This window comes from Diaphorina citri, unplaced genomic scaffold (genome assembly GCF_000475195.1).
Source record: "Diaphorina citri unplaced genomic scaffold, Diaci psyllid genome assembly version 1.1 scaffold93, whole genome shotgun sequence".
NCBI classification, from domain to species: domain Eukaryota; kingdom Metazoa; phylum Arthropoda; class Insecta; order Hemiptera; family Psyllidae; genus Diaphorina; species Diaphorina citri.
The window spans coordinates 185,155-256,953 of NW_007377530.1; the positions used below are offsets into that span (position 1 = coordinate 185,155).

The 71,799-nt window shown below is 35.8% G+C and overlaps 1 protein-coding gene across 1 annotated transcript; it reads right to left on the bottom strand.

The window, feature by feature from the left end:
• Positions 1 to 30,925: 30,925 nt before the first annotated feature.
• On the bottom strand, positions 30,926 to 60,568 carry LOC103524331 (brain tumor protein). The gene is made up of 3 exons (XM_026833441.1): positions 60,503 to 60,568; positions 36,283 to 38,306; positions 30,926 to 32,090 (listed from the first exon to the last, which is right to left on the bottom strand). The coding sequence occupies exons 2-3, from the start codon at positions 38,285 to 38,287 to the stop codon at positions 31,654 to 31,656; spliced, it is 2,442 nt and encodes an 813-aa protein (XP_026689242.1). The 5' UTR covers positions 38,288 to 38,306; positions 60,503 to 60,568; the 3' UTR covers positions 30,926 to 31,653.
• Positions 60,569 to 71,799: the final 11,231 nt, after the last annotated feature.

Here is a 71,799-nt window from a genome sequence, read left to right on the forward strand (position 1 = left end):
AGAAGAAAAGAAGACAAAGAAATTGAAGAGATGGATAACAAGATGAGGTGGAAGAAAGAGAGAAGGAGAGACATGAAGAAAAGGAAATGAAAATAAAGAAATTGAAAAAGGAACAAAACCAAAAGGAGAAGAGATGGATATGGATAACAAGAGGAGGTGGAAGAAAAAGAGGAGAGAGAAAGGAAAAAGATACAGATGAGGAAAACGGACATAATGAAAAAAGAAGGAGATAAAAAAGAACACAAAAAAAGAGGAGAAGAGAGAGAAAACAAGAGTAGGCGAAATAAAAATGGAGAGAGGAAGGAAAAGAAATTGAAGCAAAAAAAAAATAGAAGGAGAATTAGAAGAAAGAAAAGAAAGAGAAGTAGGTAAATAAGAAGAATTTAGAAAGAGAAAGAGAGAGATATATGAGGATCTAAATGTAAACGAAGTAGAAGAAGGAAAATCGGAAGAGAGAGAGAGAAGAAGAAAGTGAACAAATGAAGACAATCAAGAGGAAATAAAGAAAAACAATGAAAAATTTTTAAAGGAAAATAATCAAAATAAATAAAATTTGGTGGAGATGCCATTTCACTCTGAAAATGAGATCTAAGTTCCTTCAAGGGGCAATACAACATGAACGTATTCACTCAGTGCCCCTGTCTCAGGAATAGGGTATGCAATTTTTGATACAGAATAATGTGAGGGGATTGCATATCTCTTTTATTCTTGAAGGCGTTTTATAGCTTTTGTTCGTAAAGGATATATGTATGCTTGCAGGAATAACTTTTTACTTCCTTACTTACCTGAGTACATAGGTACCTTGGTACCTACAAAGTAGGAATTTTGTAAGAAATTTGTGGCTAATAATGTGAGGGGATTGCATATCTCTTTTATTCTTGAAGGCGTTTTATAGCTTTTGTTCGTAAAGGATATAAATATGCTAGCAGGAATAACTTTTTACTTCCTTACTTACCTGAGTACATAGGTACCTTGGTACCTACAAAGTAGGAATTTTGTAAGAAATTTGTGGCCTATTTTTCTGGTATCGATTACCTAGAGAATTGCTGTAATGCTGTATATAATAGGTAGTGTATTTTTTATACGTATCAAAATAAATACCAAAATATGCTGCTATTTCTGGACCTACTGCAACCCAGGTCACAATGCCACAATCTGTAAAAAGCTATAAAAAATTTGAAAATGAAAAAATGAGCCAACTTTTTTAATTGAAAACATTTCTTTATTATTTTTTTTTTTGTAATTAACACACTGAATACATGAAAATATAATTATTATTATTATTATTATTATTAGTAATTAAATAAAGTATTAAATTAAACAATAATAAAAATAATTATTAATGAAAAATTAAATGTAAGATAATTAATAATAATGAGTAAAAATGTCTTAAAACTAAAAGGAAAAGAACTACTAATAATAATAATCAATAAATTAATAATTAATTAATAATAAAATAACTAACAAATTTTCAAAATTAAAATCAATCACAACTTATTAAGAATGTCTCTGGAAAACGAAAGATGATGGAAAAATTTTATTAACCCCTTTATATGTCTTTATTTACCGATTTTAACATTAGCTTTAACATCTCCAACTTTTCTAGGACTTTGATTGTTTTACTTGGCTAACAAGGGAACCAATAAAGGGGTTAAACAATTTTAATTGAAGTTAATAAAATGAAATTCGCGTACAAAAATAAATGCTTGATTACTATCTTGAAAAATGGCGGGATAGGATTAATTTATGTAGAAGTTCAAACACTATTGGGTAGAGAAGGTTGCACCAATTGTCCAACTCTCAACAAAATCTTTTGGCCAAAAATGAAGAAATAAAAATACCCATGAAAACAAAAGGAGTATCTATTCGAATGTTGCACACTTTTCTCTTTAAATTTGGGTCCCAATTGAAATAAAATGGGCAAAGTTTAAATAAATTGATAATTACAGAAAAATTGAAATTTCAATTTCCACAAAGAATGACCCAATAGACAATACTTCAGATATAATAATCTCTTGCATTGGTTTACCTGCTAAACCGTCAGACATGAGAATCAGAAAAGAGAAGTTACCTATAGGTACATTTTTTCAACTCCCCTTCCAAAACAAATCGGATTTATTATTTTAAGAATTATTATAAAATGTAATTTTTATTTGTAATATTTATTACATTTTACTTAATTATGTACGCTCAAGTAAATAAATATGTTAAGTAATTATTATTAGCCTACGTCTTTTGTGCGAAAACAGGGAAATGAAAAAAGTTAAATAACAGGGAAGATTTTACCTCATCGTTACAAATATTTTATCAGTAGATATCTACATTAAATTTAATAACATAATCAACCCCTTGTGCGTTGATTTTTAATTATTTTTAGTAAGAAAATATCAATAAATTTTGACTGCACCGTGCCATTGTCAAAGAAAAGAAAATAATAGAAATTAATAAAAACAATTTTGGTAATTCAACAAAAGCATCAGATATGTTAATTTTAAAATCAAATACTCATAAACAACATTTTAATAGAAATAACATAGGTGCCTACACACAACAGCAATTTCAATCCCTGAATGGTACTCCTGTAACCATTACCGTTTCTAATTTATGACAAACCTTTAGAAATTTGATCAATAGGTATGTGAACTAAATTTATATAAAGTTTTGAGATGACTTTAGGTATGAGAAATTATTGAGTGATTGAGAGTTAGATATTTACGGAGGAAAACTGTAACAATCAGAGTCCTTGTCCCTGTTATAAGAAGTTCAATCATAATTGTCTGCCGAAAATAAAGCTTTGAAAGGATATTTTCACACACCTCTAAGATAACAACAATAAGTTTACTATAGATATACTCATTATTACCAATGAATCGGCTATGGAGCTTGTAAAATAAATGAATACAATCGAACATATATATTCTTTGCCAAAAATAATCGACATTTTAAATTGAAAATCGGAGAGTAATTAAAATAAACAAACTTAAAAAATACATTCTTATTATTGAAAACTGTAACAATCAGAGTCCTTGTCCTTGTTATAAGAAGTTCAATCATAATTGTCTGCCGAAAATAAAGCTTTGAAAGGATATTTTCACACACCTCTAAGATAACAACAATAAGTTTACTATAGATATACTCATTATTACCAATGAATCGGCTATGGAGCTTGTAAAATAAATGAATACAATCGAACATATATATTCTTTGCCAAAAATAATCGACATTTTAAATTGAAAATCGGAGAGTAATTAAAATAAACAAACTTAAAAAATACATTCTTATTATTTCTCTAATACTATACTAATCTAATTGAAGCATAATTATTACAAAACAAATGTCGCCAAACTAATGAATTAATTGAATTTGTCAAAGTTGATTTTTTCATTCATAAAATGGAAATACTTAACCCTATAGAAAATAAAGGGTCTGTAACAATTTCCGAATTCTTGTAGGTAAATGGTGCTTTTTCTACCATCAATTAGAATCAAATAATTAGATGAGGGTTCTATTAAATAAGATGAAATTTATTTTAACTATGTACATACATAGGAAACATGTAGATATTGTAATACATAGTAGAGTTATCAGGGAAAAGTTACAAACCCTTTACTTTAGAAGTAAGTATATTACAAGGCAAGTTATTTTAATCGTTTAAACACTATAAACAAAAACTTGGTTATTACCAATATACCAATGAATCGGCTATGGAGCTTGTAAAATCTTATATTATAAGAACGAGATCCATTCACTCATTCACATTTCATAGTTCACACACTGATCGCTCTATCTCTAGAACCACAACACCTAGTAAATGAATATAATCGAACATATTCTTTGCCAAAAATAATCGACATTTTAAATTGAAAATCGGAGAGTAATTAAAATAAACAAACTTAAAAAATACATTCTTATTATTTCTCTAATACTATACTAATCTAATTGAAGCATAATTATTACAAAACAAATGTCGCCAAACTAATGAATTAATTGAATTTGTCAAAGTTGATTTTTTCATTCATAAAATGGAAATACTTAACCCTATAGAAAATAAAGGGTCTGTAACAATTTCCGAATTCTTGTAGGTAAATGGTGCTTTTTCTACCATCAATTAGAATCAAATAATTAGATGAGGGTTCTATTAAATAAGATGAAATTTATTTTAACTATGTACATACATAGGAAACATGTAGATATTGTAATACATAGTAGAGTTATCAGGGAAAAGTTACAAACCCTTTACTTTAGAAGTAAGTATATTACAAGGCAAGTTATTTTAATCGTTTAAACACTATAAACAAAAACTTGAGAAAATAAAAAATCCAAAATAACGCTTAAAACTCCTGAAATTACTCAGCTTGAAATCGGAGAGAAGCATGGTGTTCAATTAGAATCAAATAATTAGATGAGGGTTCTATTAAATAAGATAAAATTTATTGTAACTATGTACATACATAGGAAACATGTAGATATTGTAATACATAGTAGAGTTATCAGGGAAAAGTTACAAATCCTTTACTTTAGAAGTAAGTATATTACAAGGCAAGTTATTTTAATCATTTAAACACTATAAAACAAAAACTTAAGAAAATAAAAAATCCAAAATAACGCTTAAAACTCCTGAAATTACTCAGCTTGAAATTGGAGAGAAGCATGGTGTCAAATGATCTGTCAGAAATATGTATTGAGTAATTCGAGGCAATTCTAAGTATCAATCGGAAAAAAAAACATCAATTAAATTTATTTTCAACATTTTCCAAATCAGTCTTAAAAATTTATATTGTGTTTTTCAATTACTTTTTGTTTTCTATACCTATTGAGTAATTCGAGGCAATTCTAAGTTTATCAATCGGAAAAAAACATCAATTAAATTTATTTTCAACATTTTCCAAATCAGTCTTAAAAATTTATATTGTGTTTTTCAATTACTTTTTGTTTTCTTTAAAGAAAATAATTCAATATTATTATTTTTTTTCTTATTACAATTTCCAACGCACGCGCAACAGAGATTTTCGGGGAAAATTCAACAACAAAATCTATTATTAAAATGGATTTTATAAAGCGAAAGTTTTGTTCAGTAGTGTACATTATTGGGGACGCAATAACAAAACATAAAATTTTGGTGTAGCTCAGTGTGTTAGTCATTACATGCTAGGTTGCTAGGTAGTGAAACAGTGAGATAGGTATTAGGGAGAGGTACAAAACGAAAGATTACCTAAGATACATATAAACTTACAGATTCACTGTTGAAATTTTCCAACACACTTGAAAATCTATAAGTCTTTCTAAGTCGCCCATTTTCAATAATACACCACTGGTTTGTAATTTAAACTTTTAAACAATAGCAAGTATTATAAGGATATAAGGTGTTAAATCATTTAATTTAAATGAATGTAGTCAAACTTAACAAGAACTTTGTATTAACAAGAAAGATACAAGAACAAAATACAACAGAGCGTTAACAAAGTGAAAATAAAGAGTTATTATTAGGTATAGGTATATTTATTGGTTAAGATAGCGTTCTATTGGGAATTTGGGAGGTCACATTTAGCCTTTGTCATTATTAGGTGATGATATTTTCAATTTTCATCACTAACTCAAAGAAATTTCCAAGGTTGTGAATTCGAAAGAAAGACATTTGATTTTTGATGTACCTACGAGTATTTTGACGAATTCAACAAAAATTGGTACTTGAATGTCGACTTCCAATTTTGGTTAATACAACCTAACCTTTGTGACTCATTTAAGTAAATATAATGCTATACACAATATATCTATTTTAACAGCTATTAACTATGACTAATAAGTTATTTAATAAGTTGGTTATTCATTGTATCGTTTAACAAATAGGTAGACATAAAGAAAAAAGGTCAGCATCAACAAAAATACGATGAAAATGTACCTCTAGGATTTTTTTCTTTTTTAACAGCAAATAACTCAATAAAACTCATTATTATTAAGTATACCTACATTTAATTTTCAGTTAATTTTTATGCCTTGGCTGAGGTTGACCTTAGAGAAAAATGGTAAAGTAACATACCAATGATAGTGTTTAACAAAATGGCTTAGATCAGTAAACAGTGGTTTATATTTAAGAAGACTTATTATAACTAATTATTAACTATACAATCGTTGCTCCTATTCTATACAAAGTGGTGAATTGAAGATGAAGTATTAATATTTAATCAATATTCGAAATTGAAGCACTTTTCATTGGAAAAAATAAAATGAAGTTCGTTGGAAAATTTGATTTATTTTTTAACAACTGGATATTTGAAGAGAATAAAAGAGTCTGAAGTTCAAAAAGATTAAAGCTTTTGGCGGACAGAAATAATTTAAGCTGATTTAAATAGGCTTAGAGACAATTTGGTATTCATATACATACTCGTAAAACTCGTACCTCCATAATTTGATTGAAACAGAATTTGGTTTTCAATTTTTCATCCTTTTCAGAAACAATAAATTAGATCTAGTTCTTTAGTCACCAGGTCATGTTGCGACACTGTCACAAACATAATTTCATTTTGTTCAATCTTCTTGATAACCACTAAGCACCACAATAATATGTCAAGATAGCTCCACACAGACAAATTTATAGCAAAAATAATGTCAATCTAATAAAAAATACATGTATACAACAATGTCACAAGAAAATCAAAAGTTTGGAAGATAATAGAAAACTTTTAATCAATAAAAAAACGAAAACCATAATGGAATCAAAGAAGTCAATGGAAAAAAAAGTGTGCAAAATGGACCGCATGAACTGTAAAAAAATATGTTCAATTTATTTCTGGCAAATACAAATGACTAATCAAGTAGAAAATTAAGCGATTTAGGAAAAGGAAAAACAAAAAAAAAATAATAATAATAAAAACAAAGAAATACGTCCCTTGTACGTTTACTAGAAAAACTCACTAACACGTAGGAAAAAAGTGGAAAAAAACTATGTACACCAAAATAATTGTAAGTATTTTGTAAGATCTTGTTTTTTGTCTTTTTGTTTTACAAAAGCGCCGGCGATTTTGTAAGACAGAAAACACGATCTCTGTTCCCTGGCTACCATGCTTAATTGACCGAAAATAAATAAAATCAAAATCGATGGAATAAAAAATAAGAAAACGAAAAAAATACAAACAACTAAAATCTAATCTAAAATAAATAACAGTGATTCGAAGATTATCGTAATTTTGATCTAAGTATAAATATAAGTACCATTTATTAGAATGCAAATAGGTACCCTATAATTAGCTTGATTAAGCATCATAATTATTTATTAGAACGATTAGGGTACAAGGTAGGTAGGTACCCTCTGATATACATATTTCCTGCTATAGGAAATAGGATCTACTACTGTGATTGAAAAAAGGAAGTTTAAAAAAGTACGTTTGGAAAAATAATCAATGAGAACAAATAATTGTGTAGAATAATAACAAGTGGCAAAATTAGTGTAGTAAACTTTCTCCCATATGCCTCGGAATCGAATAGGTACCTACCCTATAATTAGCTTGATTAAGCATCATAATTATTTATTAGAACGATTAGAGTACAAGGTAGGTACCCTCTGATATATTTCCTGCTATAGGATCTATTACTGTGATCGAAAAAAAGGAAGTTTAAAAAAGTACGTTTGGAAAAAAATAATCAATGAGAACAAATAATTGTGTAGAATAATAACAAGTGGCAAAATTAGTGTAGTAAACTTTCTCCCATATGCCTCGGAAAAAAAGTCCTTGATCCGCGAAAATCAAAGGATCTACCCACAGACCTTTTTATGATAAGAACCACAATCTGAATTTAGAAGTTAAACTGGTTTCTGATTTGCTTAAATTTTAATCCAATGAGGCTGCTTAATCTTAAGAGTTTAACTTAAACAAACTTTTAACTCAGATTGAGGGATCATCCCTTAAATTAAATCAGCAAAATCACCCTTTCACCAACACAATAAATTACATAGCTAGGGAATTTTGTATGAACGCCTAGTATCTCTTTCAAGTATGCAATGTGCAAAGCAACAGCATTGAACATTATGATTGGGAATGGGATTCTTTCTAATGATTCTATTCCAAGGGTGATTGGCTGGTTGATATAAATTTCTTGAAGACCAAGCATATTCTTCCATACGTAGGTAGGTAGCTAGGTAGGATGATTTGGTGATTGTTTCTTTCTCCTGGAACTTCCTGTGTATTTTGAGTAGTGGAATCTGTTGTGTTTTCCTTGGCTCCATTCATTTCCTGGGGAGAGATAGAAAGAAAAGAAGGTATAAGTACAAAACTTCGTCTTTACAACTTTGGACTTCCATGATAAGCAACGTTGAACCTCATTGGTAACTAACTCAAACTGAGTGAGTAGTTAATCGGGGCGAATAACTTGCTAATCACCACTTTGGGTCACTCTCAACTCAGCTTCATGAGGAGGTTGCATTCTAGATTTATAGCTTTATTTTTAGATTGTTGATAGAGGGAACTGTAACTACTAAGGTATTCTCGCCCCGAAAGCGAAGACAGAAAATTTAATTTAATTTAATTTAATTTAATTGAAAGATCTACATTTACAATAAAATACAGGAGATCAGTTTACATAATTGATAAAAAAAGGAAAAATACAATACAATAAAATAAAAATACAATAAAATAAAAACAAAAAGCTAAATGTCTACAAGCTACAATAAAAAGTAATACAGTACTTGAAGTTACCACTACCAACACTACTACCACTACTACTACTATTATTACTACTGCTAATGCTACATATATAGCCTGTTAATCTGTGCTGTTCATAATTTCTAATAATTTTCTTTCAAATATGTTGTATTGGTCTGAAAGTATACAAAGATGATTGTTTCTATCTATTTCTGATATCTCATTGTAGTTTCTCATTGCTTTATCTATTGGTGACATATAGGCATTGATATTTATATTGAAAGGTCGAAAATTGTCATTCCTTAAATTTATATTTGGAGTGTTAATTTTGACTTTTTCTAGAAGATATGGGCAATTGATTTTGTTGTTTAGCAATTTGCTAAGGAATTGTATACTATGCACTTTTCTTCTTTTACTTAATAAGGTGATATTCGTGGCTTGTGCTAAATCTTTATATGATATTTGCTCTGGGTATACAGGATAGAAACCATTGAATTTATGGAAAAGATATTTTAGAAATTTGTATTGTATCCAAGTATGCAATGTGCAAAGCAACAGCATTGAACATTATGATTGGAAGCAACAGCATTGAACATTATGATTGGGAATGGGATTCTTTCTAATGATTCTATTCCAAGGGTGGTTGGCTGGTTGATATAAATTTCTTGAAGACCAAGCATATTCTTCCATACGTAGGTAGCTAGGTAGGATGATTTGGTGATTGTTTCTTTCTCCTGGAACTTCCTGTGTATTTTGAGTAGGTAGGTAGTGGAATCTGTTGTGTTTTCCTTGGCTCCATTCATTTCCTGGGGAGAGATAGAAAGAAAAGAAGGTGTAAGTACAAAACTTCGTCTTCACAACTTTGGACTTCCATGTTATGCAACGTTGAGCCTCATTGGTAACTAACTCAAACTGAGTGAGTAGTTAGTTAATCGGGGCGAATAACTTGCTAATCACCACTTTGGGTCACTCTCAACTCAGCTTCATGAGGAGGTTGCATTCTAGATTTATAGCTTTTTTTTTAGATTGTTGATAGAGGGAACTGTAACTACTAAGGTATTATCGCCCCGAAAGCGAAGACAGAAGGAAGACAGGTTAGGAGAAAGCCAGCCGGTCCGAGAACGAACCTTATCCCTTCAGGATAAAATTCGAACTGAGCGGGAATCGAACCCTCGACCTAGAGCTTACAAGGCAGACGCTCTACCCACCAAGCTAACTAGGCTAGCACTAGCACCACACTTTTTGTTACCTATTAAAACTTACTCTCCACTTCTGTGTCACTCCTCAGAGGTAGGTATTCAATTGGGAATTACAGGGTACTTTGCCCATAAATCTGACCCTCTGACCTTGAAGTGAGTTCTGTTCCAAGAGATTCAGCTTACAGTCGATATTGTTTAGAATCACAGGATAGCTGAAATCAAAACAAACGTAATGTTAAAGCGCCTAAAGGGAAAAAAAAAACAAACAAACGTAAAGTTAATCATTGTGTGGAAAAAGATCATAATAATTGTTCTAATTTCCCTCTGTCATAAGGAGCAACGTCTCCAAGTGGATATCACACTCTCCTTGGATACCGGAGGTTCCTGGTTCGATTTCTCAGCATCGTGAGGACAATTGAAAAGGTTCTTTGAGTGAGTAGCGACTAGTAGCGGTTATCAGGGTAAAAAGGTATGTTATACAATGTGTCCTTATAACAAAAATGTCTTGTGTATGGTATGGTAAATCTTGTGTACAATAGGCGATGCGATGTAGGTATAGGAAAGCAACAAAATTCGGTAAAAAAAAGAGGAAAGTAAAAAAAAGACAGGCAAGTGGGTAATAATAAAGAGATTCTAAACGTGATATTAAAGTGCCGAAACCATGCAACAAGTGGTGCGAATTTTTTTCACCCTCCAAAAAAAATTATAGTCATAAAAAAACTTGTTGAAAATATGAAACGAAAAAAAAGAATCCCTGAGAAAATTAAATTTTGAGCTCACTTCATAAAATAGTTCTATCCAGCCTTTCTTATCGAGGTATGTGCTGTTGCTTTTTGCCTCGAGCGAAGCGAAAAAAGTTTTTTTTACTTACTATTTTTTTTTTTTTTTTTTGTTTAAAGGGGGGTTTTTTTTTTTTGGAAAGGGGGGGGGGGGTTGTATTTTTTTTTTTTTTAGTTCAAAGTGAGGTTTTTTTATGTTGGATAGAGAGAGGGAGCTGTAACCGCTAAGGTCTTATTGTCCCGAAAGCGAAGAGAGAAAAAAGACAGGATAGGAGAAAGCCGTTACAAGAAGGAAATTCGTCTGTTTAGGATAAAATCCGCCCCGGGTAGGATTCGAACCCGCGACCTAGCGCTTACAATACAAGGCAGACGCGCTGAGAGAGAATACAGGTTGTTCCAATGTCTTTACTTCATTGTACTCAATTTGTATGAACGCCTGGTATCAGAAGTAGTTATGCAATGTGCAACACATATTTCAGAATCCCTTGTTTCAAAGGTGACAGTAGTTTCTGGTAAGAGGACTATTATGAAACCTCCTGAATTTCTATTCTCTCACTCCTGTCTTCATAATATTCTTTCTTTCATTTATCTTCCTTGTAGGCTTTTTATATTTCGTTCTCTCACCACTATAACAGTATCTCGTTTCCAATCAAAAGTAAATACCTTACACATGATCCCCCTCCCTCTCCTTTCTCGTTATTTTTCAATTTCAATTACAATTTATTTGGCAAACAAATTTTTGTTTACATTTTCTTTATCTTCCTGTTGTTTCTTTCTCCTCTCCTCCCTTCTTCCTCTTTCTCGAGTATTTCGTCTTACCTATACTTTCCTTTGTTTACATTACATTAACGAAAATAATTGGCTTTTAAAAGTTTTTTTTTTCCGTCCCTTCTCTTTTTCTTGTTTCTCTCTTTTCTCTTCCTTTAAATTCATTAATTTTGTAAAGAAAAATACAGAAGTAAAGAGTGCTTAGGTGCATGTTGGTTCCAGGGGCACCGTCACAAGGTGATGGTAAGTGTGGGTGGGAATTGTAATGAAGGGGTCAATAGTTTTTGTTAAGAGGTTTTACAGAAGGAGCTGTAACTACTAAGGTCTTATCGTCCCGAAAGCGAACAGAAGAAATACAGGATAGGAGAAAGTTAGCCAGTCCGAGAACGAACCTTGGCTGTATAAGGTAAAATCAACCCCGGGAGGGAATCAAACCCGCAATATAGCGCTTACAAGGCAGACGCTCTACCTTCCAAGCTTACTAGGCTTGACCAATACGAGGAAACTTTATTTGTACTAAAATGATAACAATAATGCCAGCCTAGTTAGCTTAGTTGGTAGTGCGTCTGCCTTGTAAGCGCTAGGCCGCGGGTTCGATTGCCAAAGCAGACATATCGTTTCACGACGGTGTGAAGAAGCTCTTCAGCTTCACCACAAATAAATAATAATTCATGATACTCATAGATTTTTTTCCTTGGATTTTTATTATTACATTTTCTATTCCATGAATAAAATCTTAGACAAGAAGATGAAGAGATAATTCGAGAAAAAATGTCGAGAGAATAAAGGATGAGGAAAGGGAGGGATAGACAAGATATCTCATGGTAGTATAATTCTTTCTACTGAGGCCATAATGATATTACAATGAAATATTTTAACCACCCCCTAGGTTTGTACTTACCATGGAATAATGCCTTAGACAAGAAGATGAAGAGATAATTCGAGAGGAAAAATGTCGAGAGAATAAAGGATGAGGAAAGGGAGGGATAGACAAGATATCTCATGATAGTATAATTCTTTCTACTGAGGCCATAATGATATTACAATGAAATATTTTAACCACCCCCTAGGTTTGTACTTACCATGGAATAATGAACGATGATTATTTTTTAAATATAGCAACATACCTACCTATTATCTATCTTTAGGTATGAGTTGGGGGAAAAAACCTAGGGAAGAGAGGGAAAAATCTAGAGATTAATAGGTATGACAAGTTGACTCGGGCTTTCCAGAACAAACTTAAAAGCTCAGGATAACCCATACAAAACTAGCTTCTTTTTTGCTGGCAATATTCGGTACAAACCCCCTTTTTTTCTCTCGTTTAATCCCAAATGTCATTTTTTTCTGTCTAAACAAACATAAATAACATTTGGTAGGAAAAGATTTTTTCTGAAGTTTTTCCTCTTTTCTCTCTTCCATTAGGATTAATTAAAAAAAGTACTTTTAAGCTGGCAATTCAAAATAATCCTTCTTGAGGATAAAAGAAGATTTGTCTCTTACTCTTTTTGAATAGGTAGTCTTTTTTTATCTTTAAGGGCTTGTATTTTTCTTTTAAACATACAAAGTTATATACAAACTGACAGACGCACATACGCACTTGTATAATCCGGATTTAAGGGTTTGGAAGATAAAATACTGGTGTAACTTTTGAAAAATGTAATTTCCCTATCTCCGTTTTTCTTCCTCCCTCTCTTCGTCCCTACACTCCTATTATACCTACCTACTCAACTCAAGGAAAACTTTGCTTTTCCTTCTACTTGTTTCCTTCTCTACCTCCTCCTCTTCTTTCTTCTTCCTTTCCCTTTCGTGCCAGGAACGTAAATCACATTATAAAACGTGTTTTTCCAGGAAACGTAAATGTAGTGAACGTTATTCAATTCAAAAGTAGCTCTTCAATTATCCTCACGAGGCTGAGTGCACCCTGAAATCCAAGAATTAGCTACGGACTTTTTATTCTTCATACCTATTTCGTTCGTAGATATCGTAGATTCATACTTGTAGAAGCTTATTCCACCTTTTAGGGCTGTTCGCCCCTACTTCTAAGCCTCGGAGTGGGCTTTTTGTGTAAGGAGTTAAGATGGAAACTCGCTATGACCCAACCGAGGTCTTATAAACGCCCCTGTCTTGACCTTGGAGAAAAGGCCTGAGGTATGCAACCTGCAACGCTCTCCATGGGGGGTTCATAACACGTGCCCATGATAAATGTCAATTAAAAAGTTTAACGAGAAATGAAGATAAAGGAGGCAGAGAAGAATGCACGAAGAGAGAGGACAAAGTAAATAAAAAAATACGAAGATCCCCAGTTATGAAAGTACTTTGGAAAGTAAAGGAGCTTTCTACTTTTCAAAGTAACTTATATCATATCTAGAGCTATAGGTACCTACCTACCGATGCGATGCCTACAATACCTACGTATACATAACATACTCATACCCACCGCTGTTGTATTGTTAGTGAAGTAGGTACCTTACCTGAGGGCTTGGGGAATTTCCCTCTCTCTTTTTCTTCCTCTTTTTTTTTTGCCATTCTTTACAAATTGTACAGGAGCAACTTATTATTATTACTAACCTATTTTTCACTTTTTCATAAGTAAGGACTGTAAGGAGTAAGGAAAGAAACAGAATTACAGACCTATCTAGCCAGCAGTCCCAGCGGCAAGTCGGTACGTTGAATGCACCAGTTCTCAACGGATTACTGAGGTTAAGAAATGTTGCACGTGGTTGATATCCGGACGGGTGACCTTCTGGGCAAATACGTGCTGCTAGTTTTTTCGGGCCCATTCAGACTGGGTGAGGTTAATGTGAGTACATAGGTATGTAGATGGTTAAAATCCCAAAACACCCGTTTTTTTGGGCTCTCAATTACATAATTTTGTGAAAAATAAATAAAAATAAAATTTCACGTCCCTTTTGGGATTCGAATCCGCATCCTCCCGCTTGCAGGGTACCGTCTTAACCACGACTTTACCGAATATCTACCTCCTTTCTATAACTTTCCTAGCATAAGTTCTGTAGTCCTAATGAGTTCTAATGGCAGAGCCTGGAAACTATTCATGTTAATTGCATGAATAATATTTACAATGACATGTCATGAAGAAAGCCTAGACCCTATTCATGTTAATCACATGAATAGTAATTATTTAGAATAGAAAATGACATTAAGAAAGTGCATGGAAAAACTAATAAAATCTTGTTTCGACATCTCAAGGGAAATGCTAACTGTGTCACCCGGGGCGATATGATAAGAAAAAGAGGAGTGATGGGTTTGGCAGAACTTCTGAGAAATTCGAAGAAACGAAGTTACTTTCAACATATGTATATGGCTTTTTCGCTGCATACAAGCTGCGATGTTGTATCAAGTCGTGGTTTTGTGAAAGCCAAGAATAAGGCTCACATCACACAATTTCACATTGAAATGTTTCGGCCATGAACTCGAAGTAGTTGCACGATTTCAAATGACAATCAAAGGTTTCTAAGTTCACCCGTCGCACATTTTTTAAATTCGGTAATTTAGACCTCTGCCTACTATCTCTACATCATCATCTTGACCTCTGTCCTTGTTCTTCTGGATTCAAAAGTTTTGAATCTTAGGGAACATAAACTAGTGTAGATTTGTAGACAACTACTGTAGACCTCTGTGGAATACTATGTCTAAATGGATTACGTGGGACATAGTATTATAAAGTGGTAACTAGGGGAATAAAACGAAATGAATGTTTGCATACTGTGCTAATAAGACTCCAGGGTTGGAGCTAAGGGTTCTGTTTTACTTCTTGACTTCAGGGCAAACTGTTTGTTGTCCTTTTTTTGATTTTTTTCAAAGAGATAATATGGATTATGGTTTTCTAACAGATACTCAATATTCATGTCATTATCATCATAGACCTCAGAACAATATCCTTGAGTAGTAAAGCGGCCCCAGAGGATATACCAAACCGGAAGTACTCGGTACAATTCCCGGCAGGGTCGAAGTTTTCGACCATTCAAATAAGAAAATAAAATAATAAATGCAATGTAAAGGCTTTGTTGCCCCCCTGATTATTAATCCTTGTAGAAAAGCCTCCTGCCCTGGGAGTTGGCAGTACGAACTTTCTAATTTCTCAACATTCAAAACGTACTACATCACGTGACAAATAAGCAAACATAAAGCTATGCTAGTTATACATAACATTGTCCGTAATTACATTATAGTACTGCAAAGATAGTTCATATTTACTGACAACCATTATAGGAGGGAGACCCCCTAATTATAACTGTAGTAACAGTTACTAGTTTTACTGTTTTATAATTTCCTTTATTATTACCACTATGATATTGCTACGTGCAGTGTCATTTGGTGTCATCTTGAAAGTTAATGCTGTCTTGTCAGTAGATATAGTTGGAAACGATAAAAAAGCAGTTTTTTTAATGGAAGTTGTGAGCTTTTTATTTGTTTTTCTTTTACACTGACTTTCATGTCGCTTAGTTGCTTTAACTGCTCTTGCACATACATAGCCCCTTTCTTTACAAGCAGTTGATTTATTGTAGATTTTCTGTGTATGCAACCAGCCAGGTACGTTTTTTTAATGGCACTTGTAAAGCTATTGAGAAGGGTTGAATAGATACTCTCATGGTAAGGAAGTCCTTGGATTTACCTATCATTGGTGAACTACATATATGTATAAGCTTTGAGGGAATATAGAAAGAAAAAATAACAAATAAAAACAAAAATGTCAAATTTTTGAAATAAAATAAAAAGAGAAAATACGGATTTTATAAAGCGAAAGTTTTGTTCAGTAGTGTACATTATTGGGGACGCAATAACAAAACATAAAATTTTGGTGTAGCTCAGTGTGTTAGTCATTACATGCTAGGTTGCTAGGTAGTGAAACAGTGAGATAGGTATTAGGGAGAGGTACAAAACGAAAGATTACCTAAGATACATATAAACTTACAGATTCACTGTTGAAATTTTCCAACACACTTGAAAATCTATAAGTCTTTCTAAGTCGCCCATTTTGATTTTATAAAGCGAAAGTTTTGTTCAGTAGTGTACGTTATTGGGGACGCAATAACAAAACATAAAATTTTGGTGTAGCTCAGTGTGTTAGTCATTACATGCTAGGTTGTTAGGTAGTGAAACAGTGAGATAGGTAATAGAGAGAGGTACAAAACGAAAGATAGAGTTGATAATTCAAATTCAGAGAAGTACCAAAATGGACTAAATAAAAGACACAAAAGTACCTAAGATACATATAAACTTACAGATTCACTGTTGAAATTTTCCAACACACTTGAAAATCTATAAGTCTTTCTAAGTCGCCCATTTTCAATAATACACCACTGGTTTGTAATTTAAACTTTTAAACAATAGCAAGTATTATAAGGATATAAGGTGTTAAATCATTTAATTTAAATGAATGTAGTCAAACTTAACAAGAACTTTGTATTAACAAGAAAGATACAAGAACAAAATACAACAGAGCGTTAACAAAATGAAAATAAAGAGTTATTATTAGGTTTATATTTATTGGTTAAGATAGCGTTCTATTGGGAATTTGAGAGGTCACATTTAGCCTTTGTCATTATCAATTTTCGTCACTAACTCAAAGAAATTCCCAAGGTTGTGAATTCGAAAGAAAGACATTTGATTTTTGATGTATTTTGACGAATTCAACAAAAATTGGTACATGGATGTCGACTTCTAATTTTGGTTAATACAACCTAACCTTTGTGACTCATTTAAGTAAATATAATGCTATACACAATATATCTATTTTAACAGCTATTAACTATGACTAATAAGTTATTTAATAAGTTGGTTATTCATTGTATCGTTTAACAAATAGGTAGACATAAAGAAAAAAGGTCAGCATCAACAAAAATACGATGAAAATGTACCTCTAGGATTTTTTTCTTTTTTAACAGCAAATAACTCAATAAAACTCATTATTATTAAGTATACCTACATTTAATTTTCAGTTAATTTTTATGCCTTGGCTGAGGTTGACCTTAGAGAAAAATGGTAAAGTAACATACCAATGATAGTGTTTAACAAAATGGCTTAGATCAGTAAACAGTGGTTTATATTTAAGAAGACTTATTATAACTAATTATTAACTATACAATCGTTGCTCCTATTCTATACAAAGTGGTGAATTGAAGATGAAGTATTAATATTTAATCAATATTCGAAATTGAAGCACTTTTCATTGGAAAAAATAAAATGAAGTTCGTTGGAAAATTTGATTTATTTTTTAACAACTGGATATTTGAAGAGAATAAAAGAGTCTGAAGTTCAAAAAGATTAAAGCTTTTGGCGGACAGAAATAATTTAAGCTGATTTAAATAGGCTTAGAGACAATTTGGTATTCATATACATACATACCTACTCGTAAAACTCGTACCTCCATAATTTGATTGAAACAGAATTTGGTTTTCAATTTTTCATCCTTTTCAGAAACAATTAGATCTAGTTCTTTAGTCACCAGGATGTGTTGCGACACTGTCACAAACATAGGTAGGTAATTTCATTTTGTTCAATCTTCTTGATAACCACTAAGCACCACAATAATATGTCAAGATAGCTCCACACAGACAAATTTATAGCAAAAATAATGTCAATCTAATAAAAAATACATGTACCTAGGTATACAACAATGTCACAAGAAAATCAAAAGTTTGGAAGATAATAGAAAACTTTTAATCAATAAAAAAAACGAAAACCATAATGGAATCAAAGAAGTCAATGGAAAAAAAAAGTGTGCAAAATGGACCGCATGAACTGTAAAAAAATATGTTCAATTTATTTCTGGCAAATACAAATGACTAATCAAGTAGATCGTAAAACTCGTACCTCCATAATTTGATTGAAACAGAATTTGGTTTTCAATTTTTCATCCTTTTCAGAAACAATAAATTAGATCTAGTTCTTTAGTCACCAGGTCATGTTGCGACACTGTCACAAACATAATTTCATTTTGTTCAATCTTCTTGATAACCACTAAGCACCACAATAATATGTCAAGATAGCTCCACACAGACAAATTTATAGCAAAAATAATGTCAATCTAATAAAAAATACATGTATACAACAATGTCACAAGAAAATCAAAAGTTTGGAAGATAATAGAAAACTTTTAATCAATAAAAAAACGAAAACCATAATGGAATCAAAGAAGTCAATGGAAAAAAAAGTGTGCAAAATGGACCGCATGAACTGTAAAAAAATATGTTCAATTTATTTCTGGCAAATACAAATGACTAATCAAGTAGAAAATTAAGCGATTTAGGAAAAGGAAAAACAAAAAAAAAATAATAATAATAAAAACAAAGAAATACGTCCCTTGTACGTTTACTAGAAAAACTCACTAACACGTAGGAAAAAAGTGGAAAACAAGCGATTTAGGAAAAGGAAAAACAAAAAAATAATAATAATAAAAACAAAGAAATACGTCCCTTGTACGTTTACTAGAAAAACTCACTAACACGTAGGAAAAAAGTGGAAAAAAACTATGTACACCAAAATAATTGTAAGTATTTTGTAAGATCTTGTTTTTTGTCTTTTTGTTTTACAAAAGCGCCGGCGATTTTGTAAGACAGAAAACACGATCTCTGTTCCCTGGCTACCATGCTTAATTGACCGAAAATAAATAAAATCAAAATCGATGGAATAAAAAATAAGAAAACGAAAAAAATACAAACAACTAAAATCTAATCTAAAATAAATAACAGTGATTCGAAGATTATCGTAATTTTGATCTAAGTATAAATATAAGTACCATTTATTAGAATTCGAATAGGTTAGAATTTGATTGTTCAGAAGGAAGACAGGTTAGGAGAAAGCCAGCCGTTCCGAGAACGAACCTTATCCCTTCAGGATAAAATTTGCCCCGGGCGGGAATTGAACCCGCGACCTAGCGCTTACAAGGCAGACGCTCTACCCACCAAGCTAACTAGGCTAGCACCACACTTTTTGTTATCTATTAGAACTTACTCTCCACTTCTGTGTCACTCCTCAGAGGTAGGTATTCAATTGGGAATTACAGGGTACTTTGCCCATAAATCTGACCCTCTGACCTTGAAATGAGTTCTGTTCCAAGAGATTCAGCTTACAGTTGATATTGTTTAGAATCACAGGATAGCTGAAATCAAAACAAACGTAATGTTAAAGCGCCTAAAGGAAAAACAAAAAAAAAAAAAAAAAAAAAAAAAAAAAACAAACGAAAAGTNNNNGGAGAGAAGCATGGTGTCAAATGATCTGTCAGAAATATGTATTGAGTAATTCGAGGCAATTCTAAGTATCAATCGGAAAAAAAAACATCAATTAAATTTATTTTCAACATTTTCCAAATCAGTCTTAAAAATTTATATTGTGTTTTTCAATTACTTTTTGTTTTCTTTAAAGAAAATAATTCAATATTATTATTTATTTTTTTCTTATTACAATTTCCAACGCACGCGCAACAGAGATTTTCGGGGAAAATTCAACAACAAAATCTATTATTAAAATGGATTTTATAAAGCGAAAGTTTTGTTCAGTAGTGTACATTATTGGGGACGCAATAACAAAACATAAAATTTTGGTGTAGCTCAGTGTGTTAGTCATTACATGCTAGGTTGCTAGGTAGTGAAACAGTGAGATAGGTATTAGGGAGAGGTACAAAACGAAAGATTACCTAAGATACATATAAACTTACAGATTCACTGTTGAAATTTTCCAACACACTTGAAAATCTATAAGTCTTTCTAAGTCGCCCATTTTCAATAATACACCACTGGTTTGTAATTTAAACTTTTAAACAATAGCAAGTATTATAAGGATATAAGGTGTTAAATCATTTAATTTAAATGAATGTAGTCAAACTTAACAAGAACTTTGTATTAACAAGAAAGATACAAGAACAAAATACAACAGAGCGTTAACAAAGTGAAAATAAAGAGTTATTATTAGGTATAGGTATATTTATTGGTTAAGATAGCGTTCTATTGGGAATTTGGGAGGTCACATTTAGCCTTTGTCATTATTAGGTGATGATATTTTCAATTTTCATCACTAACTCAAAGAAATTTCCAAGGTTGTGAATTCGAAAGAAAGACATTTGATTTTTGATGTACCTACGAGTATTTTGACGAATTCAACAAAAATTGGTACTTGAATGTCGACTTCCAATTTTGGTTAATACAACCTAACCTTTGTGACTCATTTAAGTAAATATAATGCTATACACAATATATCTATTTTAACAGCTATTAACTATGACTAATAAGTTATTTAATAAGTTGGTTATTCATTGTATCGTTTAACAAATAGGTAGACATAAAGAAAAAAGGTCAGCATCAACAAAAATACGATGAAAATGTACCTCTAGGATTTTTTTCTTTTTTAACAGCAAATAACTCAATAAAACTCATTATTATTAAGTATACCTACATTTAATTTTCAGTTAATTTTTATGCCTTGGCTGAGGTTGACCTTAGAGAAAAATGGTAAAGTAACATACAAATGATAGTGTTTAACAAAATGGCTTAAATCAGTAAACAGTGGTTTATATTTAAGAAGACTTATTATAACTAATTATTAATTATACAATCGTTGCTCCTATCCTATACAAAGTGGTGAATTGAAGATGAAGAATTAATATTTAATCAATATTCGAAATTGAAGCACTTTTCATTGGAAAAAATAAAATGAAGTTCGTTGGAAAGTTTGATTTATTTTTTAACAAATGGATATTTGAAGAGAAGAAAAGAGTCTGAAGTTCAAAAAGATTAAAGCTTTTGGCGGACAGAAATAATTTAAGCTGATTTAAATAGGCTTAGAGACAATTTGGTACTTCTAATTGTGACGAATTTCTTTCGAACAGGAGAAATAATTCTGGATGGAAGGAAAAACTTTGTAATAAAACATTCGATACTTCTAATTGTGACGAATTTCTTTCGAACAGGAGAAATAATTCTGGATGGAAGGAAAAACTTTGTAATAAAACATTCCGGTTTCTTTTTCTACCTCTGTTTCTTTTTTTCTACCCTTCTTCTCTTTCTCCTCCTCCTTTTCTTCTTTACCCCTACTAGTCCTGCTCCTCCACTACCTTTCCCTTCCTACCTACCTTATTGCCTTCTCTCATCACCCTCCTCTTGTCTCTCTTCTCCTCCTCCTCCTTCCCTTCTTTACCCCTACTAGTCCTGCTCCTCCACTACCTTTCCCTTCCTACCTACCTTATTGCCTTCTCTCATCACCCTCCTCTTGTCTCAGGCCAGCCACTCACTATAAGGTATCAGGTAGACCTGACAGCTGTACCTGTAAGGTCCACCTGATAGTGAGTGGCTGGCCTTAAAAGTAAAAAATTGTGTTTCTTGGAACCGCTTCCGCTTTACTTCAAGGCACTACAGTATTTTACATTCATAATTCTTTACACCTGTCAGGAATTTGAAAATTTAGGTAGGAAAATTTCCACCTCAACCAAGATTCGAACCCAGGCTGAGAGTCAGTGCTCGAGGAACTTAGCTGGGAGCAATTTGAGTATGTTCTGGTAAGGAGAAATAGGTTCGAAAATGCGCAATATCCTGCAACTGTGAAGCATCAATTTTATGGACCTACTATTCCATCTTGCTTGGTATATTGTGTCAACGGGAACGGGCAACCTCTCTTGTCTCTACCTCTGTTTCCTCTTCTAATTCCTTACTCCTTATCTTAGTTCTTTTTTCCCTTCTCCACCCCACTTCCCTCCTTTTACTTCCATTTTCTTCTACCTCCCCACTACCTTTTCCTACAATCTCTTATCACTCTCCTTCGCTCCTATTTCCCACCTCCCTATCTCCGTTTTTCTTCCTCCCTCTCTTCGTCCCTACACTCCTATTATACCTACCTACTCAACTCAAGGAAAAGTTTGCTTTTCCTTCTACTTATTTCCTTCTCTACCTCCTCCTCTTCTTTCTTCTTCCTTTCCCTTTCGTGCCAGGAACGTAAATCACATTATAAAATGTGTTTTTCCAGGAAACGTAAATGTAGTGAACGTTATTCAATTCAAAAGTAGCTCTTCAATTATCCTCACGAGGCTGGGTGCACCCTGCAATCCAAGAATTAGCTAAACGAAAAAGAATAAAAAGTCCGTATACGGACTTTTTATTCTTTTTCGTTATTTCGTTCGTAGATATCGTAGATTCATGCTCGTAGAAGCTTATTCCACCTTTTAGGGCTGGTCGCCCCTACTTCTAAGCCTCGGAGTGGGCTTTTTGTGTAAGGAGTTAAGATGGAAACCCGCTATGACCCAACCGAGGTCCCTATTAACGCCCCTGTCTTGACCTTGGAGAAAAGGCCTGAGGTATGCAACCTGCAACGCTCTCCGTGGGGGGTTCATAACACGTGCCCATGATAAATGTCAATTAAAAAGTTTAACGAGAAATGAAGATAAAGGAGGCAGAGAAGAATGCACGAAGAGAGAGGACAAAGTAAATAAAAAAATACGAAGATCCCCAGTTATGAAAGTACTTTGGAAAGTAAAGGAGCTTTCTACTTTTCAAAGTAACTTATATCATATCTAGAGCTATAGGTACCTTCCTACCTACCGATGCCTGCAATGCCTACGTATACATAACATACCCATATCCACCGCTGTTGTATTGTTAGTGAAGTAGGTACCTTACCTGAGGGCTTGGGGAATTTCCCTCTCTCTTTTTCTTCCTCTTTTTTTTTTTCCTACCGATGCCTACAATGCTTACGTATACATAACATACTCATACCCACCGCTGTTGTATTGTTAGTGAAGTAGGTACCTGAGGGCTTGAGGAATTTCCCTCTCTATTTTTCTTCCTCTTTTTTTGCCATCCTTTACAAATTGTACAGGAGGAACTTATTATTATTACTAACCTATTTCTCACTTTTTCATAAGTAAGGACTGTAAGGAGTAAGGAAAGAAACAGAATTACAGACCTATCTAGCCAGCAGTCCCAGCGGCAACCGATGCGATGCCTACAATACCTACGTATACATAACATACTCATACCCACCGCTGTTGTATTGTTAGTGAAGTAGGTACCTTACCTGAGGGCTTGGGGAATTTCCCTCTCTCTTTTTCTTCCTCTTTTTTTTTTGCCATTCTTTACAAATTGTACAGGAGCAACTTATTATTATTACTAACCTATTTTTCACTTTTTCATAAGTAAGGACTGTAAGGAGTAAGGAAAGAAACAGAATTACAGACCTATCTAGCCAGCAGTCCCAGCGGCAAGTCGGTACGTTGAATGCACCAGTTCTCAACGGATTACTGAGGTTAAGAAATGTTGCACGTGGTTGATATCCGGACGGGTGACCTTCTGGGCAAATACGTGCTGCTAGTTTTTTCGGGCCCATTCAGACTGGGTGAGGTTAATGTGAGTACATAGGTATGTAGATGGTTAAAATCCCAAAACACCCGTTTTTTTGGGCTCTCAATTACATAATTTTGTGAAAAATAAATAAAAATAAAATTTCACGTCCCTTTTGGGATTCGAATCCGCATCCTCCCGCTTGCAGGGTACCGTCTTAACCACGACTTTACCGAATATCTACCTCCTTTCTATAACTTTCCTAGCATAAGTTCTGTAGTCCTAATGAGTTCTAATGGCAGAGCCTGGAAACTATTCATGTTAATTGCATGAATAATATTTACAATGACATGTCATGAAGAAAGCCTAGACCCTATTCATGTTAATCACATGAATAGTAATTATTTAGAATAGAAAATGACATTAAGAAAGTGCATGGAAAAACTAATGGAACTTCCACTCATTTCAGTGTGCAGAACTAGGGAACATAAACTAGTGTAGATTTGTAGACAACTACTGTAGACCTCTACTGTAGACCTCTGTGGAATACTATGTCTAAATGGATTACGTGGGACATGGTATTATAAAGTGGTAACTAGGGGAATAAAACAAAATGAATGTTTGCATACTGTGCTAATAAGACTCCAGGGTTGGAGCTAAGGGTTCTGTTTTATACTTCTTTACTTCAGGGGAAACTGTTTGTTGGACTTTTTTTAAGAGATAATTCGGTTTTCTAACAGATACTCAATATTCATGTCATTATCATCATAGACCTTAGAACAATATCCTTGAGTAGTAAAGCGGCCCCAGAGGATATACCAAACCGGAAGTACTCGGTTCAATTCCCGGCAGGGTCGAAGTTTTCGACCATTCAAATAAGAAAATAAAAGCAATGTAAAGGCTTTGTTCCCCCCTGATTATTAATCCTTGTAGAAAAGCCTCCTGCCCTGGGAGTTGGCAGTACGAACTTTCTAATTTCTAAACATTCAAAACGTACTACATCACGTGACAAATAAGCAAACACAAAGCTATGCTAGTTATACATAACATTGTCCGTAATTACATTATAGTACTGCAAAGATAGTTCATATTTACTGACAACCATTATAGGAAGCGTAGGGGGAGGGAGACCCCCTAATTATAACTGTTGTAACAGTTACTAGTTTTACTGTTTTATAATTTCCTTTATTATTACCACTATGATATTGCTACGTGTCATTTGGTGTCATCTTGAAAGTTAATGCTGTCTTGTCAGTAGATATAGTTGGAAACGATAAAAAAGCAGTTTTTTTTTAATGGAAGTTGTGAGCTTTTTATTTGTTTTTCTTTTACACTGACTTTCATGTCGCTTGGTTGTTTTAACTGCTCTTGTACATACATAGCCCCTTTCTTTACAAGCAGAGGATTTATTGTAGATTTTCTGTGTATGCAACCAGCCAGGTACGTTTTTTTAATGGCACTTGTAATGCTATTGAGAAGGGTTGAATAGATACTCTCATGGTAAGGAAGTCCTTGGATTTACCTATCATTGGTGAACTACATATATAAGCTTTGAGGGAATATAGAAAGAAAAAATAACAAATAAAAACAAAAATGTCAAATTTTTGAAATAAAATAAAAAGAGAAAATACGAAAATGTATTTCTAAAATGGAATGATTCGATAGAAAAAATAATAAATATAAATGTCATTAAATAAAATGATAAAAAAATAATAGTTAAATATAAATATGAGGAAAAATAAGTAAAAACGAAATAATAAATATAAATGTCATTAAATAAAATGATAAAAAAATAATAGTTAAATATAAATATGAGGAAAAATAAGTAAAAACGAATAATTAAAATAATCAAACAAACACAAAAAAGAGATTAAATAATTGATTAATGAAATAAAAACTAACTTTAACTATGGCTAGGAGAAGATTAAAAAATATTTCAATAACACAATTCCTGAAAGTTCTAGAAACTTCTATGTAATTGTTCGAGGAATTTTCCTGGCGTACCAATTAGAATGAAATACATAATTATATGAATGAGTAATCTAATGAGCTAATGACTAAAGTTTGATCATAATTATTGATCTCTGTTCAACACCATGGTAGGTAAATATTGTGTGTTATACCTACTCCTTTTTATAATATAAATAACTTGCAAGGACAAAAAACAAGTGCCAATTAACAGGTAATGCATGAGTAAAAACGTTAATAAATTTTAAGAAACAAGTAAGAAAAAACTAACAGTGTAGGTATTATTTCAAGACTCAAACGAAGAAAAATATAAATAACTTGCAAGGGCAAAAAACAAGTGCCAATTAACAGGTAATGCATGAGCCATGAGTAAAAACGTTAATAAATTTTAAGAAACAAGTAAGAAAAAACTAACAGTGTAGGTATTATTTCAAGACTCAAACGAAGAAAAATAACACCGAATTTTGTCAAAAGTTTAAGGCAGTGAAGGCATTTTAGTTCAAAGACTTGATTAAAAATTAGTCGCAAAGAAATAATAAAAAAAAAAAACTCTTGGGATATTAAAAACAAAAATTTTCAAACTTAAATACAACAAATTTTTGGGGCAGGAAAAAACGATGAATTTACTTTTTTCAGAGAAGTAAAAAAAAAAGATCATTTTAATATGAATTCCGATCCTTGTTATATTTCCAGGACCTCAGTTTTTTTGGCAAGCCCAGAATATTTTCCCTCTAAAACGCATAAAACACGAATAGCTTCAGAGATAATTTAATTCGAAACATTATCTACATTTAATAATATTCCAATTATTTATTTTTTATTAACTTTGATTATAATTAATGACTATAGTATTAAAAATCTACATTATTAAATTAATTTCACAAAATAAAATTCAACTTTTTTCAAACAAAAATTTAATAATTTTGAAGTTTTCTTTCGAAAAAAAAGAAGGAAACTTTTTAGATGACAAAATTATTTAAGTTAACCCTTAAGCACCCGAGGGATTGAAAAAGAATAACCTAGATATACTTACCAACTTTGAAAGCATGACAATAATGAAAATGAGCTGTTTAATCCTTGATACTTAATATTTTGGCGTCAAACTGTGTAAATTTGACTCTTTTCTCAAAAACGTACAAAGGTATTATTCTTTTTTTTTTTTAGCTCACTCTTCCAAGTATTTACTTGAACCAATTGTTTGCTTTTCAGAGGAAATTTTACAAAAAACTAAAATCTAATAGATGAATTAACTAGAAAAAAAACTATACCTAAAAATATGATTTATACAGAAAAGATACGTTCCTAAAAAGGTAGGTACCTCTCATAATAATAATAAATATGATATCAACACACTAAAAAAGAAAAAGAAAACTATTATTAGATAAGGTGGCAAAAAAAATCAGTGAAAATTGGGCAACAATTATTTTAGTTAAGTACCTTTGATATTTCAGAAGGAAGTATAGTATAGGGCACTGGCCCGTTTGGATAACTTGGTAAAATCCAACAACAATGAATGACTAATGACTAGTATGTTAAATTACACCTGGATGAAAAGATACGTTCCTAAAAAGGTAGGTACCTCTCATAATAATAATAAATATGATATCAACACACTAAAAAAAGAAAACTAAGTTCATATTATTAGATAAGGTGGCAAAAAAAAAATCAGTGAAAATTCGGCAACAACAATTATTTTAGTTAAGTACCTTTGATATTTCAGAAGGAAGTATAGGGCACTGGCCCGTTTGGATAACTTGGTAAAATCCAACAACAATGAATGACTAATGACTAGTATGTTAAATTACACCTGGATTAGAGTTTGGCTATGCCAATTTTATGTCATTTGATTAACACTATTTTTTTCACAAAATTCAAATTCTGATTCGCGATCAATATCTAGATTGTTTCATCTATCTTTTTACTCAGTATTAATCACACAAAACTTTCATTTTGTGATTGGTGAAATGCAGTTAGAATGAGATTAAGATACAGTATTGTTGTTGTTCAATCAAAGACTAGATTTCACACTATGCCTTCCAAGAGAATTGGATACTTTCAAACACATAAAGGTCATTTTCTGGCTTTCTAAGGGTAGATGATCAATTTTTCAACAAATGCTCTTATTTTGGGTTCCTAGAGCGGTTGCATTGAGGATTGACCGTCCCGATTCAACCAACCCCCAACTAGGAGAAACGTTGAAAGCTTGAAACTCCTTTTAAGTTTCAACAAAGACCTCCAGAAATTTTTGGAACAAATTACAGATTTGCCAGTATTTATAAGCTTAAAAGAAAAAAAAATCTCGTCTCGTCTTGTAAATTTTGAGATAGTCATTATGGTCAGTCATTTTCGTCCCATCTCGCATGCATCATTAGCCCAAACTGAGCACAAGAGCTGTTCATGTTCACGGACTCACAAGGGTAATGAAAGGGAGAAAAGAGGAGGAGGAGGAGGAGGAGGAGGAGGAGGAAAAAGGATTGATGGATGAGATGTAAATTCTGTTTGGTTCTCTTTCTCTTTCAAGCACAAAATTTGTACGTCTCTCTTTCTTTCTCTCCAAACACAAATTTGCGCCTTGAAATGGAGCTGAAGAAATTTCACGATATTTTCTTCTGTTGTGTCGAACGAAATCGGACCTTTTTTCGGTCTGTTATTTAATTCTATGTCTTTTTCCCGCTTCAAGGCATAACTTTCCGTTCCCATTATCGTCATTCGCTTTTGTACCGTCCTCTCCCCGGCAGATAAGAAATACGTCAAAGGATTTGTTGCTTCGTAGGGCAAAAAAAAACTCTCCCTTGACTTTCCCCGATATTAAAATCTTGTTTCGACATCTCAAGGGAAATGCTAACTGTGTCACCCGGGGCGATATGATAAGAAAAAGAGGAGTGATGGGTTTGGCAGAACTTCTGAGAAATTCGAAGAAACGAAGTTACTTTCAACATATGTATATGGCTTTTTCGCTGCATACAAGCTGCGATGTTGTATCAAGTCGTGGTTTTGTGAAAGCCAAGAATAAGGCTCACATCACACAATTTCACATTGAAATGTTTCGGCCATGAACTCGAAGTAGTTGCACGATTTCAAATGACAATCAAAGGTTTCTAAGTTCACCCGTCGCACATTTTTTAAATTCGGTAATTTAGACCTCTGCCTACTATCTCTACATCATCATCTTGACCTCTGTCCTTGTTCTTCTGGATTCAAAAGTTTTGAATCTCTCATCTAATCTCCTTACAAATAAATATGTATCTGTGAAAAATGTCATCAGAGAGTGAAAAGAATCTATACTACGAAGATGGAAAAGCAAAAACTAAAAGAAGAAAAACTAGAAGAAAAGAAAAACACCAAAGATCTATAAAAACAATACAAAAATAATAATTACGAAAATATAATTAAAGAAAATAATAATATTAATAATAAAAAAACATGATTACAACAAAAAATAAAAATAGGTGATAGTAATAATAAATAAAAAATAACAAATAAATAAAATGGAATACTGATGATAATAGAAAATAATAATTAAATTAATAATTATACTAATAAAATAATAGAATTCAAATAACCTACTACTTTATTACATTTCAAAATTAAAAGATAACTTGGGCTTGCTAATTTATTTTATCAGCTAATAGAAATGTGGAAAGGAAGAGAGAAAGAAATGAGATATGCATGATAATTACAATTCTACCAATATTGGGTATGGAGGAAGCATAATTATTCATCCACCTCATGTGAGATAATTTGACGAAAATTGAAAAGTCTGGGAAAATTATTGAACAAGTTTGAAATTTATTACAAAATGATTAATTTGTGGTGTGTCAGTTTTGGAAAATTATGAAACCACCATTCAATGCATCATTGTTTTACGAAAAATCCTAGTGAACAAACTTTCCGTCACTAAACTTTGCCGTACAAATCAATATGATTTTGTCAAACACATTGAATAGGTACGTTCCCAGGAACATAATAATTATTAACATCTGTGCTTGAATAGAAACCAACATGGATGCAATTAGGAATTAGATATGGTAGGATTGTCATCTTTTAATTTGAATGTAAACTAATAAAATAAATCAAAAGGATAATGATAAAAGTTGAAATGCAAATTATACGTACACGAAAAACGTTCAGTAGTACACATTTCATAATTATTAACATTTGTGCTTGAATAGAAACCAACATGGATGCAATTAGGAATTAGATATGGTAGGATTGTCATCTTTTAATTTGAACGTAAACTAATAAAATAAATCAAAAGGATAATGATAAAAGTTGAAATGCAAATTATACGTACACGAAAAACGTTCAGTAGTACACATTTAATACATTTTAAGACAAAAAAAAACAAAATCAAAATTAAACACAGTAAAGAATTCTGTTCCAAGACCTCTCTGTAACTACACACATACTTTCAATGGACAAAGAAGTAAAAGAAGATTCTAATCAGACACATTATATTGATGTGAGAAAGCTGGGACTCCTGTATTTGATAAATGGCGCTAATTTCAATCACTATAGCCCTCAAAATCAGTCCACAAGAGATCTTTAGCAAATCTCATTTATATTAAGATTATTTACCATAACTATTAGGATAATAATGAAAAATCTAAAAAAATGCCAAAGCAGACATATCGTTCCACAACGTTGTGAAGAAGCTCTTCAGCTTCACCACAAATAAATAATAATTCATGATACTCATAGATTTTTTTCCTTGGATTTTTATTATTACATTTTGGTCAGTCATTTTCGTCCCATCTCGCATGCATCATTAGCCCAAACTGAGCACAAGAGCTGTTCATGTTCACGGACTCACAAGGGTAATGAAAGGGAGAAAAGAGGAGGAGGAGGAGGAGGAGGAGGAGGAGGAAAAAGGATTGATGGATGAGATGTAAATTCTGTTTGGTTCTCTTTCTCTTTCAAGCACAAAATTTGTACGTCTCTCTTTCTTTCTCTCCAAACACAAATTTGCGCCTTGAAATGGAGCTGAAGAAATTTCACGATATTTTCTTCTGTTGTGTCGAACGAAATCGGACCTTTTTTCGGTCTGTTATTTAATTCTATGTCTTTTTCCCGCTTCAAGGCATAACTTTCCGTTCCCATTATCGTCATTCGCTTTTGTACCGTCCTCTCCTCGGCAGATAAGAAATACGTCAAAGGATTTGTTGCTTCGTAGGGCAAAAAAAAACTCTCCCTTGACTTTCCCCGATATTAAAATCTTGTATAGGAAACAACTTGGTACTCTTAAAATTAAGAGGATAAAATTAATGTCAGAGGAGTTAAAATTAGAAGTGGCGGGGGTAGTATTTAGGTTGACCTTGCTCAGGTCGTTAGAATAAATAATATAGCGCCTTGCATAACAACGCATTACTATTTACTATAGCATTTCTCGAATAATATTGTTATGATATTATTATCTTTCATGTCCCTATGCATTTTGTTTAGAAGAGGTCTTTGCTGAACATCATGGGGAGGCATATGAATTTAACATTTACTAACATAACAATCTTGACAACAACAATATATTATATTATATCTTAGACTCACTACTAAAGGAAATTTGTAACAAATGACATAAAATTGCAAACATAAAAAAAGTAAAACAAATATAAACATTTTTTTAAAAAAATTCGCCACTAAAATAAAAATGATTTTAAATTAATAAATAATAATAAATTATCAAAATAAATGAAAAAAAAAGAAGATAAATAATGATAAAGTGCAAACGACTCATTTAACACTTATTGACTAGTCGCGAACTTCGCATTAACAAGGTATGAGGCGCTTGAATAACAAAACTTAATATATTATTATGTACTCATAACTTATGCAGGACAAAGTAACAATTTACAAAAACACATTCTTGAAAAAATATAGATTTGAAAAGAAATTGGTACCTCAACACTAAACATAAGAAACCTATACAATTCCAAAGAAGAGAAATTTCAAAAGAAAAAAGAAAGAGAAAAGATGCCATCGGGCAGCATGTAAATGAAAAGAGAATGTTGTGGAATTGTTCAATTTACAAGGTCACGGGAGGCACCTGATAACGATAAATATATAAACGATAGTCTTTGCTGGCAAGCACCACTGAGCCATCATCCATAAGCGCCACATCAAAGCATTGGGCATGCTTGACCTTGGACTCTAGGGCGCTCTGTAGCTGACCGTCCTGTGTGAACACAGTCAAGTTGAAGTTGTTGTGATTATCAGCGATCAGAATCTCCCCAGCAGAGTTGATGCCTACACCAATGGGATAGTTAGTGACTCCCTCGCTACCAATCTGTCTTAGGAAAACACCCTCGTAGTTGAATACTTTGACGCAATGGGCACGATTGTCACTAATAAAAATCTCCTGTTTATCATTAACCACGACACCATTGGGAAACTCAAGATGTTTGGAGCAACCAAACTTAGTAAGTACATTACCATTCTGATCAAAGATGATGACACGCATAACTTGAAAATCTCCTGTTTATCATTAACCACAACACCATTGGGAAACTCAAGATGTTTGGAGCAACCAAACTTAGTAAGTACATTACCATTCTGATCAAAGATGATGACACGCATAACTTTATCTTTAAGGGCTTGTATTTTTCTTTTAAACATACAAAGTTATATAAAAACTGACAGACGCACATACGCACTTGTATAATCCGGATTTAAGGGTTTGGAAGATAAAATACTGGTGTAACTTTTGAAAAATGTAATAAAAAGGGTAAAAGAATACATACAAGGTGTAGTTGAAAAAAATCTTCTTTTTTTAAATTACAAGGTTCGTGTACGTTTGAGCAACGTAAAAATTTAGATAGATGGTTTTCTCAAAATGAAAACTCTGAAAGAAGCACTGTTATTTTAAAAGATCATTGTTCATCCCAAGGTACGTATGTAATGTACTTCCACGATCTTATCTTGCTAATATAAAATAAAGCGGGACCACTTTTGTCTTGAGAAAAATAAACAGAAATGGTATTGAAATAATGTTGTCCGAGAAAATTCTAGTTAAATAGATAAATAAATTCATAAAACATATAGAACAGTAAAAGAATACAAATACAAGGTGTAGTTGAAAAAAATCTTCTTTTTTAAATTAGAAGGTTCGTGTACGTTTGAGCAACGTAAAAATTTAGATGGATGGTTTTCTCAAAATGAAAACTCTGAAAGAAGCACTGTTATTTTAAAAGATAATTGTTCATCCCAAGGTACGTATGTACTTCCACGATCTTATCTTGCTAATATAAAATAAAGCGGGACCACTTTTGTCTTCAGAAAAATAAACAGAAATGGTATTGAAATAATGTTGTCCGAGAAAATTCTAGTTAAATAGATAAATAAATTCATAAAACATATAGAACTATTTAAAGCGAGCAAACATAACAAGCTACGGTCTACAAACTTGGTTATTACAAAAGTTTCAACACAATTTAGGAAAAGACAAAATCAAACGTCTACATTAAAATTTAAAAACAAACAAAAAGTAAATTTCTCAGAAATTCTACTAAACAATGAAATTCTGCTACAAGATCAAATTGTTACCAAAACAAAAAACAGTCTTACCTTTCTAACTATCCTGAGGGAAAACTAAAATTTGGAGTGGAAAACAGAAGAGAAAGATTTTAATTTGGAGGTAAAGTTTTCACAAATGAAGAAAAGACAAACAACAGTTTCCCCCGAAATTGAAAAGTTATTATCAAAATGTACACAACAGAATATTCTAATCAAAATTCATGCGGAAAGTTTTGTTAGCATCTATAGGATTTTGTGATTTTTTTAATGAGGAAATTAAAGTATGATTTTGAAATGGGGAATTATCAGATTCATGTGGTGAAAACTACTAGTAAATACGAACATTGATAAGTATACTTCTTGTAGAGGGGAATTTCTTGTACCTTTTATGATTGACATAAACATTCTTTTAGGAATCTGTTCAAACATTAGACATAGGTATTCAAAATCATTCTTTTCATTCCTAGTCAGAATAAATCAAAGATATTTAGGTAAAATAATAAATTATCAAAGAAACTAAATACCATGTGGTGAAAACTACTAGTAAATACGAACATTGATAAGTATACTTGTAGAGGGGAATTTCTTGTACCTTTTATGATTGACATAAACATTCTTTTAGGAATCTGTTCAAACATTAGACTTAGGTATTCAAAATCATTCTTTTCATTCCTAGTCAGAATAAATCAAAGATATTTAGGTAAAATAATAAATTATCAAAGAAACTAAATACAATCCCTAGGTTTAAGAATGGCAGTTTGAAGGTAGGAGAAGTGATTAGGTCACGAGGTACTTCCAATGTGCAAGGTCTTTGTGTTAGTGGACCTTCATTTCATTAGAGGTCCAACATTTTTAAAATTATGGGATATGAACAGAACAATGGGCTAACCATGTTCCCCTATCTGACTATTAGTAGCCTTGCTCAGGTCCTCACTATTGCCAGACAAGGGGAAACGGGATAACGAAAATTATTTAGGTTACAGGTTAACAAAATTTTAAGATTTGACCAGGAAGTCAAGAATTCGGGCAACAATGCAGACCAAAACACAAAACATTGAAACGGTTACAGAAAGGAAGTGTTATCTAAAACTTTCTCGCTTTGAGTTCATAGGTCGTCGCGACAAATTTCGAGATCAGAGCTCATTTGTGTGAGAGAGAGAGGGAGAGAGAGAGGGAGGGAGAGAGAGAGAGAAACATCAATTAGTTTGAAAAAAAGAGAGATAGAGAGAGAGTAAGGAGAGACAAAATATAAACAAAGTCGAAGAACAAGAATCAATGAAATAATATACTACTGAAATAGAAGGGAAAACTACAACAGAACTGTAGCTTTCCTTCTGGATGCTACAGTAAAGGTAAAGGTGAAATTTTCCCTACAAATTTCACACTGGATGGAAGGTAGGGGGAATTCTGACGGGAACTTGGGAGGGAAAGGAAGAGAGGGAATGGATAACAGAGGTAGAAAAGGGATAGTGATACAGAAGGAGAGATGAAGGTGAAATGACCGGAAGAGGGAAGGAAGAAATGAGAGGAGAGAAGGGAGCGGAGAAGAGAAATGGAGGGAAACGAAGGTAAAAGAGAGAAAGAAAGGAGGGAGGAAGAAAGAAGAAGAAAGAAATAGAGGGTAGAAGAGGAAAGAGACGAAGATAAAAAGGTAGAAGAGAGGGGTGAGAAACAATTGGAAAAACTTGTTGCCAAGGCGATGCACCCTTCCTTATTTGAGTTCATATTGGTTAGAATATACAGGGTGGTCGTAGTAGATTTGCAACGCCCTGGCGTGAGCTATGGGAATTAATGTGAGGAATTCCAATATTTACAATTTATTAATTTCCAGAGAATAAATTTCTAGGGATATGAAGTACATTTTTTTCCTATATGAGAAAAATGTCAAATGAAGAACTTACCGAAAGTTCAGGGAGTTTAAAAACGGGTTGTTATTCTAAATATTGGCTCACCCTGTATACACGATACTCTCTGCTTTCATGGTGCTAGTCCCCTTGAGTAAAATATTTTAGGAAAATCTTTTACTTTTTTTCACTTCCGCCCCTATATTATTGTATTCCCTATTTTCCCCCGCTATATTATTTGGCCCTTCTTCCCCTATATTATTGAAGGACCTTTTTCTTCCCCTATATTATTGAAGGCCCTTCCCCTCCTATATTCTGCGCCCTGCTTTCTCCTATATTGTATAGCACCCCCTCTGGAATCCCTTCCCGTACCTCTATTTTGTCAGCAGAGCAGCTCCCTAGTTCCTTTACATATAGGTATTACTTCCCCACTATACATGGGTAGAACATACTACATAGGTATATTACTTCCCCACTTCTACCTTTATTGTGTATCCCTAATTTGGCCCTGATGATAGTACAATCTCAACCACCTACACCAATTTATCCGTTTTTTTTTTTTTTTTTTTTTTTTTTTTTTTTTATTTTTTTTTTCATTTGTACTAGATCTAATGCTAGTACACTTGTACTAGGTCCAATCCTAATACATTTGTACTAGATCTAGTACATTTCACACTTCTTCAAGTGACATGCAGTACGTTTTTTTGACACTGCTCATATGTTGAGAGAAAGTGAAAGAAAGAGAGAGAGAGGCAGATATAAAATTCCCTTTCATTTCATTTTCCATGTAATGAATTTACCTATCAAAAATGTATGGGTCGGTTTTTCTCTCACTCTCTCGTCTACACATTTCCCTGGGGATTGCATAACGAAAATTCTTCACTAAAATTCAGACAGGTTTAAAACTCCCTTTCCCTCTTCCCCACCCCCTCTCTCTCTCTTCCTCTTTATCCGTCTCTCCTCTCTCTCCCTCCTTCTTTATCCGTCTCCCCCTCTCTCTCCCTTTTCTCTCTCCCTCTTTATTCGTCTCTTTTCTCTCTCTAGCCACTTCTAAAGGCTCTCCTCTCTCTCTCTCTCTTCGTTTCCTTTTACTCTCTCTCTCTCTAGCCACTTCCAAAGGCTCTCCTCTCTCTCTCTTTGTTTCCCTCCTTTACTCTCTCTCTCCATTTCCCCCCTTTACTCTCTCTCTTTCTCCGGAAAAAGTGACGTAATGGTCAAAATAGAAAGTAAAAAGGTCAGCATCATGGTTAGGTAAAAAAAAAAAAAAAAAAAAAAAAAAAAGGGGATAAAACGCATAACTTTGCACTCAACCACTACAATACGACCTTTATTATCCACTGTGATGCCTCGAGGATGTTGCAAGATGTTTGCACCGAACTTACGAACAAATTGACCATATTGATTGTAAATCTGAATCTGGTGCGTGGGGGATCTCTCAGTAACAATGATATCTCCGGAAGTTTTCACAACAGCTACTCTGTTTGGGTAGAGAAGTTGTCCATCCCTCTTGCCACACTCACCAAATTGGAACTTGAATCTACCTTCCTTATCGAAAATCTGAATACGGTGGTTATTAGTGTCGGCTACAATAATATCATTCTGAGCGTTAACAGCAACACCACTAGGTTCAGTGAATTGACCTTCAAGAGCACCAAACTCTCCAAATTTACAATGATAAATCATTTTTGTACGCTTAATTTGAGACTTAGGAGGGAACATGGAGGATAGCTTTGTCGTAAGATCCAAGATAGTATCGCCACTGCCGATATTGTAGTCGTTGCTGCCATTCTGGAAGATGTCACCGTTTGACCACTTCTCATAGGGATTAATGTTGAGATCGTTAATGGAATTGGAAAATGGTCCAAGACTATTGGCACTACTAAAACGTTTAGAAATCAAGCTGGACTCAAAAGCAGGTGGGTTTGTAGGAGTGGAGATGCCAGTGGAGTAAGGTCTCTCCAATATATTATTGATAGTGTTGATTCCATTCATCGAGCCATTCATGGAGCCATTGCTCATAGAGTTCTGCATAGGCGGCAAGATAGTGTTTGTTCCATTCACCATTGGTCCTCCTCCATTGATATGTGCCACGCCATTAGTTGGGTTAGTAGGACGTGCGATAGGAGGTTGTTTGGTCGGACACATGTTTACTTCAGGATTGGATCGAATGTAACCAAATGTATTACGCACAGCAACCTGAATGGCTTGAAAGTTAGAAACGAATTCCAAGTCGGCGTTTGCTTTGTTTCCAAGATCAGGCGAATAGTTCATCAGAGATTGTAACTTGGAGTCCAGTAGTTTTTTGAAGATCAAACACTCATAAGTTGTGTTGCGTTTCATAATTTGCTCTGAGAACTCACAAGCTTGATAGATCTTATTGACAGTTTCTTGAGCTTTTTGGCCTACAACATTCAGGGACAATTGTTTGGAAGAAAAGATACTTTCCAGTTCTTTCAGAAGCTCTTGCTTTCGTTCTTCAAGCATTGACCTGTAGAAGAGGAAAGTTTCATTGATTTCATTTTGCGCTTTGTGATATTGAACTTGCAGATGTCCTGACAAATGTTCCATTGACTTCATGTTATTCTTGATGTCGTTCGCTTTGGCCTTGGCATCAGTGACAGACTGATTCATGATCTCCAATAATCGTTGAACAACATCGCTCAATAGTTCATAATCATGGCCACTTGGGTGATCAATGAGAGTGCACTCTTTACACAAGGGAAAGTTGCAGGTCATGCAGAAATACTTGACCGTTTCAGTCTTATGGCGTGTGCAGTACACGGGCTTATCACCAGATTTAAATTCGTCCTTATCATCGATATCATTGGGCAGCACACAGACGCGGTGACCTTCAAAGTGATGCATGTACTGATGAGCCATGAAGCAATTGTTGCACAAGAAGTCACAATGAGAGCAACGGGCCACAGCGCTGGTGGTAGTACTCTTGCAACTTGTGCATGGAACCAAGATACGATCCTCATTGATTGTGTAGTCCGCTAGCAAGCTAGAGAAGCTACGGCTAGTAAGTGCATCTTGCTGGCACCGGATGCAAGTTAGCTTATCAGGATCTACTTGGCAGCGTTCCAGACAAGGATCACAGTAAGTGTGAGAGCAAGGCAAAGTTTTGGGATTGATGAAAGATTCATGGCAGACACAGCATTTATTAATGGAGGACGAGTAGCTTCCACTAGACAAGGAGGCGGTGGGGGAGGCAGAGTGACTCAGAGGACTCAGGGATTGATAGTCTTGGCCGTCAGCGAACGAACCGTTTCCAGATTCTACAGAGGGTGTTGGTGATGCCATTTTCAGTCACAAATCATTCCTGAAACAAACAAAAGAAGATACACGTTAGTTTTAATTTTCAATGGTCACAGATTCATACAAAGATCGTAAGGTAACAAAGAAGAGTTACAATAATAAATAAGAGCTACAGAAGAACATATGTAATAGAAAGATTCACGTGTACACTCGTCTTCGTTTTCGAAATCTCGATCTTTTATTTCATTGTTGTCACTTCATTCTATTCCGAAAAACAACGCCAGGGAAAACACAAACGCCTGCTAGGTGTCCAACGTTGCCATATTGCTCACGTAAAAAGGTCCCCTTGGAAAAAGTCCTACCCCTCTTTCTCGCCACAACTTCAATCGTCTCTTTACTTCTAATTTCCCCTACTCTCGCAGTATTTATTTCCCCTACTCTCGCAGTATTTCTTTCTCCCCTCCTCTTCTCATTTCTCGTTCTCCCCTACTCTTCTCCCTTTCTTTTCCCTTACCATTCTCCGCAAAAGAAGAACGAATGAAAATGAAAATGAATTAATGACGTACATACACAAAGTACATGAGAGTCATGAGTTTTCTTCACATATACTCGTATACATGTACACAAGCCTTTGAAATTCGTACTTTTGAGCATTTAAATTTCATGACGAAAAAAGGAGAAGGAGAAAGAGGAGGAGGAGAAAGAGGAGGAGGAGGAGGAGAAGGAAGGAGGAGGAGAAGGAAGGAGGAGGAGGTGAAAAAAACACGTGTTCGTGATGAGCGGGGGAGTATCTAACGAAATAGAATAGATGTTGCTTTCCATTTTAATCTAAAAGCTTTCCATTCCATCGGTGCTCTCTTCTTATTTTATTTATTCACCATCTTTCTTCTTCCTCCCTCTCCTACTCCTCTTCTTCCTCTTCTCCTTCTTTTTCTCCTCCTTCTTCTTTTTCCTGCATTTTTCTATGCTCCTTTTTCCCCGTGATGTGATACAGGGTGACTTGTAAGCATGGTATTTCGTGTTCAAGAGCAGACAATGTTTCTTTCTTCCTTTCTTTAGTCAGAATTGATAGTGCTGTATACTCGTAAACCTAAATAGACATGGATTAATTCTACATATTTCCGGGTTTCTGACTAATAAATTGTATACAGATAAATCAAGAGGTGCGCAAACGTCAAGAGTTTGAAGCTAGATGATACGCAGTCTATCATAAAAAGGGACTTAAGAATCTTGAGATTATCAAACAGTTTTGGCTTTTACTTTACTATCAAACCAATTTGACTTTTAACTGCACTCTGTACTATGGTATTATTTGCTCTAGTTTTCATTCTGTACCTGGTATGTTGCCTTCTCATGTGTCCGTTTTTATTTAAGTCGACTTTGCTGTTTCCTTTTGTTGCAGCAGAAAATCTGTGAGTGAGAGAGTGAGTGAGTGAGTGAGTGAGTGAGTGAGAGAGAGAGAGAGAGAGAGAGAGAGAGCGGACACAGTACGGAAGTAAACGCCACTTGAACTAACTACCTCTCTCTCTCCCTCCCCCGTTGCTCCCTTTTCTAATGAAGAAGGAAAGAGAGGGGGAGTCCACTAAACAAAGAGGAACAATCTTGGCAGGGACCCAAGAAATATCCCAGCGAGAAGAGAAAGAGAGAGAGAGAGAAAAATAATAGGGCACATTAAAATCTCATTTCTTGCCATCAACATGGCCCGAGTTGAAGTGAGATGAACAATACATCAATGTATATAATACTGTGAATGAGGAAGAGAGAGAGAGAGAGAGAGAGAGAGAGAGAGAGAGAGAGAGAGAGAGAGAGAGAGAGAGAGAGAGAGAGAGATAATAGGGCACATTAAAATCTCATTTCTTGCCATCAACATGGCCCGAGTTGAAGTGAGATGAACAATACATCAATGTATATAATACTGTGAATGAGGAAGAGAGAGAGAGAGAGCTACTGGAGGAAGAAAAGTGCAGCAGGAAAGATAAAGGGTAAGAGGCGAAGGACGAGAAGGAAAAAGTTGATGGAAGTACTGACAGAGTAAGAGACGAAGAAGGAGAAGAAAAAGAAGATAAAATGTACAGTATAATTAGGAGGTGAAGAGAAGAAAAGGAAGAGGAGGAGAAAGTAGAAGTACTGATGGAATTAAAAAAGAACTTCCATTAAGTTTCCCCCATCATAAACGTGCTAGCTGATGTCCTTGACACTCTTCGCAGAAATCTCCAACTTGACATACAGACATGTCTGTTTGAGTTGCATGCTGTGTCATGGCAACCCAGACGCTGGGCAGCTCATCAATAAATTATTGATTGTTTCACTCTCCTGACAATCCCCATCCATCCAAGTTCCTTTACCCCTCTATTCAAATCCCTTTAGCACCCAACACGAACCCATCCCGTCTAGACTTGAGACTAGACGATCGTAAAACACCCTCACAACATCCCCACACACCTACCCTATTCACACCCACAACCAGTCCTACCTAGAAGGAGTTGTATCTCATCCATATTTAGCCTGCCAGAGTTTTTATCATTTTCTCTCCCCTCCCTACTTTTCACTTCTCCTTTGTCTTTACAACCTTCGCATCCTTTTTTTGTTTAGTCCTTCCAGGTTCCAGGTCTTTCTCCTTTCAATCTTCTTTTTCTTCTTCTTCCTGACCTTTTCACCTTCTTCTGCTACGTCCTTCTCCTCCTCCTCAGTCTACATCTTTCAGTTTTCCTTCTACTCCCTCTGGCTGTCCCTTCTTATTGCTCTTCTTATTTCTACATCTTCCAGTCTTCCTCCTCCTCACTTCTTCTACTGTACTATTATTTATCTTGGCTACCTGCTAACTCAGGACATTTCTCGTTACAACAATATTTTGTCTTCTCCATTTCTCTCTCCCTTGTCTTCTCTCTATTACCTATCCTGTCCCTCCTTCGTACAGGGTGTTTAAGAAAATCCCTTATGGCGTGATTGCTAGCGGTACTGCTCATATCACTTTCAAGCAGAACACCGCAGTTAGGCAACGACCTATTCCTTCCTACTTCCTATACTTTTCATTATGATTATGATTTTTATTTACCTGAGTACATACGCATTATGTACACATGCATGTCCCTCCTCTTCCATTCGTCTCATTGTACTGCAATTTTCTCATTCGTTGTCCAATAACTTGCTTGTGTACGTATAACTTTTGTCATTTTTCCTTTTCCAGATCCGTATTTCTGTGCTTATACTTTTCTCATTTCTTTTCAGATCTATATCCCTTTTTTTACACGTTTGTGTTTATACTTTTCTCATTTCTTTTCCAGATCTATATCTCTGTTTATACGTTTGTCTTTTCTCTTCATATAAATACTGGGTCTATGGGCTGTTACTTCGTCACCTACAGGGTGAATAATAATTTCTCAGACCTAATTCTAGATCGATATACCCGTAACCATCCTCTGTGGTGTAGTGGTTCTTGAGGTTGATAGTTCGAATCCAAATCAAGTCATGAAATTTTAGCAAGGTGTATTGATCGGGACAAACAGGGAGGGAGAGAGAAAGAGGTGGAAAGGGAGGGACAGAAATACAGAGAGAGGCACTTTACAAGGATTTCTCTCTCTCCCTCCCTAACCTCATACACATTATTTCCCCTTATTAAACAAGCAGTTCTCTTTTATTTATTTATGCATGCGAAATTCTGACAACACAGAGAGAAAAGAAATATGAGAAAGAATAATAAAAAGAAGATAAAGAATTGGAAAGAGGGAGAAAGAGGAGGGGGAGAGAAAGAATGAGGAGAGAAAAAGAAGTTTATTTAAAGTACAATAACTTTCTCTCTCAATGTTATGTTGAAATATTGTTATTACATCCTCCTCTTTCTCTTCGTTTCTTTCTTGTAACAAAGGAATTCTATGAATGTAATTATTATTATTATTATTATTTTGAATATGTTCAGTGAGGTGCATGCATTAAGGAAGGAGAGAGAAAGAGAAGGGAGGGAGGGAGAGAGAGAGAGAGAGAGAGAGAGAGAGAGAGAGGGAGGAGAGGTGTAGGGAGGAATTTTGTTAAGAAAAGAGGATGTTGAAGAAGAAATTGAATAACTGAATAGAGATAAAAAGAACACGTAGCTCTAAGTAGCTAATCAACTGAAGGACTACTTTGCTACTTCTAATAGCCTCTTCCTCCTTTACATCTTCTTCTCTTCCTTCTCCACGTCTTCGCTTCTGCTTGCAGTTCATTTTGGTTTCCTTCAGTCTCTTCCAGTTAAACTCTTTCTCTTCCTCTTCCTCCTTGTCTATTTCTCTCTTCTCTCTACTTTCTCCTTTACATCTTCTTCTCTTCCTTCTCCACGTCTTCGCTTCTGCTTTCAGTTCATTTTGGTTTCCTTCAGTCTCTTCCAGTTAAACTCTTTCTCTTCCTCTTCCTCCTTGTCTATTTCTCTCTTCTCTCTACTTTCCATCAAGTCCCTTCCCACGTCCTTCTTCCCTTCTATCTTTTCTTCCGAGTTCCATTTAGCTATCCTTTTCTCTCTTTCTTTCTCCTGTTCCTTCTCCTGTTATTTTCTCTCCCCTCCCTACTTACCACTTCTCCTTTGTCTTTACAACCTTCGCATCCTTTTTTTGTTTAGTCCTTCCAGGTCTTTCTCCTTTCAATCTTCTTTTTCTTCTTCTTCCTGACCTTTTCACCTTCTTCTGCCACGTCCTTCTCCTCTTCCTTCTACTCCCTCTGGCTGTCCCTTCTTATTCCTCTTCTTATTTCTACATCTTCCAGTCTTCCTCCTCCTCCTTACTTCTTCTCCTGTACTATTATTTATCTTGGCTACCTGCTGACTCAGGACATTTCTCGTTACAACAATATTTTGTCTTCTCCATTTCTCTCTCCCTTGTCTTCTCTCTATTACCTATCCTGTCCCTTCTAGGGGGAATGGGAATGCGCCGCAGGCCGTTTTTCGGAAAAACTTGATATTCAATTTGAACATTTTTAATTTTTGACCGGGTGGCAAATTCCATGACTTTTCCAGATTTTCTGTAACACGATTTTCCATGACTTTTTGACCAATCTTCAGATTCCATGACTTTTCCAGGTTTTCCAGTTTTTCCAGGTAGCGTATAAACCCTGCAGAAAACGGTATCTCGAGATATTTCAACACGTTTTCTAGACCATTGTATTATTTATTCGATATATATTAGATTACCTAACATAACATTGTTATGAACATATAACTGTGCTCGTCTAGGATATTTATCATTCTTAGGATCGTCAGTGTCACAGACTTAACATAATATTCTGAGGATGTTTACCGCGCGGTTCCTAAAATAGATCCCCAAGTCGGAGACCGCCCGACGATTCAAGGTCATGACAACATTTAATATTCAACTAGGGAGAGGGCAAGGAGTGTCCCGTAATATGCCATTCGAAATAAATACATCCATATGGACATATTTACATAGGTATACAGGGTGCTCAATCAGAAAGTGTCCCACATTAGGAAATAACCGCCCGGGGCGGATTTTATCCTGATGGGATAATGTTCGTTCTCGGAACGGCTGGCTTTCTCCTATCCTGTCTTCCTTCTCTCTTCGCCCAGTGTTAGCTAGTAGTGGTTTTGTAGTCTCAAGTTCAAGGGTTCGATATCGTTCACATTATCTGTCGTAGGTAATAGAATATTGTGTTTTATAAAGCTCTACGTTGATTTTTTCGTGCTTCCTCAAACTAAGGGAGACAATTTCATTCTTAATTTTTACCTTTATTTTTTCTATGTCTTCTTTCATATTCCTCATCCCTTTTTCCCTCGTTTCACACCTTTCTTGACTGCGGACAAAAAGAGAATATTTCCACTCTTTTCTAGCTTTTGACTTTACCTGAATACCACCAAGTGGTACTCTGACGTCATAACTTCACCCCTGTTTTCTGGGAAAATCATGGAATTTCATTCCGGGAAAAGCGTATAAACCCTGTTCTGAGAGTTATCACCCAGAGTGATTGCTGATTTTACTAGCATTTTTCCTCGAAGGTTTCTGCCTTTTGGGATTGGGACTATCAGCCTCTTCTTTCACGGCTTCGTAAAATGCCTCCACCATCGTTTGGTGGCCCCCTTTTTCGAGCTTTTTATGGAAGGTCATAAAACCGCCATTTATGACACTGCGAGAGAGGTAGAGCTCAAGTTTATGCAGTAAATGCCACCAGAGAGAGAGAGCTCGAATGAAATTCACTCTACGTGCAAGTTAAAACTTGAACCTCCCCGGAAAGAAAGGATCTTTTCAAAAAATCTTTCTCCTCCTTCATAATGTCAAGTTTGCCAGAAATGACACAGAAATGTCTGTCACTCCTTTTTTCCTTATTCTTCATGTTTTATAATGAGTTTAAAATAAACATGGTGTTTTTTTTTTAGCATTTTTTTCTTCTTTTTTTTCAAGTCTTTTTGCTTTCTTCATCAAATCCCCAGATTCCCCAGTCAGAGCTAGTTCTTCATAATCTCGTCAGGTTAATCCATATTTTCATTTAATCCTTGTGCGAGCTATGCATGTTCATGTGCTCTCATAATCTCCTCATACATTTCTTTTTAAGTTGACTGCATTAGAAAAACCCGTTTGATATGAAAATGTTCTGGCATTTTCTTCTCCTAGTTTGTCGTCTCCTTCTGCTTCTTCGTCTTCTTCATCTTCTTTTCATATCCAGTTTATCCACTTTTTCCTCCATCCGTTGAAGATGGTTTGAATTGATTGTGGAATGGCTTTCATTCGACGTTTTTACTTCTTTCCAATGGTTGCTTTTAATTTCTTCTTCATGGATGCTTTCACTTGTATGTCAGAACCTCCCCCGCACAAAGCTTCCCGTAATGATGTCTAGACCGAAGGTTCTTAAATTCGGGGCTTACCCCTCCCTTCCTCCCCTCTATCATTTTCTCTATCCCCTCCCTTCCAGTCTCCTCAGAAGGTTATGCAGTCACGTACAACGATGGACTTAATAAAAAGTGTCCCAGGATTACAGTGGCATTTCGTGCTAACCCCTTTTTCGGGTATGGAGGGAAAAGTCCAAAGTTATTTCTGTTTCATGTTCCGCTTTTTTTCCCCCTCCTGAGTTTCTACCGATGGGTGTCCATGTTTGGTACATCAAACGGCACCTGTACCACATTTTGGACACCACTTGTCGAGTCTCACAGTCAACCCCTATCCTCTGGGTTGTTGTTTTTTTTTCTAAGAAGGAGAAGGCTCGGGTGGCATGATAGACTACGTATCATCTAGCTTCAAACTCTTGACGTTTGCGCACCTCTTGATTTATCTGTATAAAATTTATTAGTCAAAAACCCGGAAATATGTAGAATTAATCCATGTCTATTTAGGTTTACGAGATTACGAGTATACAGCACTCTCAATTCTGACTAAAGAAAGGAAGAAAGAAACATTGTCTGCTCTTGAACACGAAATACCATGCTTACAAGTCACCCTGTAACACATCACGGGGAAAAAAGAGCATGGAAAAATGCAGGAAAAAGAAGAAGGAGAAGAGGAAGAAGAGGAGTAGGAGAGGGAGGAAGAAGAAAGATGGTAAATGAATAAAATAAGAAGAGAGCACCGATGGAATGGAAAGCTCTTAGATTAAAATGGAAAGCAACATCTATTCTATTTCGTTAGCTACTCCCCCGCTCATCACGAACACGTGTTTTTTTCTCCTCCTTCCTTCTCCTCCTCCTCCTCCTCCTCTTCTTCTCTTTCTCCTTCTTCTTTCGGCATGAAATTTAAATGATCAAAAGTACGAATTTCAAAGGCTTGTGTACATGTATACGAGTATATGTGAAGAAAACTCATGACTTTCATGTACTTTGTGTATGTACGTCATTAATTCATTTTCATTTTCATTCGTTCTTCTTTTGCGGAGAATGGTAAGAGAAAAGAAAGGGAGAAGAAGTAGGGGAGAACGAGAAATGAGAAGAGGAGGGGAGAAAGAAACACTGCGAGAGTAGGGGAAATAAATACTGCGAGAGTAGGGGAAATAAATACTGTGAGAGTAGGGGAAATAAATACTGTGAGAGTAGGGGAAATAAATACTGTGAGAGTAGGGGAAATTGAAAGTAAAGAGACGATTGAAGTTGTGGCGAGAAACTTTTTCGGGGACCTTTTTACGTGAGCAATATGGCAACGTTGGACACCTACCAGGCGTTAGACAACACTGTACCCGTGTTGAATGTTTTGCCCTCAACTTGTTACCTATACCTTTCAATGATTGAATTTTTTACGGCATTTTGACATGAAGCTATCGGGAAAATAGCTGAAAGCTATTTTTAATTTTATTTCTTTCTTATTTTTAGTATTATTTTTGTTTTCAATATGGCGATATAATGGTTTTATAGTCGCATCCCACGGAATAGACACGTCATTCAGTACCTATTTTTTTTTTTTTTTTTTTTTTTTACCTAACCATGATGCTGACCTTTTTACTTTCTATTTTGACCATTACGTCACTTTTTCCGGAGAAAGAGAGAGAGTAAAGGGGGGAAATGGAGAGAGAGAGTAAAGGAGGGAAACAAAGAGAGAGAGAGGAGAGCCTTTGGAAGTGGCTAGAGAGAGAGAGAGTAAAAGGAAACGAAGAGAGAGAGAGAGAGGAGAGCCTTTAGAAGTGGCTAGAGAGAGAAAAGAGACGAATAAAGAGGGAGAGAGAAAAGGGAGAGAGAGGGGGAGACGGATAAAGAAGGAGGGAGAGAGAGGAGAGACGGATAAAGAGGAAGAGAGAGAGAGGGGGTGGGGAAGAGGGAAAGGGAGTTTTAAACCTGTCTGAATTTTAGTGAAGAATTTTCGTTATGCAATCCCCAGGGAAATGTGTAGACGAGAGAGTGAGAGAAAAACCGACCCATACATTTTTGATAGGTAAATTCATTACATGGAAAATGAAATGAAAGGGAATTTTATATCTGCCTCTCTCTCTCTTTCTTTCACTTTCTCTCAACATATGAGCAGTGTCAAAAAAACGTACTGCATGTCACTTGAAGAAGTGTGAAATGTACTAGATCTAGTACAAATGTATTAGGATTGGACCTAGTACAAGTGTACTAGCATTAGATCTAGTACAAATGTACTAGTATTGGATTCACTGGATATCAGTGTGGAATGTGGGGATGTTGATGATTTCTCTCCCACTCCTTCTCTCATCTCTAAATAGCTCTTTTCACAAGGGTTAGACTATTTTCACAAGGGTTAGACTAGTACGAATTTTTGGCTATTAGTTCACTTGAGTCCAGGTCTTTTGAGTAGGGTGAACGACTCACTAAATTTGACCATCTGTTGTTAAATTTAGGGGATGGAACCATCAGCATGTTTTTGTTTCAAGAGGGGGCCAACAACTGGCCCACCCTATATCAAAAGCAAATCGGACTATGAGCCCACATCATATCATTGAGGGGACCTATAACTGGCTCACCCTATATCAAACTTTTTCCCATTTCACCCGTATGTAGTACTCCCAGGGTAAACACAACATAATTTGGTGCTGGAAACGGAATTGAATTATTTAAGCTCATTTTCGTGTACCTGGGATCGGTCCAGGGGTGAAGTTATGACGTCAGAGTACCACTTGGTGGTATTCAGGTAAAGTCAAAAGCTAGAAAAGAGTGGAAATATTCTCTTTTTGCCCGCAGCCAAGAAAGGTGTGAAACGAGGGAAAAAGGGATGAGGAATATGAAAGAAGATGTAGAAAAAATAAAGGTAATAATTAAGAATGAAATTGTCTCCCTTAGTTTGAGGAAGCACGAAAAAATCAACGTAGAGCTTTATAAAACACAATATTCTATTACCTAAGACACATAATGTGAACGATATCGAACCCTTGAACTTGAGTCTACAAAACCACTACTAGCTAACACTGGCCCTGTGTACTTCTGGTAAAGGTGTTTATTTACACTTGAAAAGCAAATTACTTTTTCACTCTTAATGGTTCTTTTCCTCTCATTCTTCTTCTCCTTTCAAGTTTTCCGAATCTCGTAACGAGACAAAACGTAATACCCTACGTAGGAGAGAAAGAGAGAGTGCATGTAGAATTAAAACAGAAAGAGAAAGGAGAGAAGGAAATACGGAGATCTGTGTTTTTGTATCTTTCTCTGCAATGTACAGGGAGTACTGTAAACTTTTCGGACACGCAAAGGTCTGGAAAAAACGAGAAAGACAATTTTGAAATATCGAAAAAAAGACGTAGTCACTTCTTGACCATCCTGTATTTTTTTTATAATTTACACCGAAACGAAAATAATTATAATATTTTCAGACAGGAAATTGTACCTAAACTGTTTTTCTGCTGAAAATTAAGAGGAGAGAAGGAAATACGGAGATCTGTGTTTTTGTATCTTTCTCTGCAATGTACAGGGAGTACTGAAAACTTTTTGGACACGCAAAGGTCTGGAAAAAACGAGAAAGACAAGTTTGAAATCTCGAGAAAAAGACGTAGTCACTTCTTGACCATCCTGTATTTTTTTATAATTTACACCGAAACGAAAATAATTATAATATTTTCAGACAGGAAATTGTACCTAAACTGTTTTTCTGCTGAAAATTAATTTCCACCGGAGCGGAGTTACCCGAATATTTTAAGCATGGAAACATAAATACTGAAAACCCCTCCGCGTTCCGATCTCACAAAACCCCTTTTTTCCACGGGAAATAAATTGGGCTACCTTGCCCTCGAGGTAATTTTGAACTAATGACAGAGGTGGGGGAACAGTGAAACTAATTCGAAGATGGAGAGAAAGATTGTAGTGCACGTTGCATAGTTGAAAAATTATTTTTTCCACGGGAAATAAATTGGGCTACCTTGCCCTCGAGGTAACTCTGAACTAATGACAGAGGTGGGGGAACAGTGAAACTAATTCGAAGATGGAGAGAAAGATTGTAGTGCACGTTGCATAGTTGAAAAATTATTACGGGCGTGCATACAAAATCGCATCGAGTATCGTTTTATGTAGTTCTTTAGCCTATTTCCTAAATGTCTACGTACTCAGTGTTTTTGTTTTAACTATAAGAAAACCTGAATGATTCATAGTAAGTAGTGGGGTACAATATCTAAGGAAAATACACTTGTAAGGCAGAGTTTGTCGCCCTTGATTCATATTACATTTAACGAGGTACCTGCATGTGTACATAATGCGTATGTACTCAGGTAAATAAAAATCATAATCATAATGAAAAGTATAGGAAGTAGGTCGAAAATACACTTGTAAGGCCGAGTTTGTCGCCCTTGATTCATATTACATTTAACGAGGTACCTGCATGTGTGCATAATGCGTATGTACTCAGGTAAATAAAAATCATAATCATAATGAAAAGTATAGGAAGTAGGAAGGAATAGGTCGTTGCCTAACTGCGGTGTTCTGCTTGAAAGTGATATGAGCAGTACCGCTAGCAATCACGCCATAAGGGATTTTCTTAAACACCCTGTACGAAAAAAAAACTCTCCCCTCCTGGGAAAGTTTGTTTTTTCTGCTGCATATAATTCAGGCCTCATCTCGCTTTCCATTTCCTTTCTCCCTTCCCCTCAGTGCACGCACATAGGCCGCCACTTTCCAGACACCCCTCTATTTTATCTTCTGCTTCGGGTTGCCATGACGACACCCCCGCTTTAGATCCCGCTGATATTACCGGTGTAAGCTAATACGCTCAAATTCCTAATGAGACAAATTGTTGTGTTTTCCCTGGCGTTGTTTTTCGGAATAGAATGAAGTGACAACAATGAAATAAAAGATCGAGATTTCGAAAACGAAGACGAGTGTAGACGTGAATCTTTCTATTATGTTCTTCTGTAGCTCTTATTTATTATTGTAACTCTTCTTTGTTACCTTGCGATCTTTGTATGAATCTGTGACCATTGAAAATTAAAACTAACGTGTATCTTCTTTTGTTTGTTTCAGGAATGATTTGTGACTGAAAATTCGCGTATCTGTCAAATTTATTTACAATTTCGCCAATTTCACATGCCTACATTTTAAACTACATTAATACTAATACACATTAAATAATTCTGTTAGATAGAAACATGCTTAAATTTGAATGCCACTTCTAATTTTAACTCCTCTGACATTAATTTTATCCTCTTAATTTTAAGAGTACCAAGTTGTTTCCTACTTAACTATCCATTTCATTGATAATCCAATAGAATTGCATGACTTTCAATACAGATCTAATTTCTTCTGATAGGACGGGTGTTTTATTGTTGGAAGCCAATTTCACATGCCTACATTTTAAACTACATTAATACTAATACACATTAAATAATTCTGTTAGATAGAAACATGCTTAAATTTGAAACATGTTAGTGGCGATTTCTTTAACACATACCTAATTATATTTTGGTTTACGCAGTGCATATTGTATTTAACATCTCACACATTGTCAGCTAGTAATTTTCCAATTCTCTATCTTCATTAATGCGTTATTTATTTTTATACATATTAACACTTTCGTCTAGTCTCCATGTTGAATGTGCAAAGTTTCTGTAACGTTTCAATGTTTTGTGTTTTGGTCTGCATTGTTGCCCGAATTCTTGACTTCCTGGTCAAATCTTAAAATTTTGTTAACCTATAACCTAATTTACGCAGTGCATATTGTATTTAACACCTCACACATTGTCAGCTAGTAATTTTCCAATTCTCTATCCTAATTAATGCGTTATTTATTTTTATACATATTAACACTTTCGTCTAGTCTCCATGTTGAATGTGCAAAGTTTCTGTAACCGTTTCAATGTTTTGTGTTTTGGTCTGCATTGTTGCCCGAATTCTTGACTTCCTGGTCAAATCTTAAAATTTTGTTAACCTGTAACCTGAGGTAAACCATTTGAAAGAAATGAAAATTTCATAGTGTTAAGTGGCAATCTAATTTCCAAATGCTGAACATTTAAAACGGAGTATTTCACACACTCACAGACAAAAATAAAGGATCGTAAATCCATCCAAAACGTCTTCTTGTCTATTCTATTCAAGGGGATATTCTAAGGTAGTCGTTTTAAGGGGAAAATGAAGGAGAGGAGAGACTGGAGAGAGAAGAGGGAAAAAGGGAAATTGCAGGGAAGAAAGGAGGGAGAAAATGTACGAAAGAAAAGTGAAAGAAATCAGGTATTAAGGTAAGCTTGCATGAACTATTGCAGGGAAGAAAGGAGGGAGAAATTGTACGAAAGAAAAGTGAAAGAAATCAGGTATTAAGGTAAGCTTGCATGAACAATCCTAGACACAAGGGCGGGAGAGAGGGAAGAACGGAGAGAGAGAGAAAGGAAAAGAAAGGGAGATAAAGAGGAGGGAAAAGGAGAGAGGCTAAGAGGGGAAGAAGAGAGGTAAAGGGAAGGTGGAAAGAGAGGAGGGAAAATGAAGAGAAAGGAGGAAAGGAAGAGAAGAAGGGAGATAAAGGGAAAGAAGGGAAACAAAGAGGAGGGAGAGGGAAAGAAGGAGAGAAAAAAGGAAAAGAAAGGGAGATAAAGAGGAGGGAAAAGGAGAGAGGCTAAGAGAGGAAGAAGAGAAAGGAGGAAAGGAAGAGAAGAAGGGAGATAAAGGGAAAGAAGGGAAACAAAGAGGAGGGAGAGGGAAAGAAGGAGAGAAAATCCGAGAAAATTAGGAACTTTCCAATGAATAAAATATTGCTTACAGGTAACATTGCAGTCTTGAATTTATATCTGATTGAAGGAGAAGGAAAGGAGGAGAAAGAGGGGAGGAAATGGGAAGAATTAAGAGAGGAGGGGAGAAATAAATCACGCCATACAGACTACACATAGAGAAACATTTTGGGAGTGAGTAGGGTAGGTGGGAGTGAGCAGGAGTAGGTGGGAGTGAGCAGAGTAGGAGGTAGGTATCCTACTTGTAAGTTGCAAGTTGTAACTAAAACGGAGATGGCGTTTTTTGGTCTATGCACGCTACCAATAAAAACCCTTATCCTTTCTCCCTCCCTTTATCTCTCCCTCCTCTTCTTCCAACTTCACTTTTTCTCTTCGTTTTTTTAGTCTTCTTTTACTGCTTCGTACATTTCTTCTTCAGTCTTCGTTTTCTTCTGCTCCTTCCTTTCATAGTTTTAAGGTCTTTCTTTCCTGCTTAGGTTTTCGTTAGTTTTTGAATTCCTCTACTTTGTTGTTTATTGTTCCAAAGCGGCATGTTTGACTGAGGGATGTCGGTGTCTTCAGACCTTTTCATGTTCTGTCTATTTGAAATATACGAGATTCTAATGGAAAAATTAAACAATGTTGAATTGGAACTGTGTTATCAACTAAGAATTACCAGGATAGGATTGTTAATACTTCAGTTTGATCTTGTGAAGTGTTGGAATGGAGCTGTTTTTGTTTACATTGTTTTTAAATTGGTTCTTTTGGAAATAACGGAGTAAAATTCTTGGAAAAATATTTTAATGGTAGTCTCCTCCTGAAACATTTGCCGCCCCTTCAGAAAAGCTAACTACATAGTGATTACTAATAGAGGGAATCAGTAAAATATAAACTTTATTGACGGACTGCGCAAAATTTAAGGTGTAATGTAACTCTACCGTCTAGCGTCTACCCACCATTAAATATGCTTTTTTTTCGAAATGGCAAAGTTCGAAGTGACTAGGTTTCAGGGTTCGAGCCTCACGATACCATAATAATGCGACTAGGATGACTTAGATGAGTACCCGTGCTTCCTGTGGTTATCACCAGGTAGCAGCGTTAAAGCCAAGAAGTTAGTCATCGTCATGGGGGGTCACAGCATAAGTTGCACTCAGGATAACTATTTCGCGGTCCGCTTGATGTGGGTTTGCTCGCGATCAAGTGGTTTATGCAACTTGAGTTATAGTTATGTGAATGCAAAACCCTAGACCTCGCGAGATATTTCTGCACAATGAAGAACAAGATCCGACGAGGTATTTGTAGGAATTCTTTTGAGCTCGACTTACAGGGAAAACAATTTACCAGACTAGACGAGTTTTTTCTTCCTACTCTGCCTGCCCATACTGAGCCTGGTTTCGCTGGACTTCTATGAGACAAGAAGAGACAAATATTACATAAATAATTCAAATTGTCAAAAACTTTGGGTGTAGGATCAGATTGCAGTAGGGTCAGTAGTGTTTGTGTAGGATGCGTTTTGTAGGAAAACAATGACGCACTGAAATTCAAGGGATTTAGAGAGAGAGAGAGCTAGTGGAGGAAGAAAAGTGCAGCAGGAAAGATAAAGGGTAAGTAAGAGGCGAAGGACGAGAAGGAAAAAGTTGATGGAAGTACTGACAGAGTAAGAGACGAAAAAGGAGAAGATAAAAATGAACAGTATAATGAGGTGAAGTGAAGAAAAGGAAGAGGAGGAGAAAGTAGAAGTACTGATGGAATTAAAAAAGAACTTCCATTAAGTTCCCCCCATCATAAACGTGCTAGCTGATGTCCTTGACACTCTTCGCAGAAATCTCCAACTTGACATACAAGTGAAAGCATCCATGAAGAAGAAATTAAAAGCAACCATTGGAAAGAAGTAAAAACGTCGAATGAAAGCCATTCCACAACCAATTCAAGGAGTGCTGTCCCATTTCTTCTTATACCGTCTCCATCGCGGAGGTTGGCTATCATCTTTTTGTAGGGGGTGCAATAGTGCTACACACTTGACTCCGCACACAGGAATTTCGTCAGAAAAGACCCCCATTTCAATGTAATGTAATCACTTATCATCATTGCTATTTTGATTTTGGAGGCTGCGGCTTTGAACTAATCAGATGATATGTTGAACCTCGAAGGTTCGGAAGCCAGGATATTCTTCTCCTTACCACAGATCTCTTCACCACAATTTTCCTTGGATAATGAGTATTTCATGTTCCTGTCTCGATATCGTTTGACAATACATGAAGTTAAACTCTCATAAGTGCTGTCCCATTTCTTCTTATACCGTCTCCATCGCGGAGGTTGGCTATCATCCTTTTGTAGGGGGTGCAATAGTGCTACACACTTGACTCCGCACACAGGAATTTCGTCAGAAAAGACCCCCATTTCAATGTAATGTAATCACTAATCAACTAATCACTAATCATCATTGCTATTTTGATTTTGGATGCTACGGCTTTGAACTAATCAGATGATGAGATGTTGAACCTCGAAGGTTCGGAAGCCAGGATATTCTTCTCCTTCCCACAGATCTCTTCTCCACAATTTTCCTTGGATAATGAGTATTTCATGTTCCTGTCTCGATATCGTTTGACAATACATGAAGTTAAACTCTCATGGAAATTAGCTGCGTAAAGAGTAAAAAAGAGTATGTACATACCTTAGAGCCGAGTTAGTACTTTGAAGAGACCACGTTCCACTGGTATACCTACCTCAGTGAAGCAATCCCATGTGAACAAGTTTTTAGAATAATGGAAATGTACACATTGGAATAAACTGGATATGAAAAGAAGAGGAAGAAGACGAAGAAGAAGATGAATGAGAGGTAGGAGAAGACGAAGAAGCAGAAGAAGGAGACGACAAACTAGGAGAAGAAAATGCCAGAACATTTTCATATCAAACAGGTTTTTCTAATGCAGTCAACTTAAAAGAAATGTATGAGGAGATTATGAGAGCATATGAACATGCATAGCTCGCACAAGGATTAAATGAAAATATGGATTAACCTGACGGGATTATGAAGAACTAGCTCTGACTGGGGAATCTGGGGATTTGATGAAGGAAACAAAAAGACTTGAAAACAAGCTGGGTCCGTCCCTCCGGGAATTTTTTAGCCCGTAGTTTATTCGATCGTGATTAGAGAAAATCAGTACCTATGTACCTTTTTTGCACTTTAGGACACGCGTAACATGTTTCTCGTGTAGGAAGGTCGAGACTGCAATGAAGTTTGCACGAAATAGGAAACTATCTTCACCTTTGAAATTGTAAATTCAATGTGATGATACCCTATTTGTACTTATTCTTACACGGACGCGGTTTCCCTCTAAAGAAAGTTCCTACATATCTGGTTCCCCATCATCAAAACTTCAATAGCGGACGAACCAAGGTGATGAATAGTGTGAACGATACTTGAGGAAAAAAGAGCTTAAGAGAGGTAAATTCAATGTGATGATACCCTATTTGTACTTATTCTTACACGGACGCGGTTTCCCTCTAAAGAAAGTTGGTGAACAGCAACTACATATTTGGTTCCCCATCATCAAAACTTCAATAGCGGACGAACCAAGGTGATGAATAGTGTGAACGATACTTGAGGAAAAAAGAGCTTAAGAGAGCACACAGTCTAGGAATTCAAGTGGCGATCTTATAGCACTTCAACAAGAACCCATGATCCTCTTAGTACAAGAAGACACTCGAGAACACCCGAGCATATCTGATTTCAATACCAAATGACGTGATCACTGCAACTATTCATCCTCTCGAAGAGATCTCATATTTCAAAACGATAGAATTCTGACCTCTAGACGTGTTGACCTTCCAGGTATTTCTGGACAGAGACTCTGAACTTGAAGGCGCAAAGTACCACATAATATGTGGACCTCAGGTTAACGTTCGTAAGACTCCCACACGCGTGGTACGAGTACTTTCCGAGTAATTCTACAAATCATCAAGGTTTCCGCTCTCTCTCTGGCCAAGCGAGGCTTTGGACTCTCGAATATTTGAACCAACAACTCAAGACATGATCATCCGATGCTCCTTGATGATATCAGAGTACTAATTTATTGCTCCATATTCTTTACGTGAGTCATTTCGCCGGTTGAGTTGTATAATTATCCGACATGTTTACCGCCCCAGTTCCTGCATATCATTGTCCGAGTACTTATGTTTTACGAGCTGCTAATATTTCGTGCTGTTTTCCTCGTGTCTTACATATGTTTCTATGTATCTAAGGAAGCAATTTCCAGTCATGTGCATGTCAGTGTAAATGACCTTTATTTGTTCAAAGAATAATGAAAACTAAAAATTTAATGATGAAACTAAATGATCGAAGCAACGATACTTTCTTTCGTATTCCACCTTTCGTGAAAGAAAAAGAGAGAAATTAAATGAATAGGAAATGAACAAAATCATAAGAAAATCGAAAGACTTTCAAAAGACCGGACAGACAAAACTATCAGTGGTGTTATTAGGGGGGCGTGGTGTACCTAGTGATCGTGGCCTCGACATTTAACAACACATGGTGTTACTAATTATATGTCACAACACATTCCACAAAAAATATTATCATTGCTCAAAATATCTGAGAGGCCAGTTTGTCACCGGCCGCAAGAATCTTGAAAAGTTGGAGACCATTTGGAAAATTGGTTTCAAAAAAGCTCTGTGAATTGTGAAATAGGTACCAGAAATACTCTTGAACAAAATTCAAAATGAACGTCATTGTCACGAAAACAAATGGTGCCACAGGACCGAAGCAAAGTCATAAACTTCAAGTGAAGTAGCAGGTGAAAAGCGCGCGTAAAAAATTACCCAAAACTTTCTTCCCTTCCAAATAGGCGAAGATTGTCGAGGGGGAGAACTCAAAGGAAGCATTCTCTCGAATAAAAGAGTAAAAAGCTTCGAGGTAAGATACTTCTTATTAGGTTAACTTTATCTACTTTCGTCATAAGCCCGTACAGGAATCAATCAGAAAGTGTCCCACATAGGAAATAAACACGTAAAAATAGTTTCAACTTTCTAAAACAGTTTTTTACCCTACAAAAGTCTTACACCCATATTTATGAACAAAATGCTGGCTCTTAAGTTCGTGCTAAGCATAGTCTCAAGGCATTTGATTTTCACCCCATAGAAGACAGTATGGAAAAAAGCCCTTTTTTTTACAAAGGCTCAAATGTATGTTCACAAATATGAGTAGGTCTGCGTCTTGTTTCCTTTACGTTTTACTCCATGTGCAGAGGTTACTTTAACCCCTATAAAGATGACCCTAACATCCAAATATGCTTGGAATCAATAAGCCCCTCCACCACCTCTTTTCAATACGCACAAACTGTACTCTACAGACACATAAAATTCGTGAAAGGTAGGCTATGCATTATAAAAGATAGAGAAAACCGGATAGGAAAGATAGAAATAGGAAGCGAGGGAGAGGGAGAAGGGAAGAGAGATGGGCCCTATTCCTACTTTACCCTAAAAAATATCCCCCTCCCGTTTTGATCCCTCCTATCCCATAGTATGACCCTTTCTCCTCTCCATAGCATGGTCTCCTGTACTCTTCCCATAGTATGTCTCTCCCAGGAGATTTCCTTCCTTATTACAACCTGAGAGTGAATGTCCTCTCCTAGTGGCGTAGCAGATGGAAAGTATTTGAAAGGGAAACTATGGGAAACTGTTTCTTCCATTTTGGATGCACACATATTATGTGTAGATATGCAAGATTTTCCCCCCGAAAAGCATTCGTCTTAAATGATAGTCTACTTACTATCCGTGACTGCCCGTTGTTAGAGTCTGACAATATGTGTCCCGCTTAGTTCCCCCGAAAAGCATTCGTCTTAAATGATAGTCTACTTACTATCCGTGACTCCCCGTTGTTAGAGTCTGACAATATGTGTCCCGCTTATCTTTCAGATACATCCTTTCTTATCCGAAACTCAGCTTCACCATCGCGTACCATTTTTATTTTTACTTTCCAAAATTCCAGTTTACGATATAATACTATAGATTTTTTTTACTATGTTTACATAGCCTCTTATCACATCTCCTCTTCCGTACAGGAAAGTTTCCAAACTTTCGAATAAGTCACCTGTTAACCACATCATAAGTTTTTCAGCTCCGTTACAACTTCAGGAGAGAAAATTTTTTGGTGTAGCTTGGGGTGATACTTAAAACATGTCATGATTGCAGACCCTTCATTTAAGTGTTGGATGGATGATGGTCATTCCGAGAAATACCAAGGAGTGACCTACTTAGTTTAAAGTAGCAAGTTTAGTTCTCCCAATTATCATAGTAACAACTTCGAAAATTCTAGATATATGTATAGCTCTGTTTGTAGGTAGCTATTTTGTATGTTTAAGTCAAAAGCAAAGCATCGTACATTTTGGGTCCCTCGATCCGTCGAATTTCTTCTGTCATTGCAAATTTGCAATAGCTTCATCACGAATCTTGGAGAACCCTGTATGCATAATGTACACTCGGAGTTGTGTGGTAGAGCACCACTGCACACTGGGATAGGGAGAGGCTAAAGTTCTTAACATACGGGATACATCACGCCAGATTATACAAGTTGTAAGATTAGGTTTTGTGGTTACTTTGCGGTGGGGGCAGCTTTCAACTTTGAAAACGCAGCTCTTTGCAAGCGCTGTCATATTTCAAGTTGTTGAAAACATTTTGTTTGCTGATGTGGGTAGGTTAGGTGCTTATCCTTTCCTTTTCGCAGCCTGGCGAGGCTTTGTGGTCTGTCCGGAACATTCATCTTCGTCAGAAGGATTATATGGAAGAAGACTGTAGAGGACGGGCAGCATTTAGACATAATCACTACTAGTACCTTGTACCTATACTGAATTAGTAAAATATAACTACTTACCATATCGGTAACTTTAGTTTTAAATTCAATGAAGAAGGGCTATGCTCGGCAGAGAGGCTTGTACATAATTATTGTACATTGAACAAAACAAACAAGTAGTGCAGTGAAAGGTTCAAAGCATTGAACAGATTTGTTATCCGAGATTAGGCGCATAATTCAGGCTAGAACCAAACTTTTACCAGAAATGTTTATGCTGGCTTGCACTCTGTAGGAGCTCCGCTTATGTAAAGTTTATTGGACCTCATAAATTAACTTAACACCAAATTATAGCAGCGGGATGGACCGCCTGTGCAGAGCTATCAGTTCAAGGATCTTGATGGCACAACCAAAATATTTTGAACTTCTTAAATAGGGAGCTGAGAACGGCGATCCTTATCTTTGGGATAAAGAATGGGAGAAAGAGTTCACTACCTTTGCTCTTTCGCCTCCTTTCTCCATTAGCTTCGTTTCTCCTTTTTTCAAGTCTTTCTCTCACACCCTTTAGACTGTAGAGGACGGGCAGCATTTAGACATAATCACTACTAGTACCTCGCACCTGTACTGAATTAGTAAAATATAACTACTTACCATATCGATAACTTTAGTTTTAAATTCAATGAAGAAGGGCTATGCTCGGCAGAGAGGCTTGTACATAATTATTGTACATTGAACAAAACAAACAAGTCATAAGCTAATCCGTGTAAAAAAAAAAAGAAGTAATTTGCTGTTCGGAACAACAAGCACAGGAACATCGACTGGGCTGAACTAACAAGAAACTCATATCCTCTCGGAATTCTAAGAAGTAATTTGCTGTTCGGAACAACAAGCACAGGAACATCGACTGGGCTGAACTAACAAGAAACTCATATCCTCTCGGAATTCTAAGAAATAATCCAAGAACGAACATTCCAAAACCGAAGACCAGAAGGTAATGTACCAGGGGTCAACACAATACCAGACAGAGCGTAACCAAGGCGGGCATGCAAAGCATCCTTCTTTATTCTTCTCGGATCAAAGACAGGAACTCAGTCATCTTGGACGAACTGAACAATGGGTCGGACTTGGACTAAACAAATTGAGGATGTTGGTAATAAGACAAGAGAGGAGTAAACTTTGAATATGGAAAGATTGGTCGAGATAACATTCACACACCGAAAATTCTCAGTTTTAATAGCTTCCCTTGAAGTTTGAATTTAACCTTTCATGTGTATGAATATGCTGATCATGATGATGTTGCCGCAAGAGAATTACAATGGCAGCGTTTTCCTCAAACCTACATACTTGAAAGTGTTCATACTGAGCTCATTCATGTTATTATGTATTCATTGTACTCCCAGAGTATCTACATACTTGAAAGTGTTCATAGTTTAGACTTGGTACTGAGCTCATTCATGTTATTATGTATTCATTGTACTCCCAGAGTAATAATATGCACACCTCGATGTGAAATATTACTCGTGCGAGAGACTTGTCTTACGTTACGTTGCCCGGATACTGAAATTAATTCATTAGACTTGTTCCGTGCCTTAATCATCTTCTACAAAAATCCAAGAGACAAAATGTCAAATTCTAAAAAGAGTGGGACATTTCTCGTAAAATAAAGCTACAACAGTTTTCTTTAAAATTTGCTTTTCAATTTGAGCTCTATCTCCTCGTGTAAGATAAACCCTCCGATGATCCAACTAATCCAATTAACCCTTTGGTAACTTTGTTTACACTTATACACAGATAAACCAGATTATCAACTCACACGTAGGAATGTATTTAAATCCCTCCCATTAAGTCCCCTCCATCTCCTCGTGTAAGATAAACCCTCCAATGATCCAATTAACCCTTTGGTAACTTTGTTTACACTTATACACAGATAAACCAGATTATCAACTCACACGTAGGAATGGTATATTGAGAACGCTGATGATTCCAACCGCTCAAGATGAGGCAAGCCCAATTACCTGAAATCATAAAAGAGAAAAATATTGGATTAGAGTTTGAAGCCACGAGAACAGGACGAATATGCAAGGGTTAATCATTGAAGAGGTCAATAAAAGGAGGCATTTTCACCCCATGGAAGACAGTATGGAAAAAAGCCCTTTTTTTACAAAGGCTCAAATGTATGTTCACAAATATGAGTAGGTCTGCGTCTTGTTTCCTTTACGTTTTGCTCCATGTGCAGAGGTTACTTTAACCCCTATAAGATGACCCTAACATCCAAATATGCTTGGAATCAATAAGCCCCTCCACCACCTATTTTCAATATGCACAAACTGTACTCTATAGACACATAAAATTCGTGAAAGGTAGGCTATGCATTATAAAAGGTAGAGAAAACCGGATAGGAAAGATAGAAATAGGAAGCGAGGGAGAGGGAGAAGGGAAGAGAGATGGGCCCTATTAGACACATACTTAAAATTCGTGAAAGGTAATGCATTATAAAAGGTAGAGAAAACCGGATAGGAAAGATAGAAATAGGAAGCGAGGGAGAGGGAGAAGGGAAGAGAGATGGGCCCTATTCCTACTTTTATGTTTACCCTAAAAAATATCCCCCTCCCGTTTTGATCCCTCCTATCCCATAGTATGATCCTTTCTCATCTCCATAGCATGGTCTCCTGTATACTCTTCCCATAGTATGTCTCTCTCCCAGGAGATTTCCTTCCTTATTACAACCTGAGAGTGAATGTCCTCTCCTAGTGGCGTAGCAGATGGAAAGTATTTGAAAGGGTTTTACCCTAAAAAATATCCCCCTCCCGTTTTGATCCCTCCTATCCCATAGTATGATCCTTTCTCCTCTCCATAGCATGGTCTCCTGTACTCTTCCCATAGTATGTCTCTCTCCCAGGAGATTTCCTTCCTTATTACAACCTGAGAGTGAATGTCCCCTCCTAGTGGCGTAGCAGATGGAAAGTATTTGAAAGGGAAACTATGGGAAACTGTTTCTCCATTTTGGATGCACACATATTATGTGTAGATATGCAAGATTTTTCCCCCGAAAAGCATTCGTCTTAAATGATAGTCTACTTACTATCCGTGACTGCCCGTTGTTAGAGTCTGACAATATGTGTCCCGCTTAGCTTTCAGATACATCCTTTCTTATCCGAAACTCAGCTTCAGCATCGCGTACCATTTTTACTTTCCAGTTTACGATATAATACTATAGATTTTTTTTACTATGTTTACATAGCCTCTTATCACATCTCCTCTTTGCTTTGGCTTGGGTTTTTTGTAATACGCTGTGATCTCTGTGTTGCCTTCAATAACTTCCATTTTCATTATTTACTTTGTTTACATTTCTCTCTCCAGTGTTTACTTTATCAACGCTCACTCTCTTCTTGATTCCCTCTTCATTTTCGGTTTCGTTCTTTTTTTTAACGATTTTACTTTTTCTCTTGGTTTTTTTCGTCTTCTTTTACTGCTTCGTACATTTCTTCTTCATCCTTCGTTTTCTTCTGCTACGTACATATATTGTTCTTTTACAGTTTTTTGGGTCTTCTTTTCCTGCTTAGGTCTTCCTTAGTTTCGTTAGTTTTTTAAGTCTTCTACTTCATCTGTTGTTTATTGTTCCAGAGCGGCATGTTTGACTGAGGGAAGTTGATGTCGGTCTGTGTCTTCACACCTTCTTGATGTTCTGTACTTCTGTCTATTTGAAATAGACGAGATTCTAATGGAAAAATTAAACAATGTTGAATTGGAATTGTGTTATGAACGGAGAATTACCAGGATAGGATTGTTAATACTTCAGTTTGATCTTGTGAAGTGTTGGAATTGAGTTTTTTTTTTTTTGTTTACATTGTTTTTAAATTGGTTCTTTTGGAAATAACGGAGTAAGATTCTTGGAAAAATATTTTAATGGTAGTCTCCTACATACTTGAAAGTGTTCATACTGAGCTCATTCATGTTATTATGTATTCATTGTACTCCCAGAGTAATAATATGCACACCTCTATGTGAAATATTACTCGTGCGAGAGACTTGTCTTACGTTACGTTGCCCGGATACTGAAATTAATTCATTAGACTAACTTGTTCCGTGCCTTAATCATCTTCTACAAAAATCCAAGAAACAAAATGTCAAATTCTAAAAAGAGTGGGACATTTCTCGTAAAATAAAGCTACAACAGTTTTCTTTAAAATTTGCTTTTCAATTTGAGTCCTCCTGAAAGATTTGCCGCCCCTTCAGAAAAGCTAACTAGTGATTACTAATAGAGGGAATCAGTAAAATATAAACTTTATTGACGGACTGCGCAAAATTTAAGGTGTAGTGCAACTCTACCGTCTACCCACCATTAAATATGCTTTTTTTTTCAAAATGGCAAAGTTCGAAGTGACTAGGTTTCAGGGTTCGAGCCTCACGATAAATGCGACTAGGATGACTTATAGATGAGTACCCGTGCTTCCTGTGGTTATCACCAGGTAGCAGCGTTAAAGCCAAGAAGTTAGTCATCGTCATGGGGGGTCACAGCATTCAATTTGAGAGACAAACGCAATAAAAGCTGCTGTTGTGTCAAGAAATAAAGAAAAATTATTCAGCTTGGGGAAAATGAGATTAAATTTTGTCCTTAGCATCCTCTCCACTTGCTATCCCATCTCTATCTAGACCCTCACCCACCTTACTTCACCCAACACGTTTCCGTTTACATAACAAATGGGCACGGGTCAAACTGGCTCCAGCGACGCCATCGCAATTCATTAATTAAAAATGAAATGGGTCCGAGCTTTTATACGTTTAGTCAGAAAAAGTAGAAAATGCAAACATCATCAACAACAACCTACACAACAACAAAAATGAAACAAAAACTTTAATATTATAATTAATTGGCATCAAATTTCAACAACTCGACCTCGGGCGAAAGTTCAAAAAACTTCAGCAAGTCCCAAAGGCCAAAAATAAGGCCTCCAGAAATTTGTTGACAAATAGTCCGAGTCACAGAGTGGAGAGAATCTAAAGAGTGTGGAATGAAAGAGTGCAACACCATTCCTCTAACGTCAACTTGTTTTTTACAAGTACTGACTCCAGCGACGCCATCGCAATTCATTAATTAAAAACGAAATGGGTCCGAGCTTTTATACGTTTAGTCAGAAAAAGTAGAAAATGCAAACATCATCAACAACAACAAATGAAACAAAAACTTTAATATTATAATTAATAGGCATCAAATTTCAACAACTCGAACTCGGGCGAAAGTTCAAAAAACTTCAGCAAGTCCCAAAGGCCAAAAATGAGGCCTCTAGAAACTTGTTGACAAATGGTCCGAGTCACAGAGTGGAGAGAATCTAAAGAGTGTGGAATGAAAGAGTGCAACACCATTCCTCTAACGTCAACTTGTTTTTTACAAGGTGGACGAAACTTGTCATAAATTTCAGCAAATATTGGGACAACTCACTTTGAGAAGGGTCAACCACTCAAAATTTCGGAACTTCCTAAAGTATCGTATTGCTTTATTAGTATTCAGAAAGTTGGGTATTGTTATCGCGTTGTTATAAACATGACAGTCATTGTTATTCATAACTTGGACTTCAATTTGTAACCTAAGCAAAGCCGGTGAGCTAAAATGTTTGGTACGAGCCAGATAACATTTGGGTAGAAAACATTTAACTTGTTCTGCTCACGTACCTGTAAATGTTATTGTAAAGAAATATTTTTCACCGTCAAACACACGAAATAACATCAAGTCAGAAATATCTAAAACTTTCCTGTATTCTAATGGCAATTTGTGAGATAGCATCTTCTTCTAAAGTTCGAATCATGTTGAGAATTCGTGTGTGTGTGTGTGTGTGTGTGTCTGAGGGGGGAAAATAGCTTGATATGAAAATTGATGGGTTTCAATAAATATAACAGCAAAGCTATTCACTTGTATACAGGGTGTTAATAGAATTTCTAGCCACACGACTGCGAAATCAAAGTAAAGGAACCTCATACAAAAGGTCAAGCTGGTAGGGTTTTTGTGAAGAATTTTTGTTAAATTCCCCCCCATCAGTCAGCTTCCATGGCGTAGTGGTCACTGCGCTCGCCTTGCACGCGGGAGACCCGAGTTCGATTCCCGGCGGGGTCAAGAAACCATGCAAATGATTGAATCCGTGACTGGCTGTTGCGGGGCCCACTCAGACTCGTGAGGAAAATGAGTAGCTATGACATATAAATGCGCATAGCGACCGGTGCCAGCATGGTAGGTAAACATTGGATTTTAGGATTATTGAAATATTGGGAAAATCCTACAATGCTGACAAATGAGATCATTGTTACAATATAACAATAGATCATTTTGAAAAAACAGAGCAACTTTTAGTGAAATCTTGAAATATTTGGGGAAGAAAATCTCAGAAAAAAAAAAGGTCGCTCGAAATTCCCAACATTACAGTCAAATTGGTGCTTTAGAGAAACTTTTTAAGAATATTGAACAAAAAACTTGTTGACTTAAATTGACAAAATCTATTCAATTCTTACACAAAACCTCACCCTGTATACGCTAGCAGCAAGATAGTAAGATAAAATTGGCTTCTGTATGATGTGCCACACTATACGCAGTGCCGAGGGTTAAGATTTCGAGAAAAGTTTGAGTGAAATGCTGGGGAAAAATTAGATAACTCTCAAATATGTCTTTTTACTTTGATAAAAGACTCATTACTCTGCTTGAAAGAAAAGTTGGGTATTGGAAGAAAGAACAAGTCAATAAAAACGAGAAATCCCACATATATTTGAACATCAAGTAGTAATAATACCTAATACTGTTCATATTGGTAGCATCTAGCATACAACAACGAATATAAGGTGAACAACATAATAAACACATCAACAAATCAAAATCAGTTTTACATGCACCAAAAAGAAGTGGAAGTTTGTAAGCGCCACTGTTTTAAAACTTTCAATTCATTTTGGTTCTACATTGGATGTTTTACTGTTGCAATCCAGATGAGGGGAAAAAAGGAGCTAAGAGAAGCTAATGATAATAATGTAGAATGTCACCCTAACTGTGTACTGAATGACCTGGAGTAGTATAAACTCTTGCTCTCGAAAGAAACAACAGAAACCTCTTTGAAAATCTGGAAATACTCTTCTACTAGAAAGCTCATTCAGAAGTCGTCCAAGAAACGAAGGAAGATCCAAATTTTCTTCATATTTCGCTCCTTCATTTGAACACTAAAAAAATTCCTCTAAATAAGATTCGGAACCAAATTACTCGATCATTATCATTAGGTACACTGAAGATATCTATAAAGGTGTCCATCACAAACACGGATTTCAAAATTCAGCGCAAACTGGGAACGGGGATAGTACTTAGAAGTGCAGGAACAACTCTGTAGTGTTGGAGAATATTTGAAGAACCTTATGAAAAAGAGTATGTACATACCTTAGAGCCGAGTTAGTACTTTGGAGAGACCACGTTCCACTGGTATACCTACCTCAGTGAAGCAATCCCATGTGAACAAGTTTTTAGAATAATGGAAATGTACACATTGGAATTGCAATCGTCTTTTTGCACTTTAGGACACGCGTAACATGTTTCTCGTGTAGGAAGGTCGAGACTGCAATGAAGTTTGCACGAAATAGGAAACTGTCTTCACCTTTGAAATTGTAAATTCAATGTGATGATACCCTATTTGTACTTATTCTTACACGGACGCGGTTTCCCTCTAAAGAAAGTTCCTACATATCTGGTTCCCCATCATCAAAACTTCAATAGCGGACGAACCAAGGTGATGAATAGTGTGAACGATACTTGAGGAAAAAAGAGCTTAAGAGAGCACACAGTCTAGGAATTCAAGTGGCGATCTTATAGCACTTCAACAAGAACCCATGATCCTCTTAGTACCAAAAAGTTCGGCGTTGAAGGTGACAAAAATCTGTCCCAAAAGCAATTTCCAAATTCAAATTTTAAAAGCAAACGATTAGGAATTTTCCCTAGAAAGGTAATCAGAAAATAATAATAATGATGATGATCTAAAAGAGTGATTTCCCAAATGCCTCTAGGTCAAGATTCTTCCACAGGACAGTAATAAATTGATTGATAAGCTGCGTGCACACATAGTCGACGGCCGTCGATCGATGTCGGCTGAAGCCGTCCTCACTGCTTCGACAACATAGATTCACCTCGTCGACCGACGCGACGGCCATCGACTATTTGGACACAGCTTTCAATTAGATTCGTATAGCTTTCAGTTTCAATTAGATTCGTATAGCTGTACAGAAGTGCATTTGGTCCAACTGGATGGGAATGTTACTGGGCGGACTACCTACCGGCCTCATGTACTAGCTCAACGGACCAATTTTTCAACCACCCTGTGTCCACTTTGGCGCACCTCGCTATGATTAATTACAATAAGTTACAACTTACAAGACGCTCTACTTCGGTAAGAAGAAGCTTCCAAGTAATAAATAAATCAATTGAAACTTTTGAAAGGGCAGGAGAAAATGTTTGTACCAACCGAGGTACAAACATGACCTTTTTGGTGATTGTTTAGATAATGGCAAAAAGCAGAGGGAAATTTCGAGGTAAAAACGAGTCAAAGGCAAGGAGAAAATTTGCATACAATAATGCGCCCTTTTTCTTTTGAGATTTTACATATGAGGTCATGTAGAACGCAAAAAGGTAAAATTAAAAATGTCCATACACAAATTAATTTATTAATCATTTGTAGCAAATGAAATAAAATCCTCTCAAAATAAAAAAATGTTAATGTGTTTTGCAAACACCTGTGTGTTAAGGGAATGGTTAACGTAAAGGCCATAAAGAGTGTTATTTAGTGAAATAATTGAAAAAAGTAACCCAAGAGAATTTGTATTTTTTCAAATTACAACAGGGGGTTTTCCCATTACTTATTCTAAATTGAAAATTAAATTTACGTAGGGAAATTTCATTTAACATGGAAAAACACTGAAAAAAAAAAAAAACAGCGCCATTTCGACACCATTTTGTTTTCAACCGTTCAATTCTGTCCATCTTTATTAATTCCAGGTTCAAATTGTACGAAACGAGTGTCCTAAACTGTCCCTAACAGGACGACAAATGAAAATACGTTCGCTTTGAAATCAATCTGAACACTCGAAAAAAAGTTCCAATTCCTAGAGTAGTGAGTATTGCATATTGCATATCACATCGCTAGAAACCTGCAAAAGGGGCATTATATTCCCCCTCCCAATTCCAATAACGATAAGGAAAGAAGGAGAAGTACGGAGGAAAGAGTAGGGGAAGAGGGAGAGAGGAGAGGTGTATATAGCGGCTATAGAAAATATAGGAGGGAAATAAGCAACATAATAAACACATCAACAAATCAAAATCAGTTTTACATGCACCAAAAAGAAGTGGAAGTTTGTAAGCGCCACTGTTTTAAAACTTTCAATTCATTTTGGTTCTACATTGGATGTTTTACTGTTGCAATCCAGATGAGGGGAAAAAAGGAGCTAAGAGAAGCTAATGATAATAATGTAGAATGTCACCCTAACTGTGTACTGAATGACCTGGAGTAGTATAAACTCTTGCTCTCGAAAGAAACAACAGAAACCTCTTTGAAAATCTGGAAATACTCTTCTACTAGAAAGCTCATTCAGAAGTCGTCCAAGAAACGAAGGAAGATCCAAATTTTCTTCATATTTCGCTCCTTCATTTGAACACTAAAAAAATTCCTCTAAATAAGATTCGGAACCAAATTACTCGATCATTATCATTAGGTACACTGAAGATATCTATAAAGGTGTCCATCACAAACACGGATTTCAAAATTCAGCGCAAACTGGGAACGGGGATAGTACTTAGAAGTGCAGGAACAACTCTGTAGTGTTGGAGAATATTTGAAGAACCTTATGAAAATGTTCTTGCCCCGCTCCTCATTCATCATCTGGTAATATGTACTTGTCAAGATGTGAGTAGCGAGAGAATCTCGTAAGCTTTTCACTACGAGTGACCAGGGAGAGGATTTTATATTTCCTGGAAAATTGGAGGGATTTTGCTTCCAATATTCCTTGGAAAGGAGATGGTACATTCTGAGAAAATCTAGAAAAGTTTTGTTTATTCTGAGAAAATCTAGAATGGAAGAGGTATTTAGTAAGGCAAATTTTGAACTACAAACATGGGAAAATTGGGACATGGAATCACATGAAATCCAACAATCCTAAGTAATCGTACTGATACTAGTGCAGTGAAAGGTTCAAAGCATTGAACAGATTTGTTATCCGAGATTAGGCGCATAATTCAGGCTAGAACCAAACTTTTACCAGAAATGTTTATGCTGGCTTGCACTCTGTAGGAGCTCCGCTTATGTAAAGTTTATTGGACCTCATAAATTAACTTAACACCAAATTATAGCAGCGTACTCCATCCATTTCTACCTGCTTTTACTCTTTTACCCCCAAACCTGAGGTAGATCCTTTTTCTCATTTAAAATACATGTAACATGCGTATGAGTAGGTACGTTGAAGCTTGTACGTGGAAATTTCACGCTTTTATCCTTAAAACCACTACGTATACGTACTATATTAAATCTTTTATACGTACGGACGGGACGTGTAAAAGTTCAATCTCTTCTTCTTTCCCATCCTAATACTTTCAGCTCGATATTTATACTTAAGTATACGATATACGTATAGGTGGTTATGTAAAGAACTTATACCAAATGTCATATCCGTATAAGAAGCACGTTTCAAGTATCTAGGATTAGGTACCCCAAACGTAGATATAAAGGGATTAAGTCACAGGTATAGGTACGTATTAGGTAATACTTTGCAAAAGCTGATCTTCAAATGATGCATACAAAATGGGAGAGAAAAGGGGAGGGAGGGCAGGAGTAAGGTACCCCAAACGTAGATATAAAGGGATTAAGTCACAGGTATAGGTACGTATTAGGTAATACTTCGCAAAAGCTGATCTTCAAATGATGCATACAAATGGGAGAGAAAAGGGGAGGGAGGGCAGGAGAAAATGTTTGTACCTACCGAGGTACAAACATGACCTTTTTGGGGATTGTTTACATAATGGCAAAAAGCAGAGGGAAATTTCGAGGTAAAAACGAGTCAAAGGCAAGGAGAAAATTTGCATACAATAATGCGCCCTTTTCCTTTTGAGATTTTACATATGAGGTCATGTAGAACGCAAAAAGGTAAAATTAAAAATTTCCATACACAAATTAATTTGTTAATCATTTGTAGCAAATGAAATAAAAATCCTCTCAAAATGAGCAATGTTAATGTGTTTTGCAAACACCTGTGTGTTAAGGGAATGGTTAACGCAAAGGCCATAAAGAGTGTTATTTAGTGAAATAATTGAAAAAAGTAACCCAAGAGGATTTGTATTTTTTCAAATTACAACAGGGGGTTTTCCCATTACTTATTCTAAATTGAAAATTAAATTTACGTAGGGAAATTTCATTTAAAATCACAAGTTTGGTCCAATACCTACATAAAAACAGAGAAGAACCGCATGTAAAGGAACCAACAAACCTCTCCGTACACCGAATTTCACCCAAGAAGATAAGCGTGCCGGGCGCGCGAACGTCAAGAGATTCGCAAAATCAATTTGAACACTCGAAAAAAAGTTCCAATTCCTAGAGGCTGATGCATATCACATCACTAGAAACCTGCAAAAGGGGCATTATCTTCCCCCTCCCACTTCCAATAACGATAAGGAAAGAAGGAGAAGTACGGAGGAAAGAGTAGGGGAAGTGGGAGAGAGGAGAGGTGTATATAGCGGCTATAGAAAATATAGGAGGGAAATAAGGGGGCGAAGAGGGGAAGACGAAGGGAGGGAGGGGGAGAGGGGTTATTGATTACTTTCAAAATTGAGCGTAACAAGTGATTAACCACACCAGAGCGGAGGAGAAGGGAGAGGGAAAGGGAGGGAGGGGAATTCTCGTCTGCTGTTGTTTTATATCTTTTAATCATGGAAAGTTGAAGGTAGAGGAATGAAGGGTGAAACGAATGGTGGAGGAATGAGAGGAGAAAGAGAAAAGGAAAGGATGGGATGAGAAGAGAAAGGGAAAGAAGGATAGGAAGCAGAGGAAATGAAGGAGATTGTATGAGTATGGGAAATGGAAGAGTAGGGAGAGAGGATGGGAAAGCACATTGTGGTGCTCGTGTTAAAGGCTCCGGGCAATGGAGTGGTAACACTCAAAGTACTACCTCTTGGGACTGTTGTCCCAAGTGTTGGAATTTCAACAGGTAATTTTGTGTCAAACATAGATCACAAGTTTGGTCCAATACATAAAAACAGAGAGGAACCGCATGTAAAGGAACCAACAAACCTCTCCGTACACCGAATTTCACCCAAGAAGATAAGCGTGCCGGGCGCGCGAACGTCAAGAGTTCGAAAGTCGCCCGGTCAAACAAACATTATAAAATCAAACAAACGAAGTGACAAAAAAACAACCGAAAGAACACACACAATTCGGGCAAGTAACAAAACGAAAGAAAATGGCTGTGGAATGAAATTTCATGACGTCCCAATCCCAAGCAACAAAGGCCTTACCCCACTGTCAACTGAGGCTTAGTCAATCTGATGAGACGTGGGGACGGGTCTGCCCTTTTCAAGTGGTTCGGAAATTCGACTGCTCGCTCAAACAAAATGGACAGTCAATGGGGATCTGATATCAGTATTTGATATTGATGCTTCCATGCTTCCCCCGTTGGCGAGTATTTTCTGACGTAAATTGAAGGGAAATTATAGAGGCAGTTTGCCCCAGTGGTAACGCGTTTGCTTGCCATGAAAAAAAAAGAGAAAGCTTTGTCGTCGAAAGATATCAATTATAATTATCTCCGAAACAATTACCTACAAACAGGGTGTCTACCAAAATGGATAAATAAAATTCCCTGACTTTTCCCGGTTTTCCAGTCCAATTTTTCAAAATTTCCAGTCTACTTTTCCAAGATTTTCCACCCTATTCCTACTGCGCCGCAGCCGATTTTTTTTTTTCCAAGCAATGTTCTCAAGCCTGTTAATTTTTTTCAATCTTTTTTCATCCGACTAGGGTAAGGTCTTGAGTCCTCCATTTCTCCATTTGCACCATGAAATAACTGCGCCGCAGGCCAAATTTTTTCAAGATAAATGACCTTTGACCAAGATAATGACCTCAAGACTACTACAGCCATTTCTCTTTGATCTGGCTTTGGGCCCCTAATAGGTATTTACTATAAGTGAACTGGCATTTTTTTAGAATATAATAACAATTTAGAACATAATAACAGCGCCGCAGGCGAAATTTTT

Bases quoted from the DNA above. Each gene is read 5' to 3' on its own strand.
- LOC103524331 (XM_026833441.1), bottom strand. From the start codon at position 38,287: ATGGCATCACCAACACCCTCTGTAGAATCTGGAAACGGTTCGTTCGCT. The intron at 32,091-36,282 runs TTATGCGTTTTA...GAGATTTTCAAG, and splicing joins TGTAGTGGTTGAGTGCAAAG to TTATGCGTGTCATCATCTTT.